The sequence below is a fragment of the Trachurus japonicus genome, chromosome 5 (assembly GCF_045865225.1).
Source record: "Trachurus japonicus isolate A0001 chromosome 5, Traja_1.0".
NCBI lineage: Eukaryota > Metazoa > Chordata > Actinopteri > Carangiformes > Carangidae > Trachurus > Trachurus japonicus.
Window position 1 is genome coordinate 10,792,003 of NC_140911.1, and position 72,089 is coordinate 10,864,091.

The window sequence follows — 72,089 nt, forward strand, 5'->3', positions numbered from 1 at the left end:
GCATTCTTCCACGGGCCCCCAGAGGCATATAATAACCCATTACCGCCATCTCTGACAAAAACACACATTTAAACTAAAATTACACCCCTTGCCTCCTCTTCCTCATGCATCCCATCTCGTCTCCCTTTCTTCCTCTGTTCGGCAGTTCAATCGTTGTCAACCTGGGACTCCACCATTTAACCCCCCACACTGTTTTCCTCTCATCCTCCCTAGAGATTACAAGAGACAGGCTTACAACTGAAGAGCGGCCTTAGGAGAACACTTAGCCTATAACAAATGCAAACCCTTTCTTTATTCATATTATGCAGAACACACTCAAAGACAATTACTTACGAAGATAGACCACAGAATCTCAACAGTAAAACATGAGTATACATATTTACCTCACTTAGCACGTAATACTGACATATATACTTGGGAGGAACACAATAAACAGCTGTTGTGCCTCTGGATCTGAGCATAAGCATCAGTAGATGATGCCATATATTTCTATATATTCTCGGGTTACACCTCTTCCAGTCTCATTGGTTGCAGCCTGTCTTGCAGTATCATATTGTGAATGCACACTATAATAATAAATCTCTCGATCATGGTGCTGTGACCAGAAAATTCGTTGCGAGATGGGGTGAAAGTAGAAAGTGCAGATATCAGGTGATCAGTTTCAATGTATCAAAAAGGGACATTTGTGGAGGGGTAAACAGACACCAGAGCTATCATCAAATAAGAGCAGCCCCAGGAAACCTTCTCATTCAGGCTCTCATTCAACAGTAGCTAGGCCCAATTTCACAGGCCACACTGTGGCTGAATGGGAAGAAATTGGAAAAAAAAATACGAAATCGATTGCTTAGATTGCAGTTGTACTTTTATTTGTCTCTCCTTCTGTCATTTTACAGTGTTATGCAATGTTAGAGTGCATTTCCAGCGTGCACACTACTGATAATGGCACTGCAATAATGGTGCTGCCTTTGGGTTTGCAGCAGTCTCCCTCAGCATGCACCAAATGCTGCTATTGCACAGAAAGGAAAGTTGGCCTCATGTTGACTGTGTGATCGCTAATGCCTATCTCTGCAGAGTGTATATTTGTATTTCTAAACTCCCCCAAAAAGTTTGGAAATGTTATTTTAATCAATAATTTCTCCCTTTTAACCATACCAATTGGTGTTGTATTTTATATTTTATATCATTGGAAAGCCTGATTTGTCAACTTTACAACGAGGTACAACATGTAAGGATTGCGCATGTGTGGAATGAGCAACACAGCTAAACGTGTGGGTAGTGCCCCCCAAAAATGTGCCAATATCCCCTGCAATATTCTCCTACAAGAAATTCTGAGAGAACTGGCAGTAAAAACTTCAAGGAATCTCAGATGAATTTTAAGTATTTAAAGGGTTCATGATTAGGGACTGAAAGGAGATGAAATTGTCAAGTTAAAGTGTTTGCAAGTGTCAGCTCAAGTGGAAGTCCTGACAGAGAAGACAGCACCAGTTCAAGTGTATAAACTGAAAGACAATATCTCCTGAAGTGTAAACACTGAAGCAGTTGGAGTTTGTTAGTTTGTTCAAAGGTGAAGACGTCAGAGCTGAAATGGTTTGCCGTGTCAGTTGAAGTGTAATCAATGAAAGCAGATGAACTTTGTATAAATAAGAGGTGGAAGCAGTGGAGGTCAAGCAGGTAAAGAAATAGAAAATGATGACTGATGTTACCTCCCTGTCACCCAACACATAATTAGACATTTACTCCATTTAACACTACATTTTAGACATGAGCGAAACAAATATGAAGTAATCATTAAAGAATGTGAAAATAACATCAGCAGGTTAATGCCTGTGGTGCTAGACAACAACATCACCAGAAAAGCTCTTATAATTATCCCTACAAATCCATCAATAAATGAATTCTAATTAAAAGCAATAAAGATTAAATGACAGCATGGTAATGCATGGGAATTACGTGGCAATCACGGTGTTCAATAAACAGCAATTAGTCTATTTTTCTTGACTGCATGAGGTAGCAGGTGGTGCCACATCTTTTGACTGTTGAAAGACCCATGGCAGCAAAACTCTCAATTCAACTCCAGAGGACTGCAATGACTTATCATCTACCATCACCACAAAGGGCACTGCCTCATTACTTTTGTGTGAGGAGCTCGAAATATGCCATCAACATAATAATCGAGAGTTTAGATTAAATATTCAAGTTTGACTTAATTGTTGGATGAAAAATGCATGTTTCCCTTGGCCACGATTAATATTTAATTTCAAATTTCCCCTTGAAACAGAAAGATTTAGTAACACTCCCTTATTTGTTTTCCTGAGTAATGTTACTGTATATTTTCAACAGTTTAGCAGAAATAATACACTGTCATCATCACCATTTCTTTTTTTCTACTGTCATAAAAGCTCATTTGTCTGGACAAAAAACTGCAGTGGCACATGACAAAGGGTCAGGGATTAGCACTCATACAGTACCATTAGACAGGAGAATGGCATTTAAACAGAATTTGTGAGGGAAACTCAGCAATCATTTTTAGACATCCAGTAAAGAGCGTCATTACCATTTTCATAATCACTCTGTTAAATAGGCCTATAAATGTAACAAACACATAGGGAAACTTAAAATTAATTATTGAGAAAATGTCAGAAAAACCATTCATTATTTTAGTGTGACCTAAAGGCATTTTCCAGCCACTGTCGCTGTCACTGTCACTAACACTCAAAAATCCTCCACTGATCCTTCAAGGTAAAGGTAAGGATGCCTGGCTGAATAAACCCACCTACAATAATTCCTTCAACTTTAATATTATGACATAGAGTATGAAAATTTAACAAGACCTTTAAGACAACATAATCCTATGTGATCTCACATGCATGGGCTAGATATGATAAGAGATGTTTGATGAATTCACCAAAAATAATGAAATCATACTAGACACACACAATTATGCCACTGTTTGAATTTCATTTGACATATCTAGCTTTAATTGCCTAAGGGCAGGCAATTAAATACAATTTAATGACACATTTTCCAGTTTCATTTTAACACACAGACTTAACAAGCAAAGAGTAAAGTGTAAATAAGGCTACTCGCTATTGAAAATGTATTTAATGTTGAAAAATTATACACCTGGGAGAAAAAAAAGCACTTTGAAATCTGCCCTTGGAACGCAGCAGCACACTTTCATTTATATGAGATATCTAATTAACTGACTTGTGGTGGGTATTGAACTCTGGTCTGTACAACAGTAATGTGCTCTTGCCAACTGTGCCACACAAGTCCAATCTGCTACTAGAGAGTTTTGGTTGGCAAGGCCACGGAAATAGCACAGAAGCCAAAGCAAGGAGAAAAGAGCTATTGTTCAACTAATCATTGTGGTAGATTCTGTTTCAGACTTGTAGCTTGTTGACTTTTGCTTTTTAAGGAAGACATATTTCAGCCCATTGTGACAGATTAATCAGAGGCCTCTTCACTGACAAAAAGGACCCACAGCTTCAGCTTGGACTCACATAACAGAGGTCAAATCCGAAAGCACAAGTCTGAACACCTGATAAACTAGCAGGAAATGTATAAATGACAAAGGAGACAAGTCATTTTTTTCTTTTGTTTGTTATTAAATATAGAACTTAAACCATATTTTTTAACTTTGCAACATTTATCTTAACTTACAGCAGCACAAATCCACACTTTGGCAGCTGCACATTTGACACATTTCTACAGTGGCTGACTGAAATAAACGACAACAAGAAACTATGTAACAAGTGCAATGTTGCAAATTTCACACAAATGTTCAAATATTTATGTGTTCATTTTATCATTTAGGCTAATAGCTGATTCCCATTTGGTTTCATTATCAGTGCTTAATCACAGCTCATTCATTTCATCCACACATCTCTGTGGCCTACATTGGTGCTATAGCTTGATCCACAATGGCATACTCTGGGTATTGTGCAGTTGGGTAGCTTGCTGGATTTTGTTTCCCCAGCATTTTCTTTTGTGTAGCAAAGACTCAAAATAAATGTGATGATTGGATTTTGACATTTGATTTGACTCAGATGGACTAGTTGTTTTTTTTGTTAAGCTTAATCAGCCCATATGTGCATCCTTTACTGAAAATAAACAACTCTGCACCACCTTGCTAAGGTTTGTTAAAGTAGGGAACACAGGATTTAACTGAATGACGAGGAACCAGAAAAAAAAATGATTGAGAGAAAATAATTGCACCATAAAGTTAATTCCAATATTACTGTAGATCACTGAATGGTAAATCAAGAGTCTGATTAAATGAAATCAAAGTAAGAATGAAGCTTCACCTGGGGAAATATGTTACATTGTTGTTGATGTTACATTAGGCTAACTAATTTCAGAACAGTTTGCTAGGTTGGATGACTCAACAGCACATCAACATTTCTCTTCCATTGTCATTTTTCGGATTAAAAGTCACAAGAACTGCAAGAATACATTCAACATTGGTGCCACAATTGCATGTTGGGCCTTGGTGTGAAATGTGGATACAAGTTTTACTTCGGCTTTTTTTTTAGACATATCATGGTTCTTTAAAAATCATATTATAACATTTCTAAGGGGAGCAAGAATTTCTCAACATATCTGCATATCTGTAGCTATTTATAGTTTTCTCCCCTCTCTCCTGACTGTAGTCATTTCCCCACTGTAGAATAAAACAGATTTGGAATATAATGCTGTTGATGTGTGGATTAAGACCATTGTTTTTTCCTCTTAGCCAGGTTGCAGTGAAACAGAGGGCTTTTTCTCATGTGGCATTAAAACCAAATCAATATTCCCAAGTATCCAGAAGCACATTTGACATAGGCTATTTGTTATATTTATTCACAGACTCCATAATCCTAAAATTGATGTTTGCCTGTATCAAACACTGGTAGCTTTAGGAGGAGATGCAGAACTACTGCTGTCCAAAAATACTAGATGACAACTTTTGAATTATGGTCTTTCTTATGATTGACAATACACTTGTATTATATGGAAAATCAACTTCCAATTGTGAGCCATCTTTGAGATAGTATAATGCGTAACAATCAGGTGTTGTTTGTGGTGTATACAGATAAAAAGAAGAAGGTTTAAGGACATTCTTGGCAAGCATTGTGTTTTAACCTCGTCTCTTTGTGAAACAGAAATGGCTTTCATTTTCTATTTTGAAGGCTAACTGAATGGGTAGACTTTACTGTGGAGTAGATTGCCCAAGTATCCAAACAAACAATCAAAATCTTGTTTTGACTACTGCTATTGTCAATATGATTAATATATTTTTTAAATGGCTCCATTATCACACCCTGGGCATATGAAAACTTACAGAGCTGCAATATTTCTGCATGTTGTCATGTGTGCATTGATCGGTTATGTAGTTCACATAAAGAACATTTGCTTTTAAACATTTGATTGTTGTGCTTGTGAAACGGTTATGTTAATATGTCTTTACTGGAGAGTGGGGGGGGGGGGGGTTAATGTTTTTAGATGATTTGGTGTTCATTAAAAATATATCTAGAAGTAAATAGAAGCCAGTAAATAATACATTGCCCTCAAGCATGATATTGCTCTTGTCTAGCACATTAGCTGCTCTTATTTGTAATAGTTTACATTATCAGTTTTGATCCTGTTTTTGGCATTTCCCCTATAAGACTGGATAGGCTGCATAGGGTCAAGAAAACAGATTCTTTGTAGGAGTAGTGCTTGCCTTCAGTCCACCAACATGTTCAGGGTAACAAACAGCTGAAGTCACTGGTTCACTCAGTGCACTTTCACTTTTAGATACAGTATCCACCTGTTTAGAGAGGCTGACTTGACTTTCTTTTTTTGCTTGATTATACCGTTGCTGTCTATCATTTACCCACACACACATCAACTTTTTTCCCTATTTCAGTCGAACGGAATATGATTGGCTGTCACATCCGTAGTCCGCTTGTGATTGGCTGTCCCTTGTTTCCGGGGCTCCGCTGTGCACTCACTGACGTTTCTCTCGGTCTGCCCCGAGACAGACTGGAGAGAATGGCTGCCAGTGGAGGTTAGCGAAATCTTCATTGTTTTTGTCCTACTAATCAGACTTAAATGACGCCTTTTAAAAGTTGTCATTCGTGTGTTGATATGTTCGCGGAGTAGACTCCGATAGAGTAATGGAAAGAGTCGTGACACATTGCATTTTTGTTGAAGGAGCTCAGCCTCTAAACGACTCCTAAGAAGTGTTGGTTGTCGTTAGCCTGTCTATGCGGCTAGCGTTAGCTGTCTGGCTAACTTTCGGCCGGTTAGCTTGCTACCCACAGCTGATTGTGTAAACACTTGTTTGTGACAAGAGACAAAGGTTAAGACAAGTCGTACTTATAGTTAGTATTGTCGGTACTAATGCGCTCGACATGGCTCTAAATACTGTTGTGATTTTTTAAACATTTAAACGTAAGGACTGAAAACATTTCAGGGGTTTTATCGTCCTTTCTATCTCAGAAATGTTGTGTCAAAGAAAGCTTTGCTAACATTAGCTTGGTGTCGTAGCTGTCTGCTAAAAGTTAAGCTTGCATGTCAACTAGCTAACGTAACGGCGAGCTTTGCAGTTTTCTCCCGTTACAAACAAACACCCAGTCGAACAAATATACAGCCGGTTTAATCAATAATCTGTATTATTAAAAGTTGGCTCACCGTCTGTTAGCTATCCACTCAGTAGTAACTGCAGGCACCGGGCAGTTTATGTGAGATGTTAGCAAGCTAGCTACCACCTGGCGAGACAGTTCTCTACTCACTCGCCGCAAGTCTTTGTCCTGTCAAGGAGTTAGCTTTACTCAACACGAGGTGTATGTTGGGAAAGTTTTTTCTCTCTTTCCTGCTAAAAATATATGCCCAGGAGGAGGAAACATTACATGAAGTGTAAAGTTGGGGAGAGGGGGGGCATTTGTCTAACTTGCCATTACACGTGCGATAAGAAACATGTTTACTTTGCAGACCCCAATTGAGCCCACGAGTTCATAGGCCCATATGTTATCCGTATGTCTTGATCGGTCTTTGAGAGCATGAACAACTTTGGCAACAAGTTAGAAACTTGCAGATGTGGATACAATGAGGAAAGAGGTTGAGAAGTTGTGTCACTGGCCATTGTCATTAGTACAACTGAGAAAAATATAGGCTATTTGTGGGTCACACATACTGTAAATGATAATAACTTAATGAGCTTTGCATTTATGAGACCAGAGTATATGCTATCTATTTTTTTCTGTATAATCACACACATTTAAAGCAGCAATTGCAGTATTCATTTACAATTTTCATAATTACTCTTTTCATGTTTTACTTTGATTGATAATCACTATTGTTTCCAAATGGTTGTCTTTATGCCATCTGTCATTGTCTTTTTATATATATATAAATGTAACACAAAATGTGTAGTTGCTGTCATCATGTTTTTTTTTTTTTCCAGCAGGGATCTGTAAGTGTTATGTGCTTGCTAACATATTTTTCTCTCTCTCTTCTCTCATGCTGTGTTGTTCAGAGGTAGGGAAGCTGTCACAAGTTCAAAATGGGACACCTCCAACCACCAACTATAATGGGGTAGATGCTGTTCATGCCTGTAACATCCTTCAGCAGCTCAAAGCCTTGTATGATGAAGCACAGCTCACAGACATTGTCGTAGAAGTGGACCATGGCAAGACTTTCTCATGTCACCGAAATGTCCTTGCAGCAATCAGCCCATATTTTAGGTATGGATTGTAGGATATGTATAACTGTTTGTATCTTAACAATTCAGTAACAGAAAACATTAAAACCTTGATTATGGTGTCAATTTGGATACAGATTTACTGACTAAATGTTAGAACATTCAAATCATTTATTTACATGTCAAGTTTTAGCATGATGAGTGATTCATGTTATTTTCTCCACTATCCCTGCTAGGTCCATGTTCACCAGTGGCCTTACAGAGAGCAGCCAGCGTGAGGTCAGAATTGTTGGGGTGGAATCTGAATCCATGCACCTTGTCCTAGACTATGCCTACACATCCAGGGTCACGCTCTCTGAGTCCAATGTTCAGGCCCTCTTCACTGCAGCCAGCATTTTCCAGATCCCTGCCCTGCAGGACCAGTGTGCCCAGTTTATGATCAGCCGACTCGACCCTCAGAACTGCATCGGGGTCTACATGTTTGCTGATGCCTATGGGCACCAGGAACTGAGGGAACGCTCACAAGACTACATTCGCAAGAAGGTCAGTTGAACATGATTGTCGGATTAGTTATTTGCTTTCAGATTTAATCATTATTTCTGCTACTAATTCACTCTATTCTTTTTAGTTCATTTTTTTCAAAAAAATTGTTTTATTATTGTCTCATAATAGTGCTTTGAATGTGACCTGTGTGTTTGGCTGCTAAAAACAAAACCAATCTATGTTTCTGTGGTAGTTTTTGTGTGTGTCACGGGAGCAGGAATTCCTCCAGATGACCAAGGAGCAGCTGGTCAGTATTTTGAACAATGATGATCTCAACGTAGAGAAGGAAGAGCATGTCTACGAGAGCATTGTCCGCTGGCTGGAGCATGATCTGCCTGGCCGTGAGGCCCACCTAGCTGAGGTTTTTTCCCTGTGCATCCGTCTGCCATTGCTGGATGAAGCCTTCCTCAGTCGGATACCTGCCCCTTTCGCTTGTGCCCTGTCCCTGTCTAAAGACCCTGCTGAGGCCAAAGCCCGCCTCACTGGCACCAATGGTTGCCCACAGCGCCTGGGTATGACTGCTTCTGAGATGGTCATCTGCTTTGACGCAGCTCACAAACACTCAGGGAAGAAGCAGACGGTGCCTTGCCTGGACACAGCCACAGGAAGGGTGTTCAAGCTCTGCAAACCACCTAATGATCTCCGCGAGGTCGGTATCTTAGTGTCTCCGGAGAACGACATCTATATCGCTGGCGGTTACCGACCGAGCAACAGTGAGGTGTCCATAGACCACCGTGCAGAAAGTGACTTCTGGCAATATGAACATGCAGGCAATCGATGGCTTCCACGTGCACCTCTGCTGAGAGCGAGGATAGGCTGCAGGCTCGTGCACTGCTGCGGGAAGCTTTATGCACTGGGAGGCCGAGTTTATGAAGGTGATGGACGCAACGCATTAAAGTCAGTAGAGTGCTATGATGCCAGGGACAACTGTTGGACAGCAGTCAGTCCTATGCCAGTTGCCATGGAGTTTCATAGTGCTGTGGAGTACAGAGACCGAATCTATGTCCTCCAAGGTGAGTTTATGTTGATTAGGTGAGACTATGCGACCTCTAAAGTCCTGTCGTATTTCTCAGTAAAACAAGATTTATCTATTTGCCTGAAATATAACTCGATGTTTATATTACAGATGTACAAAAGAAATTGTGTTAAACCATTTCATCATATCTCTGTTTCTTTTTTGTTTTCTACAGGTGAATATTTCTTCTGCTTTGATCCTCGTAAGGACTATTGGAGTCATTTAGCCCCGATGAGCGTCCCTCGGAGTCAGGGTCTTGCTGCCTTGCATAAGAACTGCATCTACTACATTGCCGGAATCTGCAGGAACCACCAGCGCACCTTCACTGTGGAGGTCTACGACATCGAGAAAAACACGTGGAGCCGCAAGAGAGATCTTCCCTTTGACCAAGCCACAAGCCCGTACATCAAGGCCATGCTGCTGCAAGGCAAGCTGCACCTGTTTGTACGAGCCACACAGGTCATGGTGGAGGAGCACGTGTTTCGCACCAGCCGTAAGAACTCCCTTTACCAGTACGACGACGAGGCTGACGTATGGACCAAAGTCTACGAGACACCTGACCGCCTCTGGGATTTGGGTCGCCATTTTGAATGTGTGGTGGCCAAACTTTACCCACAATGTCTACAGAAAGTGCTTTGAGGTAGCTCATTTTGTGAACCCAATCTTTGAGGCAGAGGGGAGTAGTGTGGTCCTGCCTGCCTTGTGCCTGGTGTTACCTTGGGTTTGCACCATAAGGACCATTTTTGGTTAAGTCTTAAGTCGTTCAAACCTTGGTTTAACATGATCAAAATGGGGGTGCTTTTAAAGATTGCAGTATTTTTTTTCCAGACAGCACCAACTACCCACACTGATGCTTGTTTAACAAAACCGTACAATGAATCATAAGTGCAATTATCCTATTTTTTGCTTGTTGTTGAGCCATGTTCTATTTTTGTTTTTAGATACATAGATGGGTTAGGATTTTTACAAATGATAAGCATGCGAAAGAGGGTATTGGCAGGATAAAAGTGCCCTCTGGAGATATGGATGCTACACGTCAGCTATCAAAGCGGAAATATATATATAAATATATATAAATAACTATATAAACGATATATTCATACGGGTAAGATGAGTACCTTAGCTCATTAGTAGGTTGTTGGCTCTGAGGTTTGTGTGTGTGTGTATTTTTTTTTTTCTATTCTGTGCTCAAGTCTCTCTTTAGCTTATTTTATAGATGTTTTAATTTGAAGTGTGCTTGTGATTGATATAACCTTAGTGTTTTTGAAGCTTGAAGCTCGAGTAATATTTTTATGGCCCTCTCTTCCCTCACAAACGTCAGCGTGTCAAACAATACACTATGTGTGGCTTCCGAGCTATTTTAAAGTTTTTGTTTGAGATTCCAGTTGCATGGGGGCTCCCGACTCCCACTCTTTTGAGTTGGCATCCATTTTGTGTCACATGCGAAGACAACTTAAGTGAAATGCTAGGATACTCATTCTCCACATTGGAGAAATAAGGACGGAGTCAAATTTGTGGCAACACTAAGTGGAAAGTTCAGACCAACTAACAGGCTTACCTCAGAAACTTCAGAAATCTTTGACTAGGAGAAAAGGGACATTTCAGGCCATTGTGTTGATTAAGCAACTGTGTGAAAGGCTCAGTTCAGCATTGAGCTCTGTTGAGGTTGTTTTTCGACATCGGATTATACATTGAGAAAGGTTGAAAGATCCTTCTGCTTAAATGCCAAAAAAAAAGCATTTGAGGTCTTGTTATAGTTGATCTGGACATTGACAAGAATTTTGTGGTAGCAATAACTCATGGAACTGTGATTAGGCTGTATTGTCATATTACCTTAGTAAAAGTGCATTAATTATTTTGTGTGTATCTCTGCTAGTGAAAATCACATAGGTTCCATTAATGATTGTTTGGCTGTTGCATGGGTGCAGGCTTGAAGTGATGCGTCATTTAGTGCAGATCATTTGGGATGCCAATGTGCCTGTGGCTAAAAAAAAACAAGGGGACATCAGAATCAAACGAAACTTTTCCTTCTGATGAAGAGCATCTGTAAAGTCTTACTCAGCGTTGCACTGAATCACTCTCCACTTCAGTGGTCCTTAACTGCAAACTTTACGAAGCACCCTCCTGAACAAAGCAGACTATAAACAAGTTGAGGGTGGCCTGGGTTGTGTGCTAAGTCATCTAACAGCCATGAATCCGTCTTTTACATGCCATCACACAGAGGACACAAACTGTTGGTGCTGCTTTTTTTTATTTTTCCTTTTTTTTGACAATCTTGTATAGAAGAAGTAATACCACCACTGAGTGGCGTTCCCTGTCAAAGTGTGACATTTTCAGTGCCGTCAATTTCCTCATGCAGGTTCCTCTGTCATCTTTGCACTACACATTTCCCTTGTATTTTATCTTAATAAAGAGTGCCCCTCTATTACAAAAAAGGTTTTAGTAACCATATAGCAATCATCTTAAGAGATTTACATGGAAATTAATACTAGAAGAGTCACATCCAGTAAGGACTTGAGGAAATAATATACTTCTCCAAGAGAAGATTCACTGTTGACTGACATTGAGCTGACTCTTACTGATCCAGCTCGAACTTTGCCCTCTAAGCAGCCCTCATCAAGGGGGGGAGAAGGTTTGAGCTTCATCCACATGTCTACAGACGGCCATTTGAGAACCAGGAACGGAGAACTCTCAGGATTTCTACTGATACACAGTACTGTATTTAAATGTTTTTGTTATGTGTAATATACTGTACTATAGGTTTGCTGTACTTGCACAGTTTTTTAAACTTCAATTTCTTTTATAACTTGAAAAGATAGATGTGATTTTCTTTTTGTTGTCTCCAGTGGCTGTTTTCTTTTTCTTTATGTAGTTACCTATTTAGTTATGGTAGAATAATCCTGCTCTGTTGAGAGGAGAAAAAAAAAAGATTATCTACATGAATGATACCTTTTTTTTTTTTTTTTGATTTTTTTTCTTCTTTCCCCTCTGTAGTACAGTAGTATTTTCTTTGTAACATCTCACCAAAACTAAGCATTACAGATCAAGCAACTACATTGTTACGTTATTTTTCAAACACCAGTCATATAACACAACAAGCTATGAAACTGCTATCCGTGTTCAAGAGTTAGTGGCCTTAGGCTGCCATACTTGGCTCATTCATTTTGGTCATCTACATGCATCGCTTATGGGTGCTATTCCATTGTGTTCCTCATGCATTTCTTTACTCACTTTTACTTTGCTGGTTTGTCTGTTTTGGGTTTCGGGTTGTTGTGGTGGTTGAGCTCAACTGTGAAATTCACATTGCACATAATTTGAAAATAAAACTATTAAAAGTGGAGTTTGTTTATTTATAAATATGAAAAATGTTTTTTTAATATGCATGCTATTATATTTGCCACAAATATGAGTCTAATGTAACAGGTAGAAATGTAATGGATAAAGAACACTGACATTTGTATGTATGTAACAGTGTGAGGCTGTGCTGCTCACATCACCTCAGTGTAACATACAGGCTAAACAACATACAAAGGGGACAAAGTGATCGTGACTCGAGACAAAACTCCCCCAGGACATCGATGTGCCACGTGACACCACGTCAAATAAAGCAGCACGGCTGAAACTTTGGTCTTCAACTTTGTGGAGAGATCCGGGCTGTGGAGGCGCTCAGTGAAAGGTAAAGACTGCCTAGACCTCCCTAAACATATATTTGAGCGTGTTTCTCTTAGGCTGAGACTTGGTGGTTTTAACACCGAGGTTTATCTTTGATTTGTGTCGTCCACGTGCTAAGTGTTTGCTGCCGACTCGAGACCTTTTCTTCACTGAAACGGTGGTTGGCTCGTTCTTCACTATATTGGGTGGGAAACACGGTTTGCAACGTCTCCGGGTTGAATGAAGTGTTGCAGTTTAACTTATGAACAGAGTTAAGACGCTATCTGCTTTCTGCCTGACTCGCTCAGCAAACGCGCGACTCTTTGTAGTGCTGCGTTAATAACACCGTATGTTTTTGTCAGACACTGTCACATGCAGTCGTGTTTGCCAAAAATAAGTGGTCAACTTAATTATTTAAAGGCGAAATGACTGTTCCTTTATGACCATCCAGCCCGTGTTTAGTAGGCTAGGTCAAAGAAAAAGAAAAGTTTCATTTTAAAACTAAAAAAGAAAATAAAAAAGAGCAGCTTTTGTGACACTTCACACACATCAGTTATTATACTTGCTACATAAGTTTTTGCCACTGACTTTTGGAAATAAAACTCTCTTAAAATGTTCATGATTTAGTGGCCATTTATTAGTGTCAATTATTTTGACATGATACATTAAGTTTTATTTTGAAATTTGGCTTCTTATTTGCTGTCATGAAATCCAGAGATGATGCACAGTATTATTACCGTGTATGTTTATACATTATTTAGCACTTTTGAAATATCTATTTTATTGTTTTGGTGACACTGTTTCTCTCACTCTCTCAGCAGGATCATGGCCCCTGGAACTGCAAAGGACTTGGGCTACAAACCCCTGGATGGTGGTTGGGGGTGGATGGTGGTATTTGGGGCCCATATTTCCATTGGATTTGCTTATTCCACTCCAAAAGCCCTGTCTATTTTCTACAAACCGATCCAAGAAGACTTGGGGGCCACTAACAGCGAAACAGCTTGGATTTCCTCCATTATGCTGGCTGCCATGTATGCAGGCGGTGAGTTGATTCAATCAGTGCCTGTTATATTGATTTTCCCATCTAGAAAAACAAATACTATTATCAGTTGGATTAGTGGACAAATGGTGAGTGGCAAATCATTCACATTTAATTCACTTAATACCTTTTGTACAAATTTAGTGGCATTTTTAACTTTAAAAAAATCTAAACAGCCTTTGTCCTATATTACTTAGTTATATCTTTAGTCTAGGCCATTTTAATTGAAACAAACTGATTCATTGTTTAAAGTGGATGTTCCCTATTTGTCATGGACCTCAAACCTAACCCACAATGAATTTGTGGTCTCGGTACAATTAAAAGTTATTTTTGTCTTTCAGTTTCTCTGTTGTGATTGTCTAAGATAATCCTTTATCCTGGAAATAGTAGCTAGTCAACAAAGTATACCGCGATACACCATACAACATTGACTAGCTGGTTCTTAAAGCCAGGCAGAGTCACATTGTTATTCACATCACAGGAAAGTTCACTGTTCTACTGTTGTTTACAGATTTTACCACCAAATACATTGATTTTCTGCCACATTTTATGATCCCATAAATCCAAAATGTGTTTTATTACCTAATGCGAATATACTAGTACAAATCATTTTTTAGTAATGTTGTATTCTTATACAGAACAGGTTCATGGTTGATATGGCACAACAAGTGTTACGGATACTGAATTTCTGGATGATGGGATCTGATCTGACTCCAGACTGCAGATATTTTTATTTATTCCATCAAAGTGGATTAACTTAATGGCTGACATTCACTGATTTATCTGCATTATGTCGGTATGAGCAGACATGCTACAACAATGAAACCACCTAGTTACTGTAAATTCAATAACTTAAACTTGAGAGTTGCAGCAGAGCCGTTTGAAATTCAGATAACTTCAGGCCATTGCAGGTTCTGTAGCCAACACCTCTAAATCAATACTCTTTACACGACTTGAGAATACTTTTTATATAAACGAGCAAATAATAGCCTGCAGGTAAACCAGGTTGAGCTGTTTTTTTTCTCTCTCTCCTAGTCCTTTTGTTTTGTGTTGTATTGCATTGTATTGTGTTGTGTTGTGTTCCCTCGAGGCTTTCATCCACCAAGCTAACCTTCAAGAACTAGCACTGTTGATCAATCACCCTCTAAATCACTTTACACCTTCTGTTAAAAGTTGCTGAAAGACCACAGCTGATGTTGAGCAGACTGCAGAGTTTGACATCAATGAGAGGGATTAAGTTGACATCAATAGACATTACGGCCAAAATTAGTGTTGGTTAATTCCAGTTTCACAGCAAATGGAGAATCCTTTTTACTATCTGGCATCTGTCCCTTCTACAAAGAAAAAAACTGTTGTGTATGGCTGTGCCGTTGACTCATTTGGACCAGATAGAAAATTGAGAAATTGACTTCACATGACTGACTGCACCCACTGAAATAGCTCGGAGCTGCCTAATAAGGTGAAGGTTGTTATCATGTATTACTCGCCTGACTTTAATTTACTTATCCACACTGTCACTGTTTAATCTAAGTTGTTAAACAGCAGTTTAGCACTTTCTCTTCAATTTTCAGGTTTATACAGAATATATGAAAGCAACCTCAACATTGGGGGATCAGTGTGCACAACTTTACTTAGGCCTGTAATAGAACTGACTGTAGGTAACAGTTGTTGCAAGTCATGAATTACTTCTTCTTGACCTTCTTGGCTTTTGACTTTCCTTAGCCCAGCAGTGCCTGCTGGTAATTACAGGCCCTTGTTGTGGGTTGTCTATGAGCTTTGTAGGATACTTAACACAATGTTACTATACTATCTCATAATGTTGGATGTTTTACACCCCACCAGTGTTTTATGTGACATCTTTATATACATGCATATATTTTTTTGGTTTTAAGATCCAAAAACAACCTAAATGTAGTTTTACAACTCCTCTTTCAGGATTCGCTCTAGAGCTTTAGTAAAACAGGTTTGTGAGCCAATAAAGTCAATAAAGTAAATCTATCTGCTAACAAAATAGGTACTGGGTTCCTAGGAGAATGCAGAGCTGTCTGGCAAAACAGTTGAGACTTTGCCATTCAAACTATTGATATCACTCTACAACCTGAACATTATTAGGTCTTGTCAATGTCCCCTCTAATATGTATTGTCTATGATGTCTGGTTGATAGATATCAAATGTTTGTGAAACCATAGAAATCCCCTGGATATCTCATGGGACAAGCCTTAACCAATTCCATTGTTTCAACCACAGTGTAGTGTTGGTGGCTGAATGACAGAATCTTCACTGGTCATAAACAATGGATTAACATTAGTCCTTTTTGTAGAAAAATAAAATGGGAAAATTCTACCATTCCCTTCAAATACAGCATGCTACTTATGGATCAGTGCTTTATTTTGTTTTTTTGCAGCTACATTAGCAGAAGAATAGAAGCAGAACAAAATGTTTGTGTGATGCATGGGTGCATGTACAGTATATGCATACGTTGCAAGACACTTGCATCTGGGTGGAACAGTGTAGCAATATGAGAAATCTAAGATGGCTTTTCTTCAGGTTTGGTGTCATTCCACATTTCACTGTGGCATTTGGAGTACTTCGGACAACTCATTAGATGTCTCAAAATACGCCAAAATGGAAAAAAAAACTTGTGTTGGCTTGACACGATTCATTAGCTTCTTTCAAGGTTATAGAACGAGAGGGAATGTGACTCACCTGCACTCAACTCGGGGAGGCCTAACTGGTGAAATATTCCCCTCCACCATGGCTCAGGCACAGGGCTTTATCATATTGTCCTTGGCAAGGCTTCAGCAATGTCACCCAGTGGAGGCTAGAGACGAGGGTTATATATCAGAGGAAGGTTCAGCACACTGGGGTCTGACGCCTGGTCCCCATGGGAGAGACATGACAGCCTTTTCAGAAAACCTCTGACTCAAGGAGTCCAAATGATAAAGTTATAATGGAAGTGGAAATGGTGGTAGTGCTGGAGATGCCCTATTGTGACACAACTACAGAGAGAGAGATGATCTATCTTTGACCCCCGCAGGCACCTGGTTAACTGTATCATATCAGTGTGGATATTTTTATTTCATGTACAGAGTTACATTGTTCAGTTTGGACGGTTCTTTACAGCTTAGAAAGGAACAAGAGAGAGAGGTAAAACTGAAATAAATATATTCACTGTCACATTGTTTACTTTTATAAATGGCTTTCAGATCTCAGAAGCAACTTGGTGCATTGACATTAGTCCATAGATGTTGCTCTTTTATTTGTCTTTTTTTATTTGTGTCTTGGAATCCCAATGTTTTAAGAAGAAGATCACCAGTGGGAAACCACACACTGGTTTATGATGACATAATGTAAATAGCTAACATGAATGTGGAGCAATGCACTCATGTTTTACATTTTCAAGGAAGAGATGCCTTAGGGAAAGCAAGATGGAATACACTTATTATATCAGATTCTGTTGTTGATGGTCAAACCTGTGTTTAATTGTGGCCTAAAAGGTTTTACCTTGGCCCGTGTGGTCCTGCTGTTGTTAGACAAGCTGCTGCCTTCTGGCTTAATGGAGAGTCTGGGACCAGTGTATTCATTTGGGTTGCCAGGAGGGTTGAGTATTGAACATTAATATTTTTTGAGTGCTGCTGTTAAATGGGTCAGTAGCATGAAGCAACTGTGAGGTGCCTAAATTTGGCAATGGATGCAGAGCCAGAGGCTTAATTTGGGTCAGTGCTTTATTTGTTGTCAGACAAAGATAAACACAGGCATTTGGGAAGTTAAAGTGCATTTCCAGTCGTAATCAATGTTTACCTCAGATATCCGGTTGCCTATGATCAGTTCATTTCATACCATCCATACTCCCAACTTAAGCGTGTGGACATTTATATTCGTTTTTGTTCAAGAATCTATTGTTTTTTCAATGTTCATTAATGGGCTCCGGACTAATTTTAAAATCGTTCCGTGGTCACAAGTAACGTCCTTTTGACCATCATTTTAATTTTAAAATTCGCTTTACAATTAAATCAAATCAAAATTCGGACTTACCCCGGCTTCCGCATTGTTCCTTTCCGGGTCAGAGAACAAACATATCAGACGCTGTGTCTCAAATTCAGCGGCTGCAGCCTTCAGTCCCTCTACTGTTGTGTTCTCTGACCCGGAAAGGAACAATGAGGGAGCTGCGGTGAACATTTTATAACATATCAACACAAGGCACAGGGAGGGAGCGCACACCAGCGTTGGTGAGGTGCTGACAACAGGTGCAAAACTGATTTAAGGAGAGTTAAGTGGCACACTCATAGCCGCCATATCAAATGATGTCAAATTGTGACATCGCAGCTATGAGTGTGCGACAAACGTATCAACACAACTATATTTTCCTCCCGTACTCTTCAGTCAGATCAGTGTGCCGTCTTTTTCTGGATGTTAACTCCAGGTTCGCTGTGCAGCAGCCAGAGTCAGCTAACCAACTGCAGTAGTATAGGTCCACACACTCTGTGCACTGTAATTCACAACACAGATTATAGGTTTCAAGGCAGCTCTTACAGCCAGTTAAAGTAAAATCTATGATACCTTTTTGAAGTAACTTTTTTTTACACTTGTAGTAATTCCACAACAGTATACACATCACACAGCCTTAACTTCATACACATGACACTGAATACAGTGTTATGGCCATACCCTGACATTCACTCAAACTGTAGAGCTATAGGATATTATATAGGATATAGCAGACCTGTTTTTTAGTCAGCCTCATGTGGCCTTATGAGGAACTGCAATTTTTGGCACTTTCTTGTTGGCTACATTTTTCAGCTCCAGAGGTTGCTGCTTGGAAATTGATCCGCCTGGGTAAACATCCTCGTGGAGAAAGTAGGCGTTTGCCAAACATGTAATCCTCTTACTGTTGACTGGGCTGTTTTTTAATTATCACCATCCACACAGACCCTTCCCACCTCTGCATCGAAAAGCAGAAGCCTGTTCAGGTTTTGATAATTGTGGAAGCCTGTATATTAGATTGATTGATCCTCTCCTCATGTTTGTATATATTTAAGTTGAATGATTATATGTTCAAAAGGTTGGTCTTCATAGCAGGGAGAATAGAGACTTTTTCATCATAGTGTGCTGTAGAAAGACTCGTGGTGCAATGTCAGTCTTTCAGGCAAGGTTATGAATGAAGGGAAGAGTGACAGCATATAAAAGACTGTTTAATTGCTGATTGATCACTGAGTGTAGTATTTTTACATTATCAGGGGAGAGTATAATGAGTTGCCAAGTTGCTTTGCAGTAAATGCAAAAGTGTGGAGGCGTTCCATTACCTGATGTGATGTCCTTTTGCCCTTGGTTTTGAATGGGAACTGGTCATGTTGTTCTCTGAAACAGTGATCACGAGCAGAAGGCAAGTCAGTTGCTAAAACTGCTTTATTGAGATGTATTATGTTGATTCTGAACCACTCTTTTTCTTTGTCTGATTCTTTGCAGGACCTGTGAGCAGTCTCCTGGTCAGTCGCTTCGGAAGCCGACCAGTAGTGATAACAGGTGGACTGATGGGTGGGCTGTCGATGGCAGTTGCCTCTTTTGGGAGCAGCATCGTTTACATCTACTTTTTCATTGGCATCATTGGAGGTACAGTGCTCGGTTATCTTTTTTTAATATTGTCATTTTTTACAATGTGCTGAACAGACTAGACTTGCTCTGTTTGAAAAGCACCTTGAAATAACTTCTGCTATGATTTGGTGCTGTGTAAATAAAAATGTACTTCACTTTACTTGACTCGAAAGGCCTTAACCGTTTCTGATTGGTTCTACTAACTGGATACCAGCCCTGGGAATCTGTGGGAAAATTAGTTGACCAGGATATCACACCCCAAAATGAAGGGAAAGTACCTGTGGGTTTGCAGTCAAGTGAATGAGCCAGCTGATTTCATGCTTACCCCTTTGCTTACCATTCCCATCAGCACTGGTTAATGCCCTATGGGGTCTTGACGTTGGCCGTCTGCCTCCTTTTTAGATTCTGTCAGAATATCTGGGTTGCCAGACCAGCTTCCCCCGACTGGGCTGCAGTTCTGTTTGTCAGGGGCCCAGGGCAACTGCCTCAGCTCCTGGGGTGCAGTTAGACCACCAATGGGGAACAGAACCAGGACGGTAATTAAGATGGAACTGTCCCTGATCCCAGAGTGCACGGTCTTACGTGGCCCTCTGTACTCTCCCATAGGCTCCCATCATGGTCGTCACATGGGGACTCCCTGCCACCCTGTGAGGCTCATTACCCTGCCAAGGACTGCTGTGAAGGATTAATAGGCCCAACAAGTGGCTGTGCCATGTGTGGTGCCTCAGGGTATACGTGAGCCCTGCTCTGCTCCCCTGTTCCCTGGCACACTGACACACAGGCATCAGGCAGTTTTACCTAACAGACATACAGGCATATGCTCACATATATACACACATATACATACACAAATGCATACATATTCAAAGAGATAACCATCATAAAATCTCTCTGCAATTATGGCTGGTAGTAACTAATTATCCTTGTGTCCTTTACAGGAGGGAATGTCATTTTGAAATAGACATGGACAGTTAAGGTCAGGCTTATTGTCATTATTAATGATTGCAGTAAAGCAGTTGTGGATACATACTGTATGAGGCACAGAATTCAGCATATGGGGGATCTAGATCAGAATGGTTTACAGTTTAGGCAACAAAGGATGTTGGTTTATTTGAGCAGAAAAGCAACTGTACAACAAATAGGTAAAATAGATATAACCTCGTGCCAGTCCTGGCAGTGTCTTAAAAACAAATTAAAGAATCTTAAAATCACTTGCGTGTTAAGCAGCGAAACAGGTTTTTTTTTTTACAGGGGAGTCTCACAGTTGAACCAGCTGCAGGCTGACTATGAGATTAAGCCGACTGACTGCATGGAGAGCTGCAGTAGTCAAGGCAAGAGAAAATAAAAGCACCAACTATATTTTTTTCACATACAGGAATGATTTTTAAATGATCAAGGGTGGAATATAAAAATGGGAAGAGGAAAAATGAGAAATAAGAATGAAAGCTGCTGTAGTTTTGATGTCCATGTCATTGACCACCAATGGACAGTCTCTAATTGGCTGTATAGAGAGTGCTAATGGATTTTACTCTATATATTGATCATTAGTAAAAGGCACTGAGATAATGTTAAAAAAAAACTGTGAATTCAGTCTTTTAAACAAACATAAAATAGTAATTGGTCGTGGTTATATGCTGTAAAGTAGTCAGCCACTAAAAGGGTTTTTGGTGCTAAACCCTTAAATATTTCTTCTTTGTGAGTAAAGAGTCAAGAGAGTGCGACTCATCTATTTTTACTTAAAGGACAAATCTGGGCAAATTCAACCTGGGACTATTAGTTTCCCAATATTTTAGGTCTGAAAGAAGGATTCTGAAGATTTTCTTTTGAATTGCTCCTGTTGTGTAGTAGTTGTGTCTGTCCCCGCATTGCTACAGCAGAGTATAATGGGAGCAGACCGATCTTACCTGTTTAGGCTGTTTACATCCCACAAAACTGCACACAGACAGTGTCCGATGGCTATTCAAACATACGCCGAGGGGTTTGTGTACTTCAAGCAAGCGGACATGTTTGTAAACGGAGATTTAATACAAAGTCTCACGCAAACTCGCAAAGTCTCACGTGAGAGTCAAGTTGATGGCTAACCATGTTTACAGATCGTCTGAAGCTCTCCCATTTGTTTTTATCAACAAAGGAATATCAACTTGGAGCCACGACATCTTTGTAAGAGTAAGTCTCGCTGTTGTTTATTCTGCCTGTAAACACACTGTCAACTTGACTCTCACGCGAGACTTCGTGAGACTTTGTATTACATCTCCGTGTACAAACATGTCCACTTGCTTGAGGTATCAAACTTGTATGTTTGAATGGCCATCTGACGCTGTCAGTGGGGAAAAAATTGCGGTTTTGAGGGATATAAACAGTCTAAACAGATAAGATCGGTCTGCTCCCATTATACGCTGCTGTGGCGATGCAGGGGCAGACACAACTACTGCAAAACAGGAGCAATTAAATAGAAAATCTTCAGAGTGCTTCTTTTAGACCTAAAATATTAGAAAACTATAGCCCCAGGTTGAATTTGCCTGGAATTGTCCTTTAAATGGAGGGATTATTTCTGAAATAAATCCAGCACTCTGTGATGAGATTTAGCAAAAACTGAAATGAGATGAAAGCTTAATGACCAAACAGAATCAGTCTTAATTTAATTTAGCGAGCACCCTGTGGGGCTTACTGTAGGTCCAAGAAGGGTTTCTTGCTGAAGAAGCAAGAAACCCTTCTGCCTCAAAGAACAACCACTGTTCACAAGTGGCAAGTGGCTCCAACGACTGTCGTTATAACACAATAGGGCACTAACGAAGTCGAAACCAACCTTCCATCAAAGGCAGTCATTTAAACGACTGTCGTTGGCACTTGGAGCACAAATGGGAACCAGTGACATCATCACCCTTGTGAACGCCCACACAAGAGGTTAAATAGTGAGTCTCCACACCAGATAGTTGGACCAGTCCCAGCCTGGTCAGATGCGTACATGAACTGATGAAGCCTCTTGGATGAGAGGTGAAACGTCTTCCTAGACAAATAACTAAGTCCAGTTGCTTTCGATTTAACCTCCTTTGAAATACTATGACCTGGGCAAATGAGAATATGCACCGGCTTGCTGAAGAAGAGTTTAGGAACCTGACCATGTACTTTTCCATCTGTCTACAAACAGGTTTTGGACTCGCCTTAAATCTGAATGCCTCTCTCACCATCATCAGCAAGTATTTCCTCGTCAAGCGCCCTTTAGCCAATGGACTGGCCATGGCTGGGAGTCCCGTGTTTCTATGTTTCCTGGCCCCTCTAAACCAGTTTTTACTGGACATGTTTGGCTGGAGGGGAAGCCTGCTCATCCTTGGTGGTCTGATCCTAAACTGCTGCGTAGCTGGAGCCCTGATGAGACCTGTTGCTGCGCCTTCTAACCCACTGTCTTGTGCACCGCTGAAGGTGGTGGAAGAACAGCCAACAAGTGAGCGCAGGACTATGCTGAAAGACAGATGTATGCAGAACGCCAAGTTCTTGGATTTGTCCTTCTTCAAGGACAGAGGCTTTGTCATTTACCTCATAGGAAATGTTATGTTCATTTTTGGAGCCTATGCGCCCATTGTTTTCCTGTCATCCTATGCTATCAGTCAAGGCGTAGAGGAGTACTCTGCAGCATATCTGCTCACTATTATGGGCTTTGTGGACATGTTTGTTCGTCCTGGCACTGGCCTTATAGCCAGCAGCAAGTGGATCAGACCCAGAATCCAGTACTTCTTCAGCTTTGCCATGGTTTTTAACGGGACGTGCCACTTACTGTGCCCACTGCTGAAGAGCTATCCCTTGCTGGTGGTGTATGCAGTTTTTTTCGGCATTGGTTTTGGCATGGTTTTCGCCCTAATTTTTGAATGCCTGATGGATCTGATGGGAAATGAAAGATTCCCCAGCGCTGTCGGACTGGTCACCATTATCGAGTGCTTCCCCATGCTTCTGGGACCACCTGCTGCAGGTAAATGTGCACACTGTATACTTAATGCATAAATAATCAGATTGTATGTAAAGATATCCCTCTCTCTCTGTCTGTCCCTCTCTTTCACCGGCATGAGTATTTACTCTCAACTCACTAACTCACTTTAGACTGTTGATAGATGCCTTACGCTGCTCTTTTCTGCAGCTGGAAGAGCCAAGGGGAAGGGAATAATGTAGGCTTACAAACATACAAATGAAGACTTGGGCGGGGGGTTCCATTGTTGCAGCATACATAAATAGCCAGTTTGAAGCAAGCTGCTTTGCAAACAATACGGCAAACTGAATTAAACATATTTGTGGGTTTATCTCTTTTTTGGTCATGGGCTGTGCATTATGTCACATAAGAGCTCAGTTGCTAAGACAGAGCAGGATTATCACTGGTGGGTAGGAGTTCTTTGAGGCACATGAGGGCCCACAAAAAATAGTAATTGGTTATGGTTATTTGATTGTAAAGAACCTCGCTGTACACATCGCGCAGGCTTTCATGGAATGCTTTGAATGACTGGAACAAAAGGCTAAGAAGCTGAGGTTTGCATACATCCTTTACATTTACTACATTAGTGCACTGTATGTCCAAAAGAGTAAGTAAGTAAATTCCTTTATTGTCCCGAAACGGGCAAGTGTTTTGCAGCAGCTGCTTCAACATTTAAAATACATGACAGGCAACAAGGACATGGAAAGACAAAGAGACAAGGAACACAGCACTACAACAATGATGGCAGGTGAAGAGCAACAAGCCACTATAAAAATCCAGAAGAAATACATAAAACAACAATCGATCAAAATCTAAAAATACATGGACATAGGCCTAACCATAATGAATAAATAAATAAAAGTGCAAAACAAAGTGAAGAGGCTGTTACACTGGTATTTAGAGTTCATAAAAGTGTGTATGTGAGTATTTATTAGTTAAAGGACAATGAGAACTGGTAACATGTAAAATGTTTACTCATGTTGCAACATGGTTCAGGCAGTGATAGCCTGGAGCTGCACCTCTGACCTCTGTGTGTGTGTTGGGAGATGTAAAACTAGTAGGTGAGAGGGACAATACACAGCAAGAGGGCTTTATTTTCTGTCTGTAAAACAAAATGTTGATTGATCTTGGAAACAGGATATTGAAAACAATAGAGATAAAAAAAAATGCCTCTAAAATGTCCTATATGTCCTGTACAGTAAATTAGTTGTTGTGGAAGCACAATCCAATTGGGAATCCAACCTGAATCAAAATATTCTGATGCCATGGAACTTTAATTTTGCCATGACAATGGAAGTACATTCCTCGCACAAATTCAGTAGAATTAGTAGCTCTAGCGATGGTTGGGTAATTTTGTTGCATCAGTCTGACATTTCAAGTCCTAAAATTGAGGGCGACAGGAACTTTTGCAGTTCTTTAAAGATTTTTTCCCCTCTCAAATGAAATGCTTCCTCAGTTCTAAAAACTGATGTGGTACTCCCAGGTATTTAACCCTTTCATGGGATGAAACCTTGTCATTAACATACACATCATGTGGGCCTTTAGGGTCACCTGGGGCAAGGTGTGACTCATCAGAGAGCTGCTGTCCCACCCTGCCCCTCGTGCGAGCAGTTAGGATCACATGGGTGTTGTGTCACTAAAACACACACTTAATCCCAGACAGTTCCTCCTGTGGGCGCTTCAGAGGTCATCATCACCTTAATGAGATCATTCGCTGTCACAGACTGCTCTTGTTGAATCATTATTAACTCAGACATTAAATGATACCCTTTCACATATGTGGTTAATGGGGGGTTTTGTAATGGGTCACGGTTAAAGCTACAAGCTGAATCACTGCACTTTTTTTCTGCTTACCAGCCCATCAAATAGGAGAAAAAGCCATTTGATCTGATGACTTATGTCCCCAGCACTCCTCTGGCTCTGATAGGGCGTTAGATTGAAGTGTTGGACAGCTATCTTCATGGTCTAAATAACTGTGTAATCAGAAGGATATTGTTTACCCTCTTTGCTTCCTTGCCATTTTCGTGACAGGTGCACTTTTGAAAAACCCACTACAAAGCCCTTCTCTTGATCCAGTAAAAACAGAGGCGTTGTACATAATGGCAGTAACAATCTCTGAAAAGAGAGCAATTGGAGAAAATTGTTTTCAAGTGACAATTTGCCATCAATAGAAAATAAGCACTTTGAATTGAGGCCTTATTGTTGGCATCAGATCCTGTAACAGTTGCCACAGAGCTGGGCAGGAAAAAAGTTCTTCCATCCAGCATGTGAATGAATTACTGCTAACTGATGATTTGCAACCATTCAACTTTTCTGGACATATGACAAAGTAGAATTACAGTATCAAAGAGTTTCATTGCATTCCCACTGAATAATAATGCTGATACTAACTGATATTAGCAGATACAAAGGCTAAAACTACAGGAGAAAGGTCAATTGTTTCAATTAAACATGTTAAAAGTTCGGAGCCAACTGAATTTTAAAGGCTTTGCAATGATTACCACACCAAATACTTAAATGAAAATCAGCAACAGTTCACTGTCAACAATTTAGCAGTGACATTTGAATTTGTCTGTGAAGTTGTGGCACAGTAACTTGAGAAAGCTGCACTCCACATTTATAGACAAGTCTAGTTTAGAGTTTAAACTATTAAACCCATCAGTCAATATTTTGAAAAATATCAGCAACTATTATAATAATGATAATGATGTAATAAAACAAGAGTTTTCAGATAAAAATGAAGCAAATACATAACATATTAACCAGAAATAATTTCAGTAAAATAACAAAATGTGGAAAAAAAAGCTGGAGAACTGACAGCAGACTCTGGTCATAACAAGCCAGTACATTAGGACGTTTATTCAGCGGAGCAGCCTTGCGCCGCGTTTCAGTTCTCTCCCAGTCCCTCACCTGGTTTTGTATTTTGTTTGCACTGTCTGAGTGGTTGTCTATGTATTGCACTGTGACAGTTCAGGTTTGAAGAGTCTATGAGGCTGTTGAGGTAAGTCAGCCAGTCATGCATGAAGTTACAGTACATGAAAACTACCGGCTCCCGGCAGGTTTGGAAGCGGTGGTGTGTCCTGCTCCTCCACACTGGATTCACCCCTTCAGCATCCGGTGACTGAGTCCTTGTACTGTCTTTATACTTCAGCCTCTTAATCCCTGCGTTGTTACTCCATATTGTTTTTTTGTTCGTTTGTTTTCTTGCTACATTAGTCATGGCTGTTTGACCTGAGGTGATGCATTTTAACAATTGGTACAAGTTAGTGCTCGAGTTGCCCTGGTAACCACATGTGTCTCCCTGTTAAAATGTAGCAGACTGCTCTTTCAGAGTGTCACAATTTGCGTTGATGCACTTGTTTATCATTATCAATATTTGTTTGTGTGCTTGTTTTGTTTATCACCTCCATGGTAAATTCACCCACAACACACAACGTCACTTGAATAATATGTGAGACAGGAATGCTGTTATCTAAACCTCCACTGCACTTAAGTCTCAGATAGTTGTTTTCTCAATTTAGTATTACAGAAGTAATTCCTAACCAGCTGTAGAGACTATTATCATCCCGTTTCATCTCATGTTTGGAAATCCTAAATTTATTTCTGTTGCCAAGCAACTGACACTGCTTTTCTGTTGTCATTTTACTGAAGTGTTGTTCAGATTTTGTCGCTGAAACATACAAAAAAAATGACTTTTAACTTGAAGACACATGAGTTAAACGTGTTGGTTGCTTTTCAATTAGTCCCCTATAAAATGTGCTCCACAGATGTCTGATGAGCTGTGGTGTTACATGCAGTGTAAATCTGTTAAGTGGCCTAGCACATACTGTAGAGCAGCCTCCTCCTGTAGTAAATTATGTACTCTGTCCATGCACAAATCAATATGTCAACTTTAGGGTTCACTCAGTGGCTTGTTTGGTGTCCTCGACAAATACACAGAGGGTATAGTGTACATGCACATGACTTAATTAACTCTGCATATCGCTTCACTGACAAACTTTTCCTTTGCCTCCAACTTGAGTTTTAATGAGGTGAAAATTTATAGGCCCCCCAGTTTGTCTGGTGCGACCCTGTTCTGAGGCGCTCATTTAATAGGGTAAATAAGTGCCTCCCTGCACGTCTAAGATTCTCCTCCAGAGGGCACAATCGTTATGTCTCCCCCGTAACTAGTCTGCTTGTTACTTCTCCCCCAAAACCTGCGGGTCAATCCAATTAGGAGAAAGTGAGGTAAGTGGGTGTAATTAGCCTTTTGCTTTGGGTGTTTAATGACGCTCAGTTCAAACTCTCATCATTAAAGTCCTGTACCTTGGCCATAATTAAGCTCTGAATACATTAAAAAAGAGGTGACTATGCCAGATGGACTTAATTACTGCTCAGCCAATCAAGGACTGTCTTAATGAGGGTGATGGTCATTGGCATACACGCACCAGATGAGTGCTATCAATCAGATGATACAGCCTTCATTGAGATTGTTGAAACTGATCCAAATGCAAAGTGACCCCTCCTAGTGTAAGTCCTCTAAGTGCAAACACACACACACACATTCACACAAACATCATTATCATCATTATTTGTTGCCAAGATGATAATTGGTGCACTTAAGAAGCTCTACCAAGGAAACAGCCCTTTAAAATTAATAGGATGTGATAAGGCACTATAACAATCTGCAATAAAGATGCCTCATGTTGATATGCAGCGACAGTCCCAACAGTCCAACAAACTGGAAGAGGGTGTCAAAAACACTCCTGAGTTTGTTGATGGTCAAGCTTTTTACAATACGTAAATAATACCTGTTCTTGCTCAAAATGATACAGATATTAAAAAGTCCTTCCACAGACTGAAATGTTATTAAGATGGGTTGTAATACGCTGAGAAGGACAGACAGACGGACCGTCATACATGCTGAGACTGAGAGAAATAATGGTGCTCGGCCATCGATCCATGTCTGGAGGCGAAGTGTGAGGAGGAGGGGGCGCTACAGGCGGGATGCAGTTAAGACTCTGAAAACCTTGAGGCTTAAATCTGATCTAAACCACATTTGTCACTTTTCTGGAGACTTGGGCTCGATATTTATGGCTCTGAGAATCATCTGATTCGTTTTGGTAGCAGCCGTCCAAATTGCCTTCCCAGAGATGCAGTGAGAGCCAGGGAGGGTGTAATGGCCCTCTGTCGTTTCCGACATGACTCCTCTCAAACTGGCCTGTGTTCACTCCCTCGCTCTCCCACACACACTCAAGTCAAATCTGACTGAGTGTGGCCTTGCTCATCAGCTTCAAACTTGTAGAGTTGTTGAATGAAGATGGGTTTTGCTTTTTATGGAGTTCAGTTGTGTTTTGGTTTGTTAGTTTTTTCCATTTTGGACATCGCATAGACTTACTTTTCTACCTTTCTCCACACAGGATTACTCGTGGACGTCTTTGGTGACTACATGTACCTCTTCCTAATGTGTGGCTCAGTGATCACGGCTGGTGGACTCTTTCTCTTCGTCATGAACATCTATAACTACCACATGCTGGAAAAAGAGAAGACGGCAAAGGAAACACAGCAGAACCAAAAACCCATGGAGGACCAGGACCAGGTAAGATGCTCAGAGGCGGAGATTACACACACTTCTGAGGTAACGGTGGAACAAACCAAGTCTGAAGCAAAAGATAAGAGCCAGGCTCAGCAAGGCCTGTGACTGGAGGACACAGAGACACTTAATTAAATACAGTTATTCTGTTTAGTATGGATGTTTGGGGCTTATATATGTGTTTGTGTTAAGACAACATAATAACTAATTCCAGCCCTATCACTCATTTATTCATTGTTTGGTTTGTTCAGTCAAACAACATTTTGATATTCAATTAACCTTTTTAACTAATTTAATAAGCAAACAAGACTAAGATTTTACAGGCGGGTTAGCAACTCTATGAGGTTGTACTTTAGCACCAGGTAGCTTTGGGCTAAATGTCAACACCAGTGTACTAACATGTTCACAATGGCCATTCAATTTACCGTGTTGACGATCTTAGTTTAGCATGTTACCATGCTAGCATTTGCTAATTGGTACCAACACCAAACTAGAGCAGTGGGCGGTGGAAAATGTACAGATATGATACAGAAACAATGAATTAAAATTCTGACCAGGTGATGGCTCTCGATGAAATGCTAAAAGCTCACTGAACTTACCATGCATGAAGGTCTTATTAAATGTTGCGGCAGTCCATCTATTTGTTGTAACATTTCACCCTGAACCAGAAAAGTGAACCTGATGGTGACACTAGATGAAAAGTCAGGAGAAGCAGGGTACACCTTGGATAGATCGCCAGTCTGTCACAGGACAAGTTAGTTCACTCAGAAACAAAAACAGTGGTACCAGAGCAGGAGCCAGTGGATCACAAATGTCAGTAAGATTCATCTTCTGGGGAAAACCTGATAGGCTAATTAAGTTTGGACCAAAGTGATTGATTGGGCAACATGCTTGGAAAAAATACCAAACTTAAAAAAAGAAAAATCAGCTTCTTTTCTCAGCTTTCAATCATCATAAATTAAATGTATTTTATTTAGATGGTTGGTTGGAGGAAAAAAAAAAAGTTGTTGTCTCAGGGAAATCATATCAGCATTTTTCTCAGTTGTCTTATCTGTCTTATTGACTACACAGTTTATTTAATTGAAAACAGTGATCAACAGATTGTTGTTATGATTGCAGCTTCAATTCAGTTAATGATCCACCCACTCAGTCAGTTTGTGTGTTTACTCTCTAAAGATTGTTCATGGTGGTAGTGTGCCTATGACACACTGAACCAGGTTCAGTCACTTAGAGTAACCTCTGTAATACTTTACTTGTGTGTGTGTGTTTTTTTAATTTATTCCATTGCATAATAACCTTGAATAACTGCTAATACCATGAGGTGCCACAGCCTCTGTTTGAGATGAGTGAGTCTTTTATTGTCTGAGATTTAATGAAATGCAGCAAAGGTTGACTTCTGTCTTTGACATGATCATGTACGCACACGTCTGCTTTTCCTTTCTCTCATTTCTTACTGTTCAGTTCATACTCATTTAATCTGTCTGTGAAAATAGTCCCTGTCATGATGTGGGAAACCTCAGGGGGCTGCCATTAGATATTTTGCACTTTCACTGTTAATTTTATAAAACTGGCAAAACGTTTTATACATAAAATATTGTAGCTGCCAGTTAAGACATGGAAATATTTCCAGTGACTTGAGACTTTATCTCCTCATCAGTTACTGTACATTCAGTATACATGAAGTCTATAATGTACATACAGTAACAAAACCCTCTTTTGACTTCTATTCTATAGCTAATGTCTTTTTAAAAAATTGTCAATATTTATTTAATTTGAACGTTTTCATTTTTCCAAAACATTATGAACTATGGTGTGTGTGTTCCACAGTAATACGATAACTTTGTGTTGACATTTAGCAGTGACATTTGTTATTCGTGTGAAAATGGATTAGCATGCACTGTTAATTGATTTGATGCTGGGTTTGTTTATGCATGTGAGTGAGTGTTGAGTGCGAGGGAGTGACAAAAATAATAGAGAATGTGCTTTACAGATAATTCTTTTTTAGTATATTTTTGGGGGGCTTTTTGCCTTTAATGGATAGCACAGTTGAGACAGATAGGAAATAGGAGGTAGAGAGAGGGGGAACGGCATGCAGCAAAGGGCCGCCTGAGTCGGGATTCGATACGGGGCCAACTATTAACCTCTGTATATGGGGCACTTGCTCTACCAACTGAGCTAAACAACACCACCTTTACAGATAATTCAAAATATGACTGTTGTATTGAAGGTGGCAGCTTTTGGAATTTTCTGTGTTTCTGAGGGTTTTTTTATTTTTATTTTTGTTATTAGACAAATAAATTAGTGCATGACAGGAACTAGAGAGGAGAGAGAGGGGATGGCAAGCAGCACAAGCCTCAACCTTGTTGGTGGTACATACTTAACCAGGTGAGAATTAGTTTACTAAACGGTTAAATGTCAAATTGTTGTAGCTTCACTTCAACATTTTACTTGTTTTATGCACATTGTATTTACTGTACCATTGATACTGTGGATAACACTGTTCTGTTACCTTATAATAAACTCCTTTTACATTTCGCTGTATTCTGTTCTACTTGATACTTTGTCTTGCATCTATGAAGTGAAATCTCTTTGCTGTCCGTGATGATATTGTTCGACTAATGGGGAGAATGGACCGTCCACTCTCATTTCCTCCACATTGAAGCGGCGAGGTAAATGACACTCGGACACAAGAAAAATTCCATCAAATCAAAATCTAACCGCGCAACTTCTCAATGTTGGTGGCTGTGTCCAATTTTTCACGACAATTAGAAGACTGGGGAACAAGTTTGGAAATGTCAGCAGCTTAAGGGCGTGAGCACCTAATGAAGCACGGCCCGAATGTTCCAGGCGAGTGCCCTGAGCTGCATGCAGCCTCACACACATCAGCAAATCAGTGGGCCAATAAATTAGAAATGCACGTGCGAACACACATATACACACTTTTTTTTTTGCTATCTCCTGTCCCTTAGCGGAGTATTATGCAAGGTCTTTGGATGTGACAAGGTGGAAAGTTACCCCAGAGACGGGGCGATGGGCGCTGCGGCAGGGAATCTGTTTATCATTATTATATTTCTTCTCACCTCCTGTTCCCCTCTGGCCCGCTGACCCTCCGCTACTGGCCGCCCTCCGCGTAATGTGTGTTCCTGCGGAGCCTCATGACTGGTGTCCTCCATTCTCAATGGTAAAAAAGACTTCTGGGTCTCCAGAGGGTCTTGGAGGTGGTTGGGTTACAAGGCAAAGCTAGCTGAAAAACACTAAAGCACAGAAAAAAAATTAAGAATGCCTTGAGGTACTTTGAAATCTGGTATTTTTGTGTTTACTGTGATATTATGTGATGTTTTTCCACTAAGGTTAATACGAGCTTCCACAGCAGAGAAACTCTCTTCCTTTTTTGGCCTTCAAAGTTGTTTTGGTTTCAGTGCCTTGCTAAAAATGGTTGCTCAGTTCAAAGGTGTGCTGCTGATACTGATACTGCTGCAAAATTCAATTTAATTGCAAAGCAGCTTGTAGCACACAGGCTGCTGTCGGTGTCTGTATATTTAAAAAAAAAAAAAAAAAGTAAGTAGCTGTGATAGAGCGCATGTGTTTTACTCATCTCTTAATGAGGATTACAATTAGAATGTATCACCACGGGCTAACTCTAATGGACAGCTGTCAGTTAACTGTCAGGTCCTGTTAAACAAGTAGCCGACTTGGGAGTGCATGATTGTAATTGAGTATCAGTCTTCATGAAAACAGGCTGTGTGCGTTTCCCTCGTCAAACATGGTGCGATTTTGTGTTCATCAGCATCTACCCACGCGGACTAGACTAGTCTGGTGTCTGGATGTTGATTATCAGCCCCTCTCCTGACCTTTGGATCTCCGCGAATCAGAGCTCGGTTGTTTACAATAGGGGGCTGACCTGATGAATCTGGAGTGGTCTTACACAAGCAAAGACTCTGAGACAAGCGGGAGGGAAAGAATGTGCTCCCAGAGGGCTCAAAGAGCACTGGCATCTATCAGCAGAAGAAATTGAATGGGATGTTTCAGAGCAGCAGAGATTAGGTAGGACCAGGGTGTTGAGCTAGCACAGGCTACCGATGTAATGCTTCCATCGCCAGAGTGATATCAAACTTACAGAACACAGCGAAGCAACGAGTGTACACACAGACACACACAGAGCATCACACAGTGGCCTTTAGATTTGAACAAGAGATGTGTTGCTTTGTTATTTGCTCAGGGAGTACACTCAGGGATAATGCGAAACAACATTACAGAGGTGTGCTATTTCCACATGAAGCATACCTTCATTAAAACTTTTAGATGTCAGGTGTTATATGATTCCCTTGGGAGACTCAGTATTAACATGTGCTCATCAAAGAGGGCTTACATTGAAGGTTTCATTTAACGCCACTGGAAATGTCATTGCATGTTTCCTCCTACACAGTGACATTTGTTTCCCGTGAAATAATTTATAGGATAGACCTCAAAACTTTGTACCTAAGCATTTTCATTTATTCATTCATTCATTCACAACTAATTAACCATGTGCCCTCAAGGGATCCTTACAAGGCGAGACCCAGCGGGGTCTGATGAAATAGTGGATTATTTAGAATTCTCTTCTCTAAACTGTTAGAGGTGAACTGTGGGAGGATTCACCATGCCCTTGATTTTCCGATTTCATTTTGAATATAAAGCATTAAATCTACATGAATGAATATACAAAGGTGATGACTGAAAATACAGTCTGTGGTAAGTGAGGCTGACTGTTGCTCCTCTTTATGCTTTAGCCTAATCTGCCTTGTCTCCCCTGTCAGCCCTCACACTGCTCAGGGAGGGAATACAATTCACGGCCAGGTCCTGAATAACTTTGAAAATCTCGTGGCCTTTTGCGGGTCTACAGACTTTGTAGAAGCATCTTGATCTGCCCTATGGTGGGTATGTCACACCAACAGATGAGGAATTTCTTGAACTGTATCTGGAGTGTATTATCGTAACACCACCAGCTACTACCCACTTCTCTCCCACTGTTTGTTCTTTGTCACAGCAGGAAAAAACAGTCACTTGTTTGTTTCAGTGTTCATGCTGGGATCATGCGAGGACAGGAGGAACGTTTGCATGGGGATAGAAGAAACCGAATGGAGACAGAGAAGCACAAAATGTGGAGGGAATTGGTGCAAAATGAAGACAGAAAGATCGGGCAAAGGGTTAGAGAAAGTAAGAGCGGGGGCGTTTACTACTTAGGGAGGTATAGTGAACTCCTTTCCATCCATCATCCCTGTCTCTGTTCTGTCCACTGAGCAGGGGAGGTAATGAAAGTAATTTAACGTACATCTATAATTAATATGCTCTCTTTGGGCGGTGTGGTTGAGCCGAACGAGTGATGGAGTGTGTTTATTATGTGTGTGTGAGGGAGCTGGCATGATGGGGCACCGGGCCACTGACATGGTAATTCACTAGCCATCACTCCTGCAGCACTGGGGTCAGCCTGGTGCAGGTATATGGGGCACCGTCAGCTTCTGCGCTCCCATAGGTACAGGTGGAAAGTGGGTTTTTGTTCTTTTTCGTCTCCTCTCATTTTCTTTCCCTCTCTCTGACTCTCCTGAAGGAAGGGGAGAAAGGAGGCACAGCACGTAGCAGCGCCCAGGGCCAATGTTCTTGCTCGATGTGTCCTGCTCTTTCTCTCTCCCTCTCTCTCCTTGTCTTTCTTTCTTTCGCCACCCTCCTCTCTTATTGCTCTCTGATTGGTTGATAAAACTCCCTTTCTCCCTGTCTGTTTTGCTCCACCACTTTCTCTTCATTTCTCCTAATATTCTCTCCTCCTCCTTCTCCAAGAAAACTCGCAAATGCACTTCAGGAATTCCTTTTTTTTTCTTTCCCTCTTTTTCTTAAAAGGCTGCCTGCTTTGCACAAACACAGTTCAAACCCGACTGCCCTCAGTGCTGTCTCCTTTTGAAACTCCCTGCTCTTTGAATACCGTCCGTTTGAAGAGAATGCCCTCTGCATTTCTTTTACACAGTCACTCAAGCGCTCGTGCACTCTCCCTTGGATTCACACACATACACAAAACACACCGGCACATTAGCCTTATCTAGAAATATGCCCACAATTGTGCACATTCACACACTGACATGCACCTCCAATACACATGCATGCGCACTTACCTTGTGGACCAAATTCCAGCAGTGTCTATGAAGAGTGAATTTCTCTTCCACTTTAAACTCCCTCATTTCATCTTGCTCTTTCTCTCTTAGGCTATACTTACATGCATGGCCTCGCTCTAGTGGCTAGTGGCCATTTTGCAGTAAAGGTCTAATTCAGGTTAAACTACTTACATGAATCTTTTATTCACTACAACTGAGTATTCGTGTTGTTGCTTGGATAAAGTAGCTAAAGGGTTGGATCACTCAAAATTACAATGGAGAGGTTTTTCTCTTTCTGCTTCGTGGTGTACTGAGCCTGCAGGTATGGTTTTAGCTTTATTTGTCCAGGAACACGTCTTTCGAGAGACAGTGTTACCATGACTCTGAATCATCCTTGAAAAAAACAGTGTGTTTTGTTGAAAGTATGATAACACTGATCACAAAGAGCTAAGTCTCACAACAGCAAAGGCATAAGAGCATGTGTCCAGATAAGTCTCTTGAAAATGTTCAATAACCAGTTTAAACCTAAAACATTATAAACATTTTTGAACGTCCACCAGCACAAAAAATATAGGGAGCCAAAAACAATGTGTTTTGAAAGTGTTCAAAAAAAAAGGGCACAATTCAAAAAGTGTGAAGCTCAGGAGAATGCACTACTGTCTATTGAAAACTGTACTGTAACTGCAGAAGCACTAGTCCCCCTGTTCAGTGTGAGGTGTAAGGAACACAAACACCTGTTGCATTTTTTAGATGAAATGTTTTAGTGCAGCGAGCATCACGATCAATACACCAATTACCTCCATTGTGTTGGTGGAAATATTTCTGTGGTGCTATTTCATAGTTTTCTTAGTTGTTTCTTGCTGCCCAAGACTTCTGATAATAAAATTGAGACACACTGCTGCACTGTGTGATATGGTCCTTCATAAGGACAAACACAGGCAATGGAGTTCATTTGAGTTGATCCCATACAGCAGAAATACTCACTAGCACATATTTATCCACTGTAGTGCCAAGGTAATAATCTATTTACTCTTGCTCCATAAATGTTTGTTGAAAACTACAACGCCCAGCTGTGGAAATTAAAAAAAACTGTTGTTGTTTTTCAATATAAAAGAAGAAAACCAACCTGGTTTTAAAGAATGATGTCTTCAGCAGGTTTGAATAGATTGAGTGCTGCAGACTGAGGAAAGTCAGGAAGTTGTGTTCTGGTTGTTTCATTTGATTTGTTGACTCTAAGAATAGAGAAAAACATATTGACTAACAGCATCTTTATGTTTTAAAGGTGAAAAGGGAAAAATCTCTCAACAAAAAAGTTCTCTGCCAACCTTTTCCATCATGTCTTGCAGCACGTTGTGTCTGAGTGATGACAGTAGAACAAGATTCATTTTAGTTTAATAACCAGTAAAGTGAATTCTCAGCTTATAAATGTAGCTGCTGTTTCTCTTTGCTCTCCTTCCCCTGCCGCCTCGCCTCCTCCCCCGCTCTCTGTGCTGCATGTGTTTAAGGCTTTGTCAACAGATGTGGAGGGGGTCACTAGGTGTGTGGACTTTGCCAGCCCGGTGCCCACATGTCTGATTTTAATGGGCAGCATATGGAGGTTGTGACTGATGAGAAGGACTCCGCCGGTGACAGGTGCTGAGTCGTCTGCCGCGCTGACCCCGGCCCCACAACGGACCGAATCAGAGGACACCTTCATTCAACAGGCCTGACCCTAACATAAGACACACACACACACAGAGACACACATTGTTGGCTTTACATGTATGCTGGTAGAAGAGCATGTTCACACCAATGCTTGCAGTTACAGAAACATTTGGTGATAACTCAGTCTTTGTTGCAGATTAAATAACGTCAGTATTTGCAGTTTTACTTTTTGAATTTAAATCCTTTATTCTGTGGAACAGCTAATTTCCTTACATATAATTTTCTCAGACATAGACTGGAAAACACCCTGTACACCTCTCACACACACAGACAGACAAATACAGACACACCTAGAGCCAAAGGTGCATGTCTGTTGACTGTGGGAGCAAAAGAACACAAATAGAAGGAGAACGTGCTAATTGCTGTAGAAATAGTCTCTTCAGGCCATTGGAGACACCACCAACCAGTCCCTGCTTTATTCACTCATTAAAGAACTCAGGGTATATTTCCCACACATCTGTGAAAATGATCTTCTTTAGTGTGTGTTTTTTTGGGGTTGTCTATTTCCAAATGTCTGTGCATTATTCCTGATCTTGATCTTTCTCTTTTTATCTTTACACCAGTTTTCTTTTTTCTACTGTTCCTTTTTTTTATTTTGTGATGATGTAGTCTAATGTCGAGGTGTCGTGACAGCCGTGCTCTCAGAAAGCTTCTGCTCCCACCATCATCATAGCTATTATTACATGGTTGGTTCCAGACTTGTGAAACCTTTTTTTTTTAATCTTGGAGCTGGATTTTCTTTCCATGTACTGTCCTTGAGGTTAATGTAATCTCATTAATGACATACATACGCTGTACAGTGGTAAATATCTGCACAGAAGTTTGTTTTCTTCTTTTGATTAAACCGAGGGAAGAACTGAAACACCCCTCCTGTGTGAATATTGTGCTGTGTAAATGGACAAATCATGAGTAAATTGTTCTACAGCTGTCAGCCTAAATGTTTTTATGGAGCTGTGAAAATAAGCCTGTGTCTTGCAAGTCAATACCTCCATTCTATGCAAGCAGATTACTGTGTGTACAATGTAATTTGGTTTTCCGAGGTAATGACCTTGCAACTTCTCTCCCTCTCTTTCCCGTGATTCAGAGATGGGAGACGCAGTTTGACGCAGGGCCCAGAAGATGTAGTTGGCTTCTATGGCAACTGGCGCCTGCAATAAGGTCGCATAGGAGGCGTTTAATTAGTGGGCCACAGGCATCCCTGTGGAGGAGCTTTTTATTACCTCAATATTTCATAGAGTGCATGGAGCCACACACACACACACACATGCACATATACACAGAGGCAGGCATGTACACACACCAACACACCAGCACATGCCCAGCGAAGAGATGGCAGGACAGAAATATAAAAGTATTGAATGAGTTTTGTGTGGTTTAAAAATGAGACAAAGGGAAAGGGAGAATGAGAGGAGAGGAGGGGGATATGGAACAGAGATGGAGGGAACAAGTGAAAAAAAGATGAAGAGACTGAGTGAGGGTCAGCAAAAATATCAGCTAAGTAAGGTTCAGCCCCAAAACTGGCAAGAACAAGAAAAGGACAAAGAGAAAGTAGGAGAGAGAGAGAGAGAAAGGCGGCCACTGTGGCGAGGCTCCACGCTGTGCTGTCACCCAGTGGAGCATTCATTCCTCCCGTTTCTAGCTTGCTGAGATTTTTTTAGGTGCTTAGCCAGCTGATTGCCGGGTCACTTTGGCCAGCACAAATGAGTGGCATCTGTTCAGTCCTGACTGTGTGTGCACCTCTGAGCCAGTTGGATGTATCACTTTACCGTGGGCGTGGGGTGCCAGGGCCATTAACACATGCCAGCCCTGTGAATGGCTACGCAGCTACATCATGCATGCCAGTACATCATGCTGCGAGACAGGAACACACACTCGCGCACACAGACGCACACACTCAGAGAGAGAAAGAGAGAGGTGTATGATTTTAAAAGCTGTTTACACATGAGCTGGATGTTTTTTTTTCTTCTCCCATGTGTGCTGTTGAACAAACATGGACAATAATTAAAGTGAGGGTACGTTTATTTATGTGCACATTTAAGCACTTACGTATGTGAGTAAGTGGTCCTTATAATATAAAGGTATATCATGTCATGACTTCATAACTTTGCATGGATGTTTATGTTTCGCCACGTTTTGGCTCGTCTCACTTGCTCTCTGTTGTCCGTGGCATCCCGCATAGCTGGAGATATTAATGAGCACGTCTGGGCCTGCGAGGACCCCTGGGGGAAACCCTCCTCTCCATCCCCTCTCCTCTCCAACTGCTATCAGCTTGAGGTGGCATGCTCAGTGCCCGGCTGAAAATCAACTGAAGCTGTTAGAGGAGAATGGAGCCATGCCAGAGGGTCTGATTTAAAAAAAAAAGAGAAAGAAAATCATTTCTCATCATTGTCTGTCATCTTCTGTGCTTTTCTTTATGTAGCTTTCATTTCCAAGTTCACTAAAAAAGTGTGCACTGTAGCTACGTTATGAACAACAGTGCACTTTTACCTTTTCCCCCATGTGACCTTTCTCTGTGGCTGTAGCTGTGGGGTGTTAAACTGTGTGGACTACATTGTGGGTGGCCCACATTGCTGCGGGTGATTGATTAGATTTTTATAAGAGCAATGTAGAACCTGAGCCAGTAATTGGCACAGTGCTTTGTGTTTTTTTTCTCTTATTATTTCTCCTCCTCAGCTTGATCTATGTTCCCTCTCACGCATACGGCGAATGATTTAAACAAGCAATTTTAAAGCCACTGGTGGGGAGTTTAAGTGTGGAACAAACTCTGACAAGAAAAGTGTGTTTGCCAGCAGAGGTCAGTGTTGCTCCATTGATGAAGTTAAAGGCCGGTTGGTTTCCTCTGTCTGTCATCCATCCATCCATCCTTTTTTTTCTTCTCTTGACTGTCTTATTCTATTTTCTCTTCTTCACTTTTTCCATTCATCTGACCCTTTGGAGTTGCTTCAGGAGTACTGGGAACATTATGCAATATGGCATACATGCTCTCCCTCCCTTTAAAATCCGCACATAGTTGATCTCACCGAGCAATCGTGCGCTGTAATTGCATTTGACTCCACTTAATCTAATGGCTTTTGCGAACAATGCAACATTAAAGACGTGCTTTAAATGAGGAAACCCAATGAGCATCTTGGCGAGAAATTAATAGAGTGGTGTGTGAGAGATGCTAACAGGATATTGACACAGATTAAGACACACACATGAGAGAAAAGAGATTAAAATTCCACCATCAAAGGATCCTTCCCATCTCCTATTGATTGGTGAATGTGTTGTTGTCAACGTTTAGATTTGATTACCGCTGACACGCAGGGCTGAGGCTGAAACACAAGGCTGGTAATGGCCACGATGCCTTGTGCATATCAAATATAGCACGAACCCTACCGGAGTAATTAATATCTCACTGTGGTTATGAATTTCCTGGCATAAACGGCCAATCGGATTTGCATGGCTTGCACGGCGGTAATTAAGATGAAGCATCAGGGAAAATGTTACATGAATGTTTCAGCTAATTCCCTCCCCTCTCTGTGTTTCTTTCTCTCTCTCGGAGGACTTCTCCCTTAGTCACAGTTTTCTTAAATATTTGCAGGGAAAACGAGGTGTTGACATTTTGCCTTTCGTCGTCATGCACCTCGGAGAAAACACACTGGGGTAATTTCACAGCTGTGCCTGGTAATGGCGAGGAGTAACACAGGCCACGGAGTTATTTCTAGCAGTCATACTTATTTCTCCTCAGAAAAAAAAGCCTTTCTCTTACGGTAGGTTCAGGTTGTCATAAAATGCTTTTCACAGCTCTTGATTTTCACATGTTTCAGCTCCCTTCACATGGCCTGGAGTGTTGTGTGTCCCTCAAGGGGGATTTAGGTTTTTTTTTTGTTGGTTTTTTTTAAAAAACCTTCTCTGTCCCATTTGACACTGGATTGTATTTCCCGTGTGCTATTGGCCCAAACCTCCAGGGCAGGAATGGTGGTTTCTCAAAAATCATCCCATCAAAAAGCTGTCAGTGTAGTTTGAGATCAGGCGGCTGTCATCAGGTGAGGGCAGATATTGACCTTGTGGTAGGTAAGCTACACCACACACAGCTATTTCCAGCCCATCATGGGTAGATGTGGTGATTATCGGGCCATGTTAACCATTGATTTTGTTGCAATCCCGTGTCAGGGGCCTGAACACGGCCGTAGCTGAAACATGATTATGATCCCTGTAACTCAAACATGTAGCAGCCGGAGAAATTTTGATTTGAATTTTGATTAGCTTTTTTTTTTTTCACTTCACTGTCAACGCTAAAACCCAAAGCTGGGTGTATGACCAAACACTGTGAGAGTGAGTGGAAAAAAAACATGTCAGTACATTTATATGTTTTTTTTATTGTTTGTTTTTTTTAAAGGCTAACAACCCCTTTAAAAAAGCTGAAATTTTGACATCTGTTTTTAAATCTGTGCTTGTGTGCTGTATGAATAAACACATTCCTGTACCGGGCACTGCTGAAGAGATCAAGTGTCCCTAATGTCCTGAAACCATAATCGGCCTGCATCATCCCCGGCATAATCCTTCTCTAAAGCCATATTTAAAAATCAGACATAAAATATTATATTTGCCTGTGTGTGGAAGAGAAATGGCATGCATGCATTTCCCATGGTGAATGTGTAGGAGTGTGCATGTGTGTGTGTGTTTGTGTGTGTGCCCGGCAGTGGGGTGATGCGTCTTTGTCCTTCCCCCTCTCCCCCCTGCAGATGAGATGACTGATTCTAGGGTATGGGGGCTCTTCCCTCACTCCATGTCATTTCCAGGCCAGCGGGCCCCCAGGGACCTTCCACAATGTTCCCTCAGCAGCCCCCAGAGCCCCCCAGGCCTACGACACACATAACACATTGGCTCTGTCACCGCCACAGCTTATTTTAGAGCGGCCTCCTTGGCTGCTGGGAGAACTTTAACTTTATGTAAATCATATTAATAAATTTGCAGGAGTTAGGTGGGGTAGGGGGGAGGAGGGAGGGGTCGCTCTGAGGGTTCCAGCACACATGCCAGCACCAGAAGGTGAGCAGGACAGTGACAGTAAGTCGACAGATGAAGGAAGAGGAGGAGGAGGAGAAGGAGGAGGCATACAGTACGGTCCAGTAACTATTGTGCTGGTGCTAGAGATAGAGAGCAAAAGGAGGTCAGGATAAAAATGATTTACAATAACCTGCAGGTAGAGATTGTTGTGGTCAGTGATTTCACAGGTGAAACAATAAAGCTGAAGCCAACTGATGGATAACAGGGCAGATACAATACATTTGGTGTAAGAAAAAAAAAACAATTAGGGTGTAGAATCCTCTCAAGTTTTGGAGCGAAAAAAAGAAAAACTGTTGGTTTTGCCATTTAAAATCTAAATAAAACCTCACACACGGTGTAGGTTTTGCATTACAATGTACAATTTTAATTCTATGATTCTTGCAGCCGAGCCAGGCTAATTATATTGATATGAATCCCCTTTCCCGCACCTGTACATGTTTGCATGTTCCTATTTATCCTTTTGATAGTGTTGCATTCAGTTGGCTACAGAGAACCCAGATGACAGCAGTGTTTCTATTTGTTCAATTGAGCCCCTGCTGCTGGCGTCTAATGGGTCTTTCCACTGAGCTCATCTTCTCTGTTTCATCTAACACCTGCCTCCCTGTCACAGAGATGGAGAGAGCATCAGAGAACGAGAGCTCATCCTGCAGGCGGGGGTCAAATTATTGCGCTATGCAGATATGTAACTTAGGCATCAAGACAAACAGGAAAAAGGCCCAAAAAATGCAAATACTGTATATATATATATAACACAACAGATTTTTTAAATAATCAAAACAACAGCTTGTGTTGTTGTCTTTATAAATGCCAGATAGTTTGCGCATTCTTTATCAGTTAAAGGGAGAGAAAAACATCACCTTAATGACGGAGACTAAACGGCAGCGAGACAGAAAAGAGTCCGGGGAGACGTGATGATGTGATGATGTAAGGTGAAATCCTGCATGTTGAGCACAGGCCAGGACGGCACTGAGAGTCATTGATCGCGGAGGAGATACTAATGCAATCGATGCAACACACTGATGAGAGTGTTTGCAGGAAGTGAAGCCCATCATCTTCCTCTCTCACCTCACCTGACATCCACACCGGGGAAGTGGAGTCAAGAGACGGGGAAGGAAAACGCAAAGGGAAGATGGGGGGTGGGGGGCGGGGGGCATGAGGTGCTCTCAGCTCACCTCTGACACCCATCGAACCTTAATTTACTTCAGCTGATATATTAAGAGCATGCATGTTAAGCATGTTGAGTATTCATTTACTCTCACAGCATGTTAACGGTGCTAAATTGCATTATAACAGAGCACTTAAGTCTTATATGACAATTGTTCTGGTATTATGGCTCTATTCATCTCTGTGATTGTGACAGAGGATTGTTAGTGAGCAGTTGAGTGTTACAGTTGTTATAGTATTGGCCATTATTAAAAGGATAAGGATGGCATATGCTGCATTTTTCTTGAAAAAAATAACAATCCCAGAATGAATCCATCTCTCAATACATTTTAACAAACAAACAAAATGCTGTGCATAGTTCCAATTTGAATTAATCATAAATGATTTCCTAAAACAGCAGGACACTGTGGTTTTTAGCAAATGGGATTAAACAGGATTAGATAATGAATGTGCTGCATACTATTTTCAGTTGTGGATGATTAACACACCACTATTGTGGAGATAATGTGTTGATATTAGTTGGAGGGAGGAAGCTAAAACTCCTTGGATGATGTTCAATTAAGAACTTTTTTTTGATAACAATTCTCAAATCTCCACCACAACCTGCGTCTGGTAACTTTGATGTGGTTAATTCTACTGGTGATTGTTGTTAAATTTCAACCACTATAGAATAAAAGGCCCGGTTATGGTGAGGGATGGATTATGTTTAGTCAACTGTATTACACTTTGGTTAATCTCCATACTCTTATCTTGCCAATTCACCACATGAAGAGCACACTAGACCCCCTGCACAGACACTGGAGCCTCCTCAGAGTCAAGATGTAGAAAAAACAAAACTGTTTGTCCATCACAAGGCAGCAGAAAATTGTCTTTCATGAGCAAACAGTTACAGAAATGCACACACACCCGGTGGGGGAGGGAGGAAATCCTCAGAACAGTGTAGCTGGACATGTCATGAACATGTTGTTGGAGTAAGTCCTTCACTGCCTGTTCATCATGTTAATGTCAGCTGGTTTTTGAATATCTTTGACCTGGCCAGAGGGGCTTTGTACTGTAGAGGTGGTATGAAGGGTTTCTGTGTGATGAGGGTTATTACTACTGACACCCAGCCAGTTGTGATGGTGTGTGTGTGTGTGTGTGTGTGTGTGTATGTGAGATTGACTCAAAATAAACTCCACTGCCTGTGTTCATCATATCACTCAGTGCAATGGTGTGGCTTGTTGATACGTTATAAAACAACACCGGGGCTCCGTGTCACAAAGGAATGGGATATGGCTCTATAATGAAAAAAGAAAGAAGATTTTCCAGTGTATTTTCAGGGATAATAGTCACTCACTCATTGCATGGCTCCACTGGTGGATGCACACGCGCACACGCTCCTCCAGAGTGCGGCTCTTAATTACAGGCAGCCCTGGGCGGGACGGGAGTGACGGCAAGCAGTGGGGTCTGTGTGCACCCAGAGGGTCACTGCCACACCGCTCCCAGTTTACTGACAACCAGAGATGAATACTGATCACATCTCTCACACCGGAGGCTCACCGGAGGGAGAGAGTGAGAAAATGGAGCCGCAGATTAAATTAAATAGCCCCTGTCAGCTTCATAAGGCTGTTTAGGTCAGTAGTATTCAAATGAGAAAGAGTGTGGATTTGTTTGTAAATGCAAGTGTGTGGAGCTGGAAAACCTGAATGGATAATCCCATCTGTTCACACACTGTAAATCTGATTTTGTTTATCTCTTTCAGTGAAGAAAGAACCATGAACCTGCTTTTTATTGCTTCTTGGCTTCTGTATCCGAGCTTGTTTGCGCACGTGTGTGTAATTTCGACACACTCGTGGCACGGTTTACCTTATTTTCCTTGAACCGTGGAGAGATGTGCCTTCATTCGCCGGTTGTAGCAGCAGCAGCTTCACAGCCCATGTGTTGATTACAAGGCCTGGCTCACATACATATGTTCCCTGTCTGTCTGGCTCAACAAGATACAGGCTGGTTACATGCTTTACTAATCATTCCAACAACACACACTCTCCAGGGACAAAAGCCAAACTCCATATTTCAGCACACACTTGTCAACATTACGGTATCAGCAGTCTCGGAAAATGATATTACATGAGAGGAGAATAAACACTGCAGTCTGATGCGTGTCATCATCTCCTGCATCTGCAGAGAATAACAAAAGTGTAACATTTCACTCCATCATTGTAAAATTGTATTATTGCTCCAATTCACTGATTAATTGGTTGAGCTCTGAAACATCACAGAAAGAAATCCCTGTCACAGTTTCCTTAAAGCCTGACGTGACATACTGGAATTGTTTTTCAACAGTCTAAAAGCCAAAGACACTCAGTTCACTGTCATGGATTGTGAAAAAAACATAGCATATGCTCACAACTAAATGTATTAATCATCAAATTTTATCTGCGATTACTGATGACTAATTTTGTTCAGTTGTAGATTTATAGTTTAATCTAATCTTTTCAAAAACAGCTACTTGGAAGTTTTCTCTGCTGCTGAATGTGATTTCTTGCCGGGAGCAGGTGGTGATGATTGACGTTTGACAAGAGCTTTGGTCATCGTTGTATATGTACAAGACAAGAGGTTACAGTACGGCCTCCGAGCAGCGCTGCGTCCTCAGGGCAGATTAAAGGTTTCAGTGAGTCACTACTCCCTCAGTAGAAGGAAAGTTATGATAGAGACAGGATTTAACATTGGTGTTGCTGCAGACAGCTCTATATGAGGGAATGAGGTTTGAATGGTTTGACAAAGGTATGTAGGATCATTAGTCTAATAATTGCAAATAAAACAACTCTAAAGATCAATGCACAAGGCTGTTTTAACTGTCTTTTTACTGCTGTTTCCCCTTCTTCTCTTTTATTTGTTTATTGTACCTAATTAATCTTTGTTTCTGTGTGCAGTCACTGTTCAAACATAACACGCTAAGCCTGAGCAGTAATTTTCTTCATTACTGTAAGACAAATCACACGATGAACATTTTCTCTTTACACCGTTAAAAACACTTACTCATCTTAAATCAAGTATATTTTTTCAACACATCACAGTTTTGTCGACATCAGTGCAGCTAACAATCACGCATTCATGGCATATCCTACACTGGAGCTTGTACCATTCAGTTTTATCTCAGCCAAAGAAAAGGTGGATAAAGAGCTGAAGGATGAACTCTCACAGACATAGATATCTTACATTTCTCAGAGGTCTGGTCAATGAATGAAAGCCGTGGAAGTGTAACGTTATATAAGGTAATAAAACTCCCTCTGAGCTAAGAGCATCATTCAAACAGACAGGACATTTATTTGCAAATCCCCCGTTGGACAGTTGGAATATTTTTTACATTTTCTTATTTGCATAGTATTTAAAAAAAAAAAAAAAAAAAAGGATGAAATGTTAAAACACAGAGTGGTTTCAGCACATAGTTCCTAGCTCTGTGTAAAGCCTGTGTAAAGCCCTCTGTGTCTCTGTGGCGTAAAACTGGAGGAGCAGAGCGTTCGATCATCTTCACCCTGTCAGCACAAAGACAAAGAGCTGCCTCCGAGCAAGCAGAGCTAGTCATAGGTGAGTCACACACACATCATTAGATACACACAGATACAGAGACAGAACCATGTGTGGTGACCCCCCCCCCTCCCCACCACCACCCCCCACTCACACACACACACACACACACTGAGCCACAAGAGACAACACTGGCTAGAGGAGTGGCTGGCTGGAGCGCCCTTGGCTTGATCTTGAGGCCTGGCCACTGTAAATGGACGCAGCAGCTTCACACCACGTTCAGTCCACATACACACACACACACATACAGTACATACACGCACGCTTTCATCATGCCCCACCATTCACTAACCTTTGTTGTCCCTCTGACCCCCCACCTCGGGGCTCCTGCTGTCCTGTCACAGTGATCTGAGCTCACCCCTGCTGGGCCGCCGGGAGGTGATCGGGGTTGGGGGCACGGTGTGCAGTGTGTATAGAGGTAGAAGAAAAAGAAGACTTGGGGCAGCTTCATGTCTCTATGGGCCTCAGCAGTGGACAGCCAGCTGATATCTTGTCACTCTGTTATTCCTCTTCTCCACCTTTCATTCTTTCATCCTTCCAGTCTAGAGCCTATATCTTTCCAAAGGTTAGAATGAAAATCTGCAGGACTGAGGGGGGAAAAAAAACAAAAAAAACACGTCCTTCTCCTCGAGTGACCCAGTGGCTTGTCTGTTTGTTCAGGCTGCATAATTCATAAAGCTGCTGGACAGGTCATGTGATCACCTGCTACCCACTGGCAGCAGCAAGCAGGACCAACATGCAGCATGCAGCGAAGGGGGAGCTGTGCTGGTGGTATTTGGTCCAGAAGTGAGCAACACACCTGATACTACCTCTGCTCAAAGTTCCTGACATGTCTTGTCATTATAATCACATCTCGCCAATTGGATTCTCACTTTCTCCCTTTGTCACCAGTGGACGTGAGCCTGTTGTGAACATGTTCAAGCATCTTTTCCCTTTGAGTGTTGCATCCAACCAACAGCTGTCTAACTCTGTGGTGGGACTGATGCTTATGGACGTCCACACGCTGAGGTCGCAGTAATGGATCAAACTATAGAGGAACAGAAATGTTGTCTATGTTGATCTATGAACTCTGGAAGATGAAGAACTTGTAATTTACTAAGAGCTTAAAGAACTACAGCCTAAGAAAACACATGCAAACAGACAAAAAAAGTGAATTGGCAACACATACGCTCCAAATGCTCACAACACAGCAAAGTCTTTCCAGTGTCCCCTGGAAATACTTTTGTTGTGTTGTTAAATTAGACAGGTATGGTAAAGATTGAAATATTTATTCAGTGAATGTAAAGTATGAATATGTAGTTGGAATGAAGTTGTAACAGTCGGCAGCAGGTAGGGGAAGCAAGACATGCTCTGTCATTTAATGTGTGGGTGCGTATGAAGGTAGTTTTGTTTTAAGAACAAAGCATATTAAATGCTTCTAGAGCCGGTCCGTATTTGAATAACAAAGCCAACATTTTAAAGAGACTGTCTGTTAATAACAGGTTTTCAAATTCTCTTCTGCAGTGACCGTCACCTTTAATTTTATTCAACATGGAAGCAAAATCTTGGCAGCTGTGCTTCTAAGCCAGGACCACAACACCAACCAACTGTATTGCAGAGATATGAGTCAAGGCCTTAGGAAGTGTCTCCTGAAGGGGGATATTTTGGGGGGAAGATTACAGAGTGCTCAGTAAACCCTGCTCAGAGGGAGGCAGTGGGCAGCTCGAGCAGAGGAGCAGAGGACGGATTAATTGGCGAGAGCCCACGCTGGGTGTCCTCGCCAGCCTTTATAGTTTTTACAAGATTGTTTTTTCCTCAGCGTCCACGCGTCAGTATTTTCTTACTTTTCAGTTTTGCAGTGTCTATTTTTCTGACCTCGCTTTTGCTGAGACTTTTGTTCACTTGTTATTTCTGGGCTTTTTCACTGCTGTCTGATTCCTCAGCTTGACGACTGCCTAACTGCTGAGCCTGGCCTGTGTTTCCTTTGGTTTATAGTCTGCTCTGTGTGGATGTGCGGGTGCAGGCCAATCCCACATGACTGTCTCCATCTCAATTTTCAAATTATGACAACCGGGATTCTGGGAATACAATGATACCACCTAGTTCAAATATATAAAACAATTGAAAAAAAACGTGTTGCCTGGCATGTCTACTTCTGTATGCATGATGTTCACCCATATGCATGCACACATGTATGTACACTGCAGGGAGCGCTGCATGTGTATCCAGCGTACACGTTCACCTTTTCCTACTACTTTTATCCTGGAGCGGTAATTCCTGGCCAAAGAGGAGCCTGCCCAGAGCCGAGGGATCTGCCCTCTGCTCCCTCCTCCTGTTCCTGCTTTGATTTCCAATATGTCCTCCTATCACCACAGATGGCTGCAGAGGAAACATTTCCTGGGCCGATGGTGCTAGTGAGGCCCCTGGGCCCCCGAGGCTGATAGGGGGCAGAAATTGGAGAATAATGTAATAGAATCTTTGATTGGACTCTGATGTACAGGACACTGGGAAGACTGCCATAGTAATGTGTCTGGGCTTGGCTGGAAGGGTGCATTTCATCCCTCTCCCTCCCTCTCCCCTCCTCCTTTTTCTCATCTTCGTCTAGCCGCAAGTTATGATTTAATAATATTTGCTACTTGGCGCTGCAGCCCAGGGGTCTGGGGGCCCGGAAACAGGACCCCGCGCTTCCCGTGGGCTGTCAGAAAGATGCTAACAACATGACAAATGTTTGGCCTGGCTGTATAAGAATCTGAAGGTGAATAAGTGGAGGTGTCAGCAGAGGAATTAATGGCTTCACCTGGGCTGGGGAGGGGATTTGGGTGGATTGTGTTCAGAGAAGAAAAAATGAGATAATCCATTCGGTTAGACATGAACAAATACACATATACAATAAATACATTGACCTCACGTGGATCAGTGCAGAAATAGATTCTCCTATTATTATTTAGCCTTAAATGTTGGACAGCAACAGGAGCTGCTCTCATTTGGAAATGATAACAAGGCACTGCAGGCCTGAATCTTTCTACATCAATCTCCATAAAAAAGATTTGCTTCTCCACATTTATTTGTTTTTTATTCTTTTAAAACTAAAACTAAAAACACAATAAGAAAGATTAATGCAAATACAATCGGGTTGCTGGGATCATGTAATGTCAGGTGAAACCGTGAAACAGTTACAGCCTACCTGTGGATTGGATAAACCAGTGATCAGTTGGCTGTCAAGCTCTGTGTGCTGTGAGAAAAAGACACGTCACATGGTGTCAGCGTCAATGGTTGCGTTGTACAGGTTAAAAATAGCAGCATCCTCAGTCGCCATTGTTAATGATGTCTGAAATCCACAGGAAAAACGTAAGAGCCTGTTAAGATTTATAGGACTGAATGGGAGGCCGAGTGTCAGCGGGTCAGTTCTATCGCTTTTTCAGTGTTTCACCCATGGATGATCTATACTGTCTGATCTATAACAACAGGCTGCAGGAGTTGTTCTTGACTGAGCAGCTGAAGAGCAGACACACTCAATATTCCTCAGACCTCCACTGAGATGTACATGGCATATTTTTTAATTAACTATATATTGTAATATACATAGCCTGTACAATAATCTATCGATCATGCTAATATTCCATCCATTCACATAGGTTTGGGGCTGAAGGTTATGACAGTTATTTATTTAATACTTAATGAACATGATTGACAGCTACATATTGGACATGACAACTTATAATTTAATACATCTACACAAAAAACCCTTTCAGGCTATCCTCTATAACTCATAAAGAATAGATTAAAATGATCCTTTTGTCTTAATGACAAGTCTTGTCAAGTTGTCTTGTCTAATGACCCAAGTATAGTACTGTACACTGGGAAAAAGTCAGAAAGACACTGCACCGTTCAGACCGATGCTTCGTCCAACAAGGCACAAACAGAGGTTTTAACATTTGAAAGTGGAGCATGTGGATAAGAAGTGTGCCATCTATTACAGTTTAAATGCAATTTTGATTTTACATTTAATGATAAATATATTTTAGAATTAATTGGCATATTGTGACTTAAATTACCAGGACAAACCACATAATCCTGAACTGCCTGCAGTTGTTTATCACCTAAAATCCAAATTTCAAACTGCATCTATGCCATGGAGACATATAGCACCTTCTATATGTTCTGATGGTTATCATTTTACCTTTGGCTGTCACTGAAACACAGTGCTTCATCATCCAACACTACAGGCTGTTTTTGCTTTTATGATTGAAAACAACTCAATCCCTTTTTCTTAATTTGATGATAATAACTGGCATGCCATTCAACACAATGCTGCTCACCTCCCTCTGCAGTTGGCAGGATAGGCCTGGTTCAGTGGTACAGGTGTGGGGACGGAGAGACAGAGCCTGAAGCTGCATCTGTTGGGCCTGGCACCGGGCAGGGGCAGGGACATCTGCTTCAGAGGGACGAGCTCGCTGAACATTCGCCTGCATTGATGAAATATATCATCTAAAATATGAGCGAAATGTGAACAATGTGTGAAGAGACAATAAAAAACTGATGATGGAGGAGCAAAAATAGCCTATTTCACTATATGGACTAACCTGACAAACTGTTAGCCTATAGGAGCAGCTGTGCCTGGTTCATCTTTCAGAGCCGAAACTCAACAGATCTGAGGAGAAGGAATCTAGAAAGTCACAGCAGCTCCAGTTTCAGATATAAGACAATAACACCTCCAAGAGACATACCACCCTCACCCACTGTCGTCTGCTGCCACCTCCACTGAGATGCCCAGAGGCGCCCAAAAGGCCATCCATCAGCAGGGACAGGCGCAGCCAATCATGCCTCTTAAAACCAACCAGACGTTTACCCTGACTCACAGGTGGCTGGGCGGTAATTGCCAGGTGCAACTTCGCCCACCTGGGAATCTGTCGTGGGACACAGGGAGGAAGGGAGAAGTCTGAAATGAGGGAAGTGTGGAAAAGAGGTAAAGGAGGAATACTTTGGCAGTGAGAGAAGTGTGGCGAGCAGACCTGATGACTCATCTGAGAGTCGCAGTACGAAGCTCCGACTCCGTAGTTAAGTCACTGTCGTGTCTATGCTCCTTGTCGAGTTTGGCGTGAGGTTCCTGCTCCTGTAAACACTGTTTTGTGCCATCCCGAGCCACTGTGGTGATTGTCATTATGCTGCCTCAGCAGTGCGGGGCCCTGAAGAGAAGAGCAGTCACGCTGGTGGAGGATCTTAAATTTCACACCCATACTGTGGGAGGGAATAGGACATGGGGGGGCTTTGGACAAGGTGCTAATTGAGGAGGCGACGCACCACCTGTGTGTGTTCCAAAGCGAGCATTCGTCCAAATAGCTGATGCAAGATGTGAGGCTTTGGCTGACTGCTTTCCTCACGCATTGGGGATGCTGAGAGAAGCCAATCTGAATGGGACCCTAGACATACCACAAAATCCACATTAATTGCACTTGCATGTGGAAAATGGCCAGCTTATTGTTATTTCATGTCTGTGTGGGTGTAATACACCACAGCCGTCCAGTGAGCAGACATTTCTATCTTAGATTTTTCCACTGCCTCAAAACACAGAGCGGTGCGGGCAGTTCAAACTGTGAGATCTGCCAGTGGTTGCGACGTCGGATGGCGGAGAGCCCGATTCAGATGTCCGCCTGGCGATTGGGTCTGTCAGATAGGCTGGTCGGGGGAAATCAGAGCAAAGCTGAAGACTACTCCTCCAGTCATCAATCACCTGCCTGTGGCCGGCATGCTGGCCAATCCGCCCAGACCTCGGGCCCCAGGATTCATCAGAAGGGACAAGGCTTGACATCCAGAAAAATGAGCTCAACCCTCCACACGTCAGGACATATCGGGGCCCAATGTCACCGACTCACTCAGCACGAGACGTCTCCACTCAAAAGGGATAAAAGAGATGGAAAATGTGTATCTATACAGTTTCTTCTTCTATTTTTGTTGAAATTCTGACAGTCACTCCCTGAAGATCGGCCTTCTTGGCAGGCCTATGATGAGGAGTTGTTGTGGTACTGCACATATGGTCATATGTGGGTGTATGTCTCTCACTCACTCCCACTCAGTCTCTCCCTCTCTCTCACACACACACACACTGACACACACATCCAGGCTGAGGAGATGAAGGGGAGAGTCATCAGGCTGAAAATGATTAATGCCCCTTTTGTCCATCCTGGCATCTGGAGCACATCTGCCCCGCTGGGACCAGGACAGATATGGTACCTGCTTCAGGGATTAAGCTGCCCTTCGCCCCCTCTCCTGAGGCTGCAGGTAAGGGATCCTTTCCGGTAGCCAGCGCCACCCACCCCCTTTGAAATCCTCCCCCAGGGTAGCACAGTCTGGGCCCACCTTGGAGCTCAACACATTAAGCGGGGATGATATTTATGATGTGGAAATGGTCTGCTATTTATTCAGGGTACAGAGGATGTGGAGACAATTCATCGTAGTCCCCCTGTCTCCTCTTTCTCTCTCTCACTTTTCCCATCTATTTTTTTTTCATGAATCTCTCCTCCCCCGACCCGTTTCTCCACCTCGGTTCTCTACCTTTCTTTTTCTGCCTCACCATCTTGCCCATATTTGGAAATAGTCCCTATGTGCATACATTTTCTCTGAGTTTAATACATTATTGATGCACAGGTTACCTCACAGTCTGAGGGTCCTGAACTGTGCCCCTGTGTCAGGTGGTCATGTGATAAAGAAAATCAAATCAAAGAAGATGGGTCAGCTGAGAGAGTGGAGAGGGATTTTTTTAATCTTTATTTTTATTGTTATCAAACTCTTCAAATCTCTTGAATGTGCTTCAGCTGCTTTTGACTGTCTGATGTTTAAATGTATGATTATGGGACCGAGAGGAGCAATTTCCATCTACCTACACAAAGTGAATCACAGATGTTCTCATCTATTAAAAATTAAAAGGGAGATGAATTGTTCTCTGAAGTCAGAAACAAAAAATAAATAAATTAAATACTCTTGAAGCAGCCTGAACAACATGACAGTAAGACTTTATTTGTCAGATCTGTAATTTTCTAATCACTAATAATTTCCTTTTCTTGACATGGCAGTGAAATGTTGGGCTAATTATAAGGAAAACAGAGGCAGTGTTCAACTATCACACTTAGAAATTCATAAATCCTAATTAGCTGTTCATGTGACCTGCAGCACAGAGTGTTCAAGTCAGACCACAGCAGGTCAGTCAACTATCTAGAAGTGAAAAATTAATCTACAGGCAAACACAGAATTAACATAAATGTGAAGAATCAGGAATAATCACTGGCAAGAAAAAAACTGATAAGTGATGTAACTAAGTAAAAAAAAATCTAACTAATAAATTAATTTACTTGACAAGGGTACAGTTTGGTCACTTTCTTTTTCTTTTTTGCAAGAAATTAATTATTAATATTATAAAACAATGTTTCTAAAAAACTAAATAATGTTTGGTGAGCTGGGGGGGAAAAAAAATAAAAGTACAACGTTTCTTTCTTGGTTGATTTGGTATATCTTACATCATTTGATTTGATTGATAGAACAGGTGGATAAAAGGGAAAGAAAAGAAAAAAAAGTAAAGCAGTATCCAGGATGAGCTCACCACGTATGAGTCACTGCTTCCAGGAAGTCCCCTTATAATGGAGTCTAAATGATCATAATTCATACTTTGAACACATTGAAGGATATGTATGGCTATAAATAGAAAAATAAATAGATGAAAATAAATAGAAACATAATGCAAAAGCCAAAGCCCACAGGATACACAGGACACCAATAACACATCAATACCCCCAATACCACATCATGGCATCTGTGACCACTTTGGAGAATACTTTTTAGCCTGGGTGACACATATATATACACACACACACACACACACACGTGCACACTCACACATGAGGCTGGGAGAAAAGAGGAATGTCGAGGGGAGGAGTGTGTGAGACTATGACAGTGGATCAATAGTTGTGTTTGTGGCGTCGCTCCCACAGGAATGGAGCAGTATATGAAAAGCCGCTGCTGATGGCTGAAGGTCCTCTCAGAACATTCCCTGTGTGTTTAGCCCAGAGCCAAGGTTAAACCCAGCACAAAGACGCCACAAAACCTCAGCCTGCCTCCCGGGGGCTACATACACTCACACAGGCAGGGCTCACAGGAGCCTTTCTTCTTTGTGTGTGTATGTGTGTGTGTGAGACAGTGGATGTGTGCCTCATGACAACATAACGGTGAGTATTGTGTGACGCAGCTATAGGCCTTGACAGGAGCTATTGCTTCACCTTATTCCCACACAATTTGTGTCATCATTAATATGTTTTATTACAATAACTGGTTGTAATTAAATTAACAGTGACACTGGGTCAGACTTCTCACAGTGAAAACAATACAGTGAGAGATTATACAGTATGACAGCCACATTAGCACATTACCATACGTGGGTTAATATTCTTGTTGTAAATAAGGTAATGAATTTCACTGATGGCAGACTGTAATTGTGAGCCAAAGCAGAGTTAACCTTGGTGATTTATCCAGGCTTAATTTCCATCTTAACACCTCTTTATTGCTTTTACTAGCATTAAACAGCCCCTCTGAGAGCAAGGCAATAACTGCGGGGCCATAACACTGCTAAATCATGCATTTAAAGCAGTTCGGTGTGTATATGGAAGTTTCACTACACCCAGGGTGACTAGAAAACTACACAGACTCAGACAAATATGAAGTATGAAAAAAAAGTCAATCTCCTGGGGCTCATTTTCCTCTGAAATTATATCTTATTCACCAGATTCTCTGCAGACAAAGGGTTCGTGTTGTTGTTAATTATAGCGATGGGAGAAAATAGGAAGCTTGTCATGCTCTCTACAGTAATGATAGGATACTCTGTCAAGCAGCTCTCAAGGTGTCTGCATTCCTTCACTTCAGCCATCCTCCTCGCGTACCGGCCGTAACTAGCTGCGATGGGCCTCGACAGGCCGTCATCGCCACAGAGGACTGATGGAATACTAATTAGCGTGCCACCACTTGAATTATTCATGCATCTTAATTAGGGGAGAGATTTCCCATTAGGCTTTTAAATATGACTGAAGAGTTTGGCTTCTATTTTGTGCAGGAGTCAGTGTGTGTGTGTGTAAATAGATGAGCACACAAACTCAAACATGGGCTGCTCTGTGCATGCATATGTAGTGAATGCATACATATACCTCGAGTGCATGAGAGGAAAACTGTCTCCAAGGTGATAAACAGTCGTCATAACTACATCATTTATTCTAAATGCACAGCTTTCGCAAAACTGAGCACGGAATGCAAGATCACCGCAACTTTTTCTTCTTTAAAGTTCATGAATAATAAATAACAGCTGCTTCTCTGCAAGGCTGCACAGAAAACATACAAGTCCTGCTGCCCTGCTATAAGGTTCACTAATTAACTAATGTGCTACAGCTAAGACAGCAGACAGTAACTGCCAGTGCATGATGTTCCTCTCCATCTCTCTGCTTTCCTTTTATGCTGAGGTACCAAGTGATAGCCGGCTCGAGCCGCAGCCACATCCATCTGCCGCAGTTTAGCAGGGAAATTAGGCACTCAATGTAGCATATTTGTTTAAGTAATTGGAAAGTAATTAATAACCTGAAAATATAATAACGTGCTCAGCAGCAGCTCTTCTTCTGCAAACCATTCAGGGGAAATGTAGTGGCTGCTGCCAAGCCTGTGTGTGTGTGTATGTGTGAGTGTGTCTGTGTTTGTGTGTCCTGTCAGCATTTTACAGTGCAGCTGCTTTATGCATATCTAGGAGTGAGATAAATAGGAATGACAGTAGAAAGGAGAGAGAGGGGAGGAATCAAATGTTGATTCATAGGTGAGGCAGCGACGAGGTGCACTACAAGACATAACTCGGCAGGATGCTCATTGGCCCGCCCATTTGGCTGTAGACACTGCGGCACTGGCTCCCATAACCGCACAGCGAGGAATAGGAGCCCAAGGATTAGGGCCGACATTAAACCCAGCCTCTAATTACGCTGTTCAGAGATTGTTTTTCATAAATATTTGATGAAATGTCATCTGCTGCTCTGAGGTGCTGGGAGGGGTGTGTGTGCAAGGGGTGAGAAGAGGGCTCGGTTTTCACACTCACAGACTCACACACACACACACACACACACACACACACACAGCAAAGGTAGACAGCATTTGTCCTGTCATTTCCTTTTCTTGCTCTTAAACACCTTCAGGGACATTTAAAACCACATCAGCTCATTGAATCTAGCTTGTATTTTTGCATAATGCCCATCAGCTGTTGAGCTGATGATTAAATGTATTCACAGGTTTTTTTTATAACCAAACATAGACAAATAAATACCAGCTAAACCAACAATGTTTCTTTGCTGAAGGTCCAGGGGGAATTTTCTCCTTCAAAAAAAAAAAAAGAACAAAACTCTATATTTTCTGTGGTTGTTTTTCCTCCAAAATCTGACAAACTGCCATGTTCCACTTCTGCACACTACAAGTCAGAATTGTTGTGGCACATCCTGCCAGGACATGATCCTAAACTTCCCAGACAGGAACCAGCAGCTTGTGAGAACCAGCACTTCCTATGAGAACATCACAACCTGTCGATATATGTTGAAAAATGTAGAAACTGATCTGTTCCGCAGATCTTTTGTTAGCCATTGATACGACCTGTAAATTGCTTACATTGACAAAGTCGGTCAGCCAAACCTTTGCTAGTGTTGTAGCTCCCCTGGGTCTATTAACATGACTCCTCCTTTGCACTAAGAATCAATTACACTGCACTGATGCCACATTTGACACATACCGTGAAGGCCTGAAAAGATGTGTCTTGATTACTGCGGTTAAATCTTTACTTTGTATGAGTGACTAAGTGAAATATTTATAAGGCTATTATAAGCAAATTGTCCTTTATATTGAAGAAAATGTAATTTATTGATTTATGTGAACCTAAATTATAAATACATTGTCTAATGTGCGTCGCAGATACACTGTAGAGCCTCATGTGAAGAGATACTGAATCTGAACCTGCTGTGTGAATGGTTAGAATATATTAGCTAGATAAACAGACTGGTTTAATCCCAGTGCAGGAAAAAAAAACAGTTAATAAAAAAATTAACTATATGTCTACGGGGATTGATCTGCTTTTGGAGCCAGCATCAAGTGGCTATTTGAAGAACTTTAGTGTTTTGGTGTCTTAAGTCCTGAGCACTATAGGAACAAACACACTACAAATTTCACATTGTATCATCACTACATGACCGAGCTAGAGCAGGGCTTTTTTTTAAATCCCCAAACTAGAGAATCAGCTCACGTGAGTCCATGTGAGTCACTGACATCTATTGATCGACTGACATTTAAAGTTAGGAAAGATTTGAAGGAGTCAAACCGTTTGTCTGGGGCACTGCTGTTTTCTATGTGTATATGTGTGTTTATGATTGATTCTCATCTACATTCTTTGCAAGTGATGTCTAGAGTCACGTCCCTCAATTCAACATTTGACATATTGGCTCCAGTTGGTGCTGTCACAGCCAATCAGAGGGTCTGATACAGAGGCTGAGGCTGTATACCTAAACTGAATGGGAGCAGTACTGTTTTGTTCTGAGCTCCAAGTGAGGAGAAGGTGGACTGAGGTTGGTGTAGTCACAGAAAAAAGAAAGGAGGACGAGACCAGTCACATATTTAGTGCAGAGGATGCTCACAGACACACGCACACAGCATACAGCCTGTCTTTTCCCTTTCTTCCTCTCAGACACTTAGCAGCACTTCATCTAATCAGCAAAAACTTTCTATAATACCAGACAGCTGAAGAGCTGATTACACTTATTCAAAGGTTTTTATAACTCAATTCTGACCTTGTTATGCAGCAGCATAGACAGACAGTCTACAAGCTTCTTTTCATTATTATAGTTTGCAGATTTTATCGATCAAAAAGGTACAATTCAAGGCCCTTCTTTTCTTTTGTTTTGTTTCATGGGCTATTAACCCTAATTACACTGAACAGAGTCTTTCTTGAGAGATATATAATTAGCTGCAATTGTGCTGATTATTTGATTTCTTATCAATTATTTAAAAGTGACAACTTCATTAGAAAAAAAACAAGTCATAAAAAAAAAGAAAAAGTCTTACTGCGGGCTTAAACAGATTAAATTGCATGATGCCACAATGAATTACATCTGACTGGCTACCACGGCAACACCTGCAGCTAAGCAGGTGGTGTTTTATATGTACTGTACTGTACAGGGCTGAATCACACATTAGATGTGTAAATGTTCTGCTTATATACCAGGTGGTCTAAATATAGGGTTGACTATGATGAGCCCCATGTTTAATTATACAGTAGGTGTTTTAGCTCTGGAGTTTTATGGATCCTATGACTTTTTTCTCCACAAGTGACCCACCCCTCCTGGGACCATCTCATTTACAAATTAAGAACGCATACAACCTGTTCTTGGATCATTTGATAAATCTACATAAACACACACTCGCTCTCTCATACACAGACACACACACATACACCTCTCCCTGAGCGGACACTGAAGCAGCTGCTGGTTGGGGCTCTCCGGGATCATTGCTTACATTATCAAACTCCAGTGTGGAGTTTGTCAGGTGTCCTTGGAAAAGTGTGTGTCAAGAGCGATGGAACCAGGTGGAGGCAGACAGGAGGGATCTCCCAGCTCACTGCTGCCGCTTTGTAGCTCCACCAAGTTGGCAAATTGACAGCTGTTTCACTGCTTGAAAGGCCTGTTTGAAATTATTATTTTTCCTTCTCTCTGCTGAACAACAGTGAAATGACTCATGAAGAACAGTGGATGATGCAGACGTGTTAGTGCAATGATCTGACAGGTGAATTAGGGTTGTTTTGCAATGTGGTCTGGTCTATGGTCTGTCTACCATATCTGCTGACATGAGCCTCCCTAGCATGAAAGTCAGCGGACTAATGCCTTTACACTGTAGTGGCTTGTATAATACCATCACAAATATTTAGTATTTAGTGTTCCCTTCATACGGTAACAGTAATATACAGTTTTGGACATTAAGAAAAGTTAAATTCCTGGTACGACACAAATAAAAATAACATGTCTTCCAAATAAGGATCTGGCAGGTTAGATTACAATAAATACAATTTTTATTCTATTGTTTATTTCTAATACTACTACAGGGTTTGTGACAAGTATGGCAACATATATAGAGCACTAGAAAACACAAGTTTATGGACTCTTCTCACCCTTAACAGTCATCATCTTGGCTGTGTAGGAGAAGGGAAAGAAACACCAATGGATTTCCAAACTTGATAAAACGGTGGCCTAAGTTCGACATGGACAGGCAACAATCGTGGTCACATGTTGTGATCGTCATTTCTGCTGAGTACAGTGTTTGTTTTGGGGTAACCTAACTCTGTTTAAGTTTATGTATGTAATGTACGTATGTATGTATGTATGTATGTATGTATTGTATGTATTGTATGTCTAATGTTCTAAAAGTGAGGGACTGACTGAAGTCACTTATTTGAGACACAGCTGAAAGTTGCCAAAAGATTTATCGCTAGTTTTTTAAAGATGCCATCTAGCAGTCATGGCAACAACAACACCACAACAAGGCAGAAAACACAAACATGCAATGATCAAACAGACTGCAAACAAGGCTGCTGCCGAGTCAAATCATTAGCGTTACTGTCCATTATAAACACACATCACAATTTACAAACTAGCTTCCTGGTTCAACATCAACAGTGGGAATTATCAGAGACATTTGTGCCCACTCCCTGTTTCACCTGCACAGATATACGCACATAGTCATGCATGCACTTACATCACTTTTTAATATGACCCTAGCTGCAGATTTCATATGAAATACTAATCCTCCTCATTGATCCGGACATAATCCTCAGTGGCGGCAGACCTGATAAATATGTGTATTCTGCCATGAAACAGACGCAGAGGGTAAAGTGGAGCCTCCAGTCGATAGCAGCACAATCCAGACCAGGTAGCCGAGGTGTCAGGGAGAGCGAGTGAGGTTATTCCAGAGAAACGTGTGTCTAAGGATGAATGAGTCCCTGTTCACATTGACCTTGGTGGCAGCGCCTTGGCTCGATGTGCCGGCCGTACACTAAAAGCACACATGTCTAAAGATGGAGAAATGAGCCTGTGCAAACACACTCAGTCTGCCCATACAAGAAGAGAATGTATTTCCGTGTGTCTGCGCCTTATGACCTTGTCGGCTCACCAGAGCTCATTATAGAGGAAAGCAGCGGCGGAATCAGTGGCAATGAAAAGCAGACAAGACCCTCGGATTGTTGGAGCCAACATGAAAGCGCTCAGCTATTAGAGAGAGAAGTCGGCGAGAGGGTGGTGGTGGTGGTGGTCGGGGCACTGTGAGAACAAGCGAACAGGGCTGTCCATGAACTGGAATATGAAGTGTACTGGTTTGCATAATTTAAGGTTAATGAGGAAACAACAGCAGATAAAATCTCCCCTCATTTTATCCCGGGTGGCTTTGCTCTTTCGGGGCGCTTTTCATTAAAAAGGCATCAGAAGGAGTGCTTTAATGATGTGTGAATTCATCAAAGTTTTACCTCATTTTACATTACATCACGTACGTAGATATGAGAGCATGTTTCCTTTTCAAAGAGATGCTCAGTCTTATTTAGTCGCAGTGGATCAGTGGAGCAACCGCGCTCCAACTTCTCCATCCATTTCCATTTCCAACCCGTCTTGTAACACTGCTGTTCACACACTGCAAGATCAGACACATAGCAACACAGGTTTCCACCAATATGTTGATCTCCAATAAATAAACATGAAACAGTAGTCATTAATACAACTACAGCAACTGGTTATATGATTATATAGCAACTGAAATATACAAAATGTCCAGGGTAACATTACATTAAATTTACTAAAGTAAGTGAGTTTGTGTGTGTGTGTTTGAGTGTGTGCTTTTGTGCCAAAAATACACAAAACCTTGACTCTTAATGAGTGTTTGCACGCAGAGGTAACATTCTGCCCTCTTTCTCTCAGTTATCGTTACAGAGGTAATTGGACAGAGGGACAATGAGGGACAGTGCCCCTCCTTCTCCCACCACCCACCCTCCACCTTCATGTGCCTAATCACACCTCTATTTGCATGGACAGCCCCGAGAATCAGCCTCAATAACACTGCGCTGCTTTGAAAGATGAGTTTTTAATCTGGGAAAAGAGATGAGTTTCTGACCTGCACCTGTTTGTTTCCGTAGTTTCTCTCCCTGTCGTACAGAAGTGACCTGCGGGTAAATTTGCAGAGGCAGGATGGCTGCTCGGCTCCCTAAGTACTGTCATTGTGCATTCATTAATATCCCCATATCTGACATGGCGGGGAAAATGGTTCTTGGCGAAAAAGGGCACTTGTCGTGGTGGGTGAGACTCCCTAACAGGCAATCAGATGGGCTGACAGCGAGTGTCAGCCAGTGTGTGTGCGTGTGTGTGTGTATGTGTGTGTGGGGGAAACAGACAAGGCTGCAGTCTTTGGGAGAGGTGTTGGTATTTATTCTTCTTCCATTGCCCTCTATTGACCCATGTAATGGAGAATTTTACAAGGGGAAGTGTTTGAAATATCCTTTGGATGCAGGTAATGTGTTCATCTAGGGGAGTGGACCTGGCTTTCAACCCCATACCATCTGACTCTTTATCTCACACACATGCACACGCAAACATTAGCATAAGGATGAATTCAGTAATATACTATGACATGGGGCGTCCCATACTTATACAGTGGTTCTATTTTAGGTAATGAACAAACTATTCCAATATTATGTTAAAGTACCAAGGTAGAAAATTGATATCTGACTCAGTTTGATTTCCTCCTGGTAAACTAGTGAATGTGCAGTAGATACAGTCAGTTTTCCAGAGAAGGTGAGAGGTCACTGAATGCTACTGATGATATTATGTACCACTGTGCAGTGCTGCAGTGTTTACCAAACCTTCACACTCATATTTCGACAACTTAAACTGGTTTTCTAAGTGGTTTTGCCCTGAGTGCCCTGGCACTGTGAGGATCCACCACCAATGTGTCCATTAACAAGGTATTTCATCCCCAGCAGAGCAGGGACTGTACAGTTGGTGGAAGCCTCCACTAATGAATTGTGTGCTACAGTGCAAACACACTGAGCCTGTGTGTGCTCGGAAAAACCACAGCAGGTAAACAAAGGTAAGACAAAGTTTACAATTAGTCGCTGCGCTGTCTAACGCATTCAGCTCATGCAAATCGCTGCCATATGATTTGAATATTCCAGGTCGAGACGCGTTAAGCTGGCGTGAGTTTAACTTTTTATGAAAAGCAATTCACTTGCAACCCTGAATGCAAACAAAACCTTCAAGCATATCTCACCACACAAACAGCTCATCACACTGTCCCACAGAGGATACACAACACACACACACACACACACACATGGACTCAAATATGCACAGATTTGATGTTCATGTGGGTTTTGACACACATCCACTCAACACAAGAGCAAATAAACACAAACACACCAATTCTGATTACCCACAGCTCCCGCATCAAAAACACAAGCCTCAACGAGGCAGATCTGAGGGCGCATGCTAAACTTCATCACCTTGTTTACTGTGTCTGTTTACATCGCTGGATGTGTGAAGGTGCTTCAGTGCAGCAGCAACCTTCATCTTGCCATTACTGCTCCGCTTTATATTGTTGCCAAAATCACAGGTGACAGGCCACTTTTCCCAGGTGCTCGACACAAACCCTCCTCTCAGCGCGCGCTGCAGGCAGAGCCATTTGACGGCGATAGCACCCGACACACACAGGTTTCATATATTCAGTCTGAGTATGAGACGGCAGAGGGAGAACGGGAGGCAGTGAAAAGCTACCGTTATCGCTATTAACTGTCAAAGTCACCTTCACCCTGAGGCACAACACATACACACACACACGCACGCACACACACTCATTCATAGGCTGCGAGTAGCTGTCGTTGGGAGTGAGTGGATGTTATTTGGAAAAGCTGAGATCAAAACCAGGCCAGCACACCTCACTGTTCACCAAACACATCTTAAACCTTCTAAAAAAAAAAAAGATTAAGTGTGAATCACGTTGGAAAATAAACAAAACACTGAACAAAGAACAGAAGTGTCTCCATGAATTTCTGCACCAGATTGTCATCTGGGTGCCATACTTTCAGCACCTCGCATCTCACCTTTATTTTTACTCATCAGACGGCTTGAACGTGTGGCATTGTGGGACAATAGAGTGTCTGAGCGTGTCACCCGAACACCTGCCGAGCGCTCCACCAGGATAACTTGGGAGCCTAATTATCAGGCAATTTGAAACAGCATTCTGTTGCCTCTGCTGCTGTTTTAATTAGAGGTCACACCAAATGAGCTTTTAACTACTGTCATTCCAGGAGTGAATTCTTTTTGCACCCAAGGCTGCTTTGTAGAAGACAGCGTCACGGGCAGCTCGCCAAAAACAACAACAAAGAAAAGATTATCGTGCAAATGGAAACTAAGGAATATTTTAAAAAGTGTTGCATGTATTTATCTCTTCCTTTCAACTGCCTCTGTCGCTGTTACTAAGGAAAGAGGCAGGTAGGAAGCAGGAGAGGACGAAATGACGGAAATAAGGACAAAATTGTGAAGGAAGGAACAGCAAGAGAGTAGAAACTGCAAGGAAGCACAGTGAGGTGTCATGATGATGTGACAGATAAAGATGAGAGGAAGAGAAGGGAGCAGAGTGGCAGAGTGATCGGAAAACATCCTGAATTACAAAAAGTAAGATGAGGGGATGAATTGATGTCTAAATAGAAGGCAGAAAGGGCATACTGTGTAGAGGCATGGCGGGAGGGGAGGAAAGGATGGAGAGGAAGTGATAGACTGAAGGAATGACAGAATCATCGTGGGGTGGATGTTTTCAACCTCACTTTCCTTTTCCTTTCCTTTTTGGAACCACTGTTGTTGCTTTTTCTGATTGAAAAAGGAGTCGTTAGAGTAGAGTGACAGAGAGATGAGGAGGAAGGGATGGGATCAATGGTGGACAGGTGAGAACAGTAAAGGAAACAGGAGGAGAGGAGTGAAGAAGGGAAGTGTGGAGGAGGAGAGGAAGTAGAGAAAGCAGGGAAATGGTAAAAAGGTAAAACCCACAGTAGGGAGAGAGGAAAGAAAAAAAATAAAGAAGCAAGGATGATGCACAGTAATTGTTGTCTTTCAGCTGCAGTGGATCACCCATTGTTTGCCGAAGGTTTTACACTTGACATCCTTCATGGCGCAAGAGGGATGATATATAGCGCTAAATTTAGATTTTAGAACAATAGAGAGATAGAATGAATGAAAGCAGGATGAGGTTTAGGAAAAGGACATAGTCATAGAAGAATGAATATTTTGTAAATGTGCAAAAGGGAAAAGTAGCTAAGTAAGAGAAAAAAGAAAAGGAAAAATCAAAGAATGAAAAAGCACAAAGGGGGAGATGAGATGAGAGGAACGATGGAAGAGAGAAAACTCTTGTACTGATGGAAAGATTGATTGATCCAGACAGGACAAATGGAGGTCTGGCTGACGGACAGTGAGGCATGATGGGAAGGCTAACAGCTCCACTGGAAGCACCCCAAAAATTATTTTAGACCAAACTACTTGTGTGGTCAAACTTTGCTCTTGAAACTGAGAGACCCTCAGATTTTTATTGATCGTGGGAGCAGCTCGGAGGCTGAAAACAAGAGATTGTCATGGAAAAAAGGAAGATTCAGGAGACGTGTTTGCTTATTGCAACTTTTTAAATCTGCCTCCACTTCGCTCAATTTCTGGAGACAGCCAAGGTAATTCAAATCGATTCTAAGTCCTTCAATTACAGACACACTGACAACAGTTTGGAGAGAGGGAAATGGATTTTTCTGCTCATCTGCGAGCCAAGGCCAAAAGCTGAGGACCGCAGCAGCAGCGCAGTAACAAAGCATGCCGCCCTGACAGCCTGGGCTCTTCCTTCACTCTTGACATTTTTACTCTCTCCTGCACTGTGTTACTTTTCCTCTGTAACACCTGTCGACTACTATTTCCTATGATTTCAGGGCTGGTGGTAACAGCTGCGTAGAGGAGAGGCTGGATCCGCTCTCTCCTGTTAGATTCCTGTGAACGAGAGGAGGAAAACAAACACGTTTAGTCTTCGTGTTTGTTTGATCCCATGGGGAGGAATATGTTTACTGTCTTTATATGAGAAGTTCTGCATGAGCACATGTTCTTACTGTACACAGGGATAGACACACACACACACACAAACACACACTCTTGGCCCTTATCAGTCCACCGACTGCTCGACAGATGCACAGGCAGAAAATTGTAAATATTGAGCAACCCCTTGTCCCTGAAAGATGAAGTACAATAGCTGCAGGCAATTCATACCGCTATTGCTTTTTTTTATGAACTAATATGTTCATAGTTGTTGTTTCCAAATTACTCAATAAATATCCAATACTTCCTGAGAGATGGCCTTGACCCTGTTGTCTGAAAGAATGCTTTTCACAAGCACCGGCTCTCCCAACACACTTAAACACTGAAGGCAGCTTCATAAAGTGGCAATTACCGTTTTGACATCAATTCAGAAGCACATAAAAAACCTGCCACGTTTTTTTTTTTTTGCAAAAGCAAAATGGACAATTACAGAGACAAACAAAGTGAACCACCGAGGGTGAAAAGGAAAAGTCTCCCGCCACAGTAATTCAGCTTAATTAAAGGAGCAGCCCGCCCACAGGGTCGTTTAAAACAGCACTCCCCTTCTCTCACCTCCAGAGGTATTAGCTGAGTTAAAAGCAGCGGGCCTCATGATAGGAGTCTCTAGGCTGACCTCCAAAGCTTCTTTCCCCCCTCATCTATATTTATATGAAGAAGCGACACTAATTTTGCCCAGTAAATCAGTGTGCACATTTTATTGTGACCTCCAGCTTGACACTGAATTAAACAATATCAGGGCCCGAGAAGCCCGCTTTAACAAGCCTTAAATTCCTCCGTCCAATCCATCAGCGGGGATATTTCTGACACACGGAGGGAAGAGCATGAAATAAGGCAATTATTGAACCCTTCAGCCCATTTCTACGGCTTGGCTGGCTGGCACGCTGCAGCACAGGGACACAGACCTCTGAGTTTGTGTCTCGAGATGACTCTTGGCGATAGGGACGCTGTAAATTAATATGTTACAAATAAATTATAGCAGTTAGAAAATAATTTCCCTTCATATCTCTTTCTCCACTTTGTGTCAAGGTTGGCAGCAGCATTTCGCTCCTGACTACAAGAAAAACAGGCACATCCAGCAGCCGCAGCAATCACTAGCAGGTCCGTCTGGAGTCCCCTTGACTTTGTCCAACAGAAGAAAAAAAAACAGCGTTTGAGAGACGAGCTCCAGTTTGAGTGCGAGACTCAGTTTTCTCTGAGTGTTCCTCTTTGCTGCACACAGGAGGGGGGGTGAACAGTGCTATGCGTGTGTGTCTTTCATGGAGGTGGCAGTCGATCCTGTGTGTCTGGGCGTCCTCTCAGATTGCCTGACAGATAATCCATCACACAGTCAGTGTGTCTGACAGGAAGAGGTCTCAGTCAACTCCTTGTCTGTGTGTGCCGCTCGTACAGGGCCTGTGAAGGACAGTCGCTCCTCTCTAGTCTCTCTTGGGACGATATACTCTTGAGTTTTATTTGAATACTGAAGGTGGAGGAGAAAGAATCCATATGTGAAACTGCACATGAAGAGCAAGTCACTGGGGCAAATGTTTAATCTTATGATAGAGATGAATAATTTGTTGAACGGCATATTTTTGTAAACGGAAAGTGAAAGTGAGTTCTCAGAACTCATTGTTTTACATTACTGGAGATTAACCCCAATCTATGTATTCATTATAATAAAATATTAAAGTCTTAGGAACTTGTCACTTCATTTTTGCATAAACTTTGGTTGGAAAAAAATCAGGCAAATTAATCTCTCAAAAATATTTCTTTCATCATTTCAAAATGAATGACACTAAAACTGAATCATTTTGCAGATCAATAGTCTGTTTTTACTATGTATGTATGTATGTATGTATGTATGTACTATGTATGTATGTATAAGTGAGTGTTAAACATTGTGTCCAGTATGTACCATTGATAATCTCTTTCAATTTTCCTCTTTATTGACCTGCAGCTATTAGTTGACAGGTAATCTGTCTACTTTATTTAGCAGTTGATGTTTGCACCTTCTCAAATGAGGATTTGTTCTGGACATAAAAGTATCAATCTGACTGTTGTCATTTTATATAATTTTCTTTGCCATGTTTGTGTTTTAGTTTTTTATCTCTATACATCACCTTAATCTGTAGGAAATTATTGTTATATAGGTTTGATCATTACTCAACATCTTTGACAAAAACCAATAAATTGTTAAACTGAAAACAAGCATTATAAATGTTAGCTGCAACCTTTGTTAGAAATTAAAACTTCTTCTCAGAAGTTCTCAGCTTAATGCAGAAGTACAGTAATGTTGACAAAGATGACGTGAGATTACCTGGAACAGGCATATAAAGGTTATCTCAAGGCTGTTTTCCTTTGCTCAGGTTAGTCAGTAGTGTGTGCGCTCCAAGGCAAACAACTGAACAAAACTGCTGAGGGTCAACTTTTCCCCACTGACATTACATTTCTACTGCAAAGTCACTCTCACCAGTGGAACCAGTGCAGTGGCTGAATTTTTATTTCTATCTGTCTTTTCTTCCCGAAAACTCTGGTGTGTGAATTGATCAAATCGACACATCACTTGTCTCAAATCTTTTTAATCTCTCAAATTATATACACAGTTTTTACACTGTATCCAAGATATTCTGTCATATACATTCATGATAATAAAAAAGTATTATTATATATATTTCTTTTTTGATTGCGTTCTCTCATGAAACTATTGCCAAGACGGACTGTGAGAGTTGGCAACACAGTTTACAAAACTCTTTAGCCTTCATGAAATAGGCACAGATTGATGCAGTTAACACTGTATATCATAGAGTGAAGTAGCACTTAACAAATAGGACATGATATACAAAATTCACAGCATGGGTTCATCCACCCCATCCCCATCCACTGACACAGATGGAGCTTTGGATGGATTAGTCGATGTGAACTAACTGACAGACTGAACTTAACAGGTTCACGCAGAGTTAACCGCTGCCTTTCACTTCAGCTATGAGCCATCAAATGATTTCACAGCCCAACGGCAGTGAAACTTTAGCTTTCAAGTGCCTTGTGGCAAGGCTGGAGGTGAAAATGGAAAATGGCTTTCTTAATTCATATTCAATACAACAAACACTAATATGCTAAAGTCACATCTTTCACCTTGGAATGGAATGCACAAAGTGTTGGGCCCTGTCTAATCTCTGAAAGAGCCCACAAGAGCTTTAAGATGTTCTATAAAATGACAAATGTCATATTCATTATATAAAATAATAACAAACCTGAATGTGAGTGATTTATCCTAATTGGATTTGCATTGAATTGACAGAAAATAATGAATGAAGCAGCTGATTTATACTGCACACACACAGATGAGTGTAAAACATGAATAGGATAAGGCATTGAGGTGATGGGTCATCTCAAAACCAGTCGTATGGATACTTAGTTGGCAAATAAAGTACGATTTGAAAGCTAGTGTTAAAACTTAAAACATTAAAGGCCCATGAGAGCAAAGGCTTGATGTTCCAGAGGTCTGAATGTGTGATGGTGATGGCAACAGTGTGAGGCTGTAATGGGTGATAGTGATGGGTGGACGGGTGATGAGTGTGGTGAGGTTACACTGAGGTTTCTCTATTTCTTGATGGCGGCCACTGCTTTCTTGGCGGCATCATCCAGGTTCTCTGCTGCCGTGATGGGCAGGCCACTCTCCGTCAGGATCCTCTTGGCTTCGTGGACGTTGGTCCCTGACAGACACAGACAAGAGAAGGCTGTTATTACAACATGCAACCACAAAAATAACAAAAAAAACCAACAACTGGCGTAACAAGGTTGAACCTGATCCACCATCTGCACTGATGTTAAAAACCACGCTGTGTGAAAGACAAAGAGCTCCTTTGGAGGAATCACTCTGCACTCATGACAGATGGATGGAGTTATGGGTGAGCGGTGGCAAATTCAACTGCTGATCCAAACGCAGCTTTGTCTGTGAACTACATCAGCGAGGCAAAAGGGCAATTTGTGAGCAGAGTGTTGTGTGTGTGTGAGTGCGCGTGTGTGTGCTCCCCTGGCTGCACAGAGGTCAGGGGTAGCAGGTGCTGGATGGTACGCAGGTGCCCATGGCCCGACAGGCCCGCAACCAAGCAGAGAGAGAGAGAGAGAGAGAGAGAGAGAGAGAGGGAGGGAGAGAGAGAAAGGGAGGGAGAGGGACCCGCCGACACTGCACAACCCCGAGGCTCTACAAAGTGAACTGGCTGCCTCCCAGCGCTGCACACTGCGCAGCCAAACACAAACCTGACAAGCCTGTCACAACACAGGGCAGGGGGCGCCGCGCTGGACGGAAGGACGCACGGAGGGAGAGGAGAGTGAATGAGAAGGAGGCGAGACGGCAACAGAGCAAAAGGTCAAATGAAGCAGAATCGCCTCGTCCTCGCTGCAGCGAAGAAACAGCTAAAGCCAACGACCGTGGCCCTTTCTGGTTTCACACTTGATTATTGACTTAACAAAAAGAAAAAAAGTTGTCTGAAAAGGGTTCTGAAGTTTTATCAAATCAGACCAAACTGAAAACTGTTTTCTTTTCAAATGTTGTAGAAAAATCAACCAATTCCATACAAAACAAAATAATCTAGTACAAAATAAGTCGATCAATAGAAATTAAACAGGAACAAATTTACATTGTCTTAAGTATTTAAAGCAAAGATCACTGGTTCCAGCTCCTCAAATGTGACTATTTGCTGTTTTTATGATGGTTTTCATCTTCATGATGATGCATTGAAAGTTGTGAAAGTCACCACAGGACCTGGAAAAAAAACTAGTTTTCACATTTCATCTTTCACACTTGGCAAGATGTCTTCAACATTTCTGTTGAACTAATAAACAGATTGATCAAAAATGAAAATCACTGTTGCTGTGTGTGTGTGTGTGTGATTAAAAACATGTGCTGCGATTGCCACAATCACTCTCACCAACTCTCTGTTAAATATTTGGCATCATTAATGTGTGTGTGTACAGTATGTGTGTGTGTCAGAGCTTAGATACATACAGGTTGACCGTAGCTCTTTTTACTGCCGTGTAATTAAGACTGCATGATGTCTGAATTCTCCGGAGGCCCGGTCACCCTGATCAATAGACCTTTCATGAGGAATTCTATTACCAGCGCCACTTAACGCCTAATATTTCATCTCTTTTGTCCAGCCAGATAATAAGTCATTCCAAACACATTTCTGCAGGCTCACACTCCAAACAATCAATTCTGCGATGCAATTAATTAGAATAAGAGCAGGAAGAGACCTTGCCCTGGCACACAGACTGGGGATAGTGTGTCTGTCGTCATTTTCTCATTAGATACCATAGAATATTTTGCCAGTGTGTGTGTGTCCTCACTCAAATTTATAGTCCCTACTGACAACGCTGTTGCTCACAGCGAGGAGACGGGGACAGCGCCGTGTGCTTTACATTCTATAGGCTGACCTGTGAACTTCTTTGGGATTTACCGATCCATATTATCATACTGACAAGCTTATCTGTCGGATGATTACAACAAAGTTGCAACACAACAAACTTGAAACAACAGGAGATGAAACTCTGGGAGAGGCAGCCATATGTGACCACAGCAAATACATAATGCAAGAGATATTGTGAAAAGACAAATATGCCTATGGAAAGTGTATATAGCTCTGAAACTAAAATAAACAACACATGCAGTTTGGCTATTTGTTCATTCCATAAATATTCATGAGCAGGTACATTGTGTGCTCTGTTTATACAGCGCTGCATCTGTGGTACCTGTGTTATCCATGTAATGTGTGGGGTGGGAATCACACATCTGTGGGAGTGCGAGAAAAGAGACGCGCATTTACGCGGGTCCCTTTCTGCATATGGGTAAGCATGTGTGTGTATGCATGTGTGTGTGTGTGAGAGAGATGACTGTAGTTCCACTGTGAGCGGTAGGGAGCACTGATAGCTCACAACAGCACGAGTGCGGACAGAGCCCAGCTGGATACAACACCACTAGGTGCGTGTGTGTGAACGTGTGTGTGTATGTGTGGGGGGAATATGTGTGTGTTCACCTGCAGCCACTAGGTGCTGCCAGAGACCTACTCACAGCCTGGATAGGGGCATATAGTATCAAGTATAAGATAGGCACACACGCCGAAATAACTTTTATTTTGAATGGTAATTTCATATAATTAGCTTTAAAAATTGGCATTAAAAAGGTGTAAAAATAAATGATGACATTTCCAGAGCTGGATGTGGTCACCCATCAGCATGAGGACATATGAAATCATCTCTCTCTGCTCTGAGCTTTGTTTCCTAACAAGTTT

General features: G+C 41.6%; 3 protein-coding genes across 3 annotated transcripts in view; 2 read left to right on the plus strand and 1 right to left on the minus strand.

Annotated features, from left to right (window-relative positions):
- Nucleotides 1-5,894: 5,894 nt before the first annotated feature.
- On the plus strand, nt 5,895-12,562 carry kbtbd8 (kelch repeat and BTB (POZ) domain containing 8). Its single transcript, XM_085776146.1, has 5 exons — nt 5,895-6,031; nt 7,502-7,709; nt 7,903-8,209; nt 8,403-9,222; nt 9,400-12,562. The coding sequence occupies exons 1-5, from the start codon at nt 5,902-5,904 to the stop codon at nt 9,861-9,863; spliced, it is 1,929 nt and encodes a 642-aa protein (XP_085632272.1). The 5' UTR covers nt 5,895-5,901; the 3' UTR covers nt 9,864-12,562.
- A 287-nt stretch (nt 12,563-12,849) lies between these two features.
- LOC146987115 (monocarboxylate transporter 2-like) lies at nt 12,850-31,577 on the plus strand. Its single transcript, XM_085776147.1, has 5 exons — nt 12,850-12,900; nt 13,694-13,917; nt 19,381-19,524; nt 22,655-23,470; nt 28,864-31,577. Exons 2-5 carry the CDS (start codon nt 13,701-13,703, stop codon nt 29,142-29,144), a joined length of 1,458 nt encoding a protein of 485 aa, XP_085632273.1. The 5' UTR covers nt 12,850-12,900; nt 13,694-13,700; the 3' UTR covers nt 29,145-31,577.
- Nucleotides 31,578-68,362: 36,785 nt separating this feature from the next.
- Nucleotides 68,363-72,089, minus strand: part of suclg2 (succinate-CoA ligase GDP-forming subunit beta) — a 96,242-nt gene continuing 92,515 nt past the window's right edge. Inside the window, exon 11 of the mRNA XM_085776148.1 lies at nt 68,363-69,512. Within this exon, the coding sequence (XP_085632274.1) occupies nt 69,400-69,512 (113 nt within the window). The 3' untranslated portion in view covers nt 68,363-69,399. The remainder of the gene's footprint in view (nt 69,513-72,089) is intronic.

Coding starts and splice junctions, on each gene's coding strand:
- kbtbd8 (XM_085776146.1), top strand. CDS start 5,902: ATGATTGGCTGTCACATCCGTAGTCCGCTTGTGATTGGCTGTCCCTTG. Junction 6,032..7,501: donor GAGAATGGCTGCCAGTGGAG/GTTAGCGAAATC, acceptor TGTGTTGTTCAG/AGGTAGGGAAGCTGTCACAA. Junction 7,710..7,902: donor GCAATCAGCCCATATTTTAG/GTATGGATTGTA, acceptor TATCCCTGCTAG/GTCCATGTTCACCAGTGGCC.
- LOC146987115 (XM_085776147.1), top strand. CDS start 13,701: ATGGCCCCTGGAACTGCAAAGGACTTGGGCTACAAACCCCTGGATGGT. Junction 13,918..19,380: donor GGCTGCCATGTATGCAGGCG/GTGAGTTGATTC, acceptor GATTCTTTGCAG/GACCTGTGAGCAGTCTCCTG. Junction 19,525..22,654: donor TTTCATTGGCATCATTGGAG/GTACAGTGCTCG, acceptor GTCTACAAACAG/GTTTTGGACTCGCCTTAAAT.